Raw genomic sequence first — 72,089 nt, forward strand, 5'->3', positions numbered from 1 at the left:
ACAACAAAGGGCGATCACCTGCGGATCGAGAAGGCCAGGTTCGGAAGCCGCTGCCTTTCAGGCACACTACAACGCAGAAAAAACGCAGCGACAATCTCAAACTAAACAAAATAATCCTATGTCGTATAAACCGAACGCCAAGGCCACAAGAATTGATAATGAGAAGAAAGAAAAGTGCAGTTTTTGCCACAGGGAAGGACATGCAAAGGAGGGATGTTTTAAACTGAACGGTTATCGTGAATGGTGGCTTGGAACGAAGAACAAAGAAAAACCAAAGGTTGCGTGTGTGGAGATTGCTGCCAGTCCTGTTCCCGGTCTGACGGGTGAGCAGTATCATATGTTCGTTACCCACTTCAAGGACAACGGAAGTGTGACAGAGAGCGGATCACAACCAAGGGCAAATATGGCAGGTAAGGTTAATGATTCTGATAGTTGGGTGGTCGATTCGGGAGCCACCGAACACATAACCTATAAAAGAGACTTTCTTAGAAACGAGACCCACAACCTAAAGGGTACACATATTGTCGTTCCCATTGTAGAAAAGGTGCCCGTTTTGGGTGAAGGAGACCATGTTCTTGCTGTAGGAATTAGAATCCGAGGAGTTCTACGCATACCAGATTTTAACTATAATCTTCTTTCGGTTGGCAAATTGGCCGATGAGCTTAACTGTACTGTCACTTTCTTTCCTGATTTCTTTGTTATGCAGGAATTGGGGACGAAGCGCTTGATTGGAGCGGGTAATCGCATTGAAGGATTGTATCACATGGGGGCAATGAAGACAAATAAAGCTCTCCTGACAACCTTCGAGACTTGGCACAAGAGACTTGGACATCCTTCACCCAAGAAAGTTTCTCGTTTAAATTTTATTCCTTCCTATAAGAACAATTTAAATTGTGATGCTTGTTTGAGAGCCAAACACACTAGACTACCCTTTCCTACTAGTGAAATAAAAACAAAATTTTGTTTTGACATGATACACTGCGATATATGGGGGAGGTATAGGACTCCCTCAACAAACAAGGCTTTTTATTTCTTGACCATTGTGGACGACCACAGTAGGGCAGTTTGGACTTTTTTACTAAGACATAAAAATGAGGCAAGCACATGCCTCATGCATTTCTGTAAAATGGTCAAAACACAATTTGAAAAGCAAATTAAACATAATAGATGCGATAATGGTGGTGAGTTTGTTTCTAATACCATGCATGACTTTTATGCCAAAGAGGGAATCGTGTTAGAAACCTCTTGCCCTTACACCCCACAACAAAATGGGGTGGTGGAGCGCAAGCATCGCCATCTTCTTGAGACCACGAGGGCCTTAAGATTCCAAGCTAATTTGCTTAAGAGTTTTTGGGGTGAGTGCATCTTGACCGCCACGTATGTGATAAACTGAATGCCTTCAAAATTCTTGCATGGATCCACACCTTATGAACTCTTATTCAAAGAAAAGCCTTCCTATGAACACATGAGGGTTTTAGCTGTTTAACTTATCATCATAGTGTGGAAACGGGTGGTGATAAATTTGAACCACGTGGAAGACTCGGGGTATTTGTTGGATATCCACAAGGTACCAAGGGTTATAAAATCTTTGATCTAGAAAGCAAGAGAATCATTGTTTCCAGAGATGTCTGATTCATTGAGGATAAATTCCCTATGCAGACCATCAAACGAGGCACTGACTCGCAATCTGATGACTTATTCCAGCTTGAAAAGGATTTCGATTTGGTGCAACCCATTCTTCATGCTGATGAACCCATAAATGGCAACAATGGGGCCCAAGAATTGTCACCAGATTCACCTGGTCAAATCCGATCAGATCAAATTTCGAGCCCATGTTCCACTGAACATCAGGACCACATTCCAAGCCCTCACTTCGGCCGACATTCCGAGCCCAGACAACTCTCATGATCGTACGAAGCCTCTAGATAAAGTTCGGCCCACTCGTATGCGAGTCCAGCCCATCCGCTATCAAGATTACGTGATTGATTTGCCCTCATCGATCAACCACACGCAACCTGCTGTCAGTCACGCTGCTTCTATGGTACATCCCCTTTTCGATTTCATCTCATATAAAATTTTTCTCAAACCCACAAGGCTCTTCTAGCCGCTATTGCTACTCATCATGTGCCCAGAAGTTTCAAACATCCAGCACAAAAATCCAGAATGGCGTTGTGCAATGAAAAGGGAGGTTTAGGCCTTGGAAGAAAATGACACTTGGGAGCTCGTGACCTAACCGGAAGGAAAGCGTGCCATCGACTCCAAGTGGATTTATAAAATAAAATTCAAACCCGACGGATCTGTAGAAAGATTCAAAGCCTGTCTCGTGGCAAAAGGCTACACTCAAATGGAGAGCATCGACTTCCATGACACCTTCGCTCCCGTGGCTAAATTGGTCACTATTCGGATTCTATTGACATTAGCCATCAAAAACAACTGGATCATTCACCAGTTGGATGTGAATAACGCGTTCCTGCATGGTGATCTCAAGGAAGATGTTTATATGAAACTACCTCAAGGCTTTAGTAAAGAAGGTGATAATCGGGTGTGTAAACTCAAGAAATCCTTATATGGCTTGAAACAGGCTAGTCGAAACTGGTATCACAAATTCACAGCCGCTTTATGTGACATGGGCTTCAAACCATCACATGCAGATCACTCCTTGTTTGTTTACAAAACCGAAACCAGTTTTGTTGCGACTCTCATATACGTTGACGATGTGATCATTGGAGGTAATGACGCCACAAAGATTGAAAGCACCAAATCAGATCTTGATACAAGGTTCAGCATCAAAGACCTTGGTAACCTCACATACTTCTTGGGCATCGAGGTGTCACGTACCAAAGAAGGTTTAGTTTTGAGCCAACGTAAGTACACCCTGGATATTTTAGAAGATGCAGGCATGCTTGGCTGCAAACCATGCAAGTTCCCTATGGAACAAAACATCAAACTTGATAAAGGAGACAAAGAAGAACGTGTTGACCCTAACATGTATCGTCGGCTTGTAGGTCGTTTACTATATCTTCAAGCTACACGACCGGACATCACTTACTCAGTGAATATTGTGAGTCAATTTGTCTCGGACCCCATAACTAACCATTGGCATGCAGCTATGCGAGTATTGCGGTACCTCAAAACAACCTTGGGTCAAGGTATTCTTCTACCCCGAGAAGGATCACTGGATTTGGTAGCTTATAGCGACTCTGACTGGCTTGGTTGACCCTACTCTCGATGTTCTAGAACGGGTTATTTATTACTTTTAGGTGGCGCCCCTGTTTCATGGAAGTCAAAGAAGCAGTCAATTGTGTCTCGGTCCTCGGCTGAGGCAGAATATCAGGCAATGGCCACCACAGTAAGAGAAACTTTATGGGTTCGCTAGTTGTTGTCAAAACTTGGAGTGAACTTCAAGAAGCCACTCTTTTGTGACAATAAATCAGCCAAACACATTGCTCACAATCCCATCTTTCACGAAAGAACTAAACACGTGGAGATGGATTGTTTTTTGTTCGCGAAAGGGTGGAGTCCAATGAGATAGCTCCGTCTTGGATTCACACTAACCATAAGCTCGCAGATCTTCTTACTAAGCCTCTTGGTTCAAATAGGCTAAACTCTCTTCTTGTCAAGATGAACATTCGAAATCTCCATGCTCATCTTGAGGGGGAGTAAAGGCTATATTTTTGTCATATATATGATCTTTATTCGTTTGTTATAGTTTCCTAGTTTAGTCCTCTTTTCTAGCTAGGTTTACTATTTATTGATCAGCTGTATCGTTTTTCTAAATCAATGAAACATAACCAAGTTTAGCATACAGTTTTTTTATGGATGTCAAAGCAACGCAAGAAGGTTTCGATCACCCTAGGACCATACTCTTTTGTCACCATTGCTTTCATATATGAATTGGGGCTCCGTAGTTATGATACTAGGGATAGCCTGGCTAGTCACTCCGGGTGATGTGTTATGTAGCTGTCCTGCCGAAGAAACTAGGTAATTTGGTGAAACTACAAGGTGTATGATACGAGCCCAACCGAAACAGCCCCAACTCCACCTGAAGATCCCAACACAAAGCCCAAATGAAATACCACACATCCCTTTCGTGAATAATGTAGATAGTAACCGTATTTTTCATTATTTCTTGTTTGCATCACGTTAGGAGACCACGTCCTTCAAAGAACTGGTCATAGTTCACGTTTCTTATTGTTATCATTTTTCCTATTTTCTAGCTAGTAGTTCTATTTATACATTGCACTATACTTTCTTTTGGCGAAATGATTAAGAAAATTGTTTCAAGCTTCTGTGTTCTTCTTTTGATTTTTAGAAGATTAGCCAACTCAAAAAGGGCCTTTATCAATTTGGTGCTTTCTTTATCGTCTCCATGCCTCCCAAAGTCGAGTCAGGTTCCACCTCTGACAACACCAAGGCCGCCTTCGATCACCCCACTGCCGCCCTCAACGATCGATTATACAGGTTCTCATCCACCTCTCTACCGCTTCCAACCATCGCCTAGACACAATCACCACTCATCTCGCTACTCAAGCCGCTAACATCGTTAAAGAAACTGACGCCATTGTCCAACTCCTCCCAGCCAACAACATCAACGGGCCACCACCATAGTCACTACCGCCACCGCACACCAACCTCCGCCCCCTAAAAATACACCACCCAACATTCGACGGATCCAATCCTCTTGATTTGCTTTTTCAATAAGAAAACTACTTCACCTATTACTCCATTCCACCACCACAACGCCTCTCTTTGGCCCAATTTTATTTTACCGGAGACGCCTTGAGTTGGTATACATACCTCGCTAATAACCAACTTCTAGGTATATGACCAGAATTTTCTCGGGCTCTCGTACACCGGTTCAACGCATCTGATTATAAAAACCACCAAGCCTCCCTCTTCAAACTCAAACAACTCACCACTATCACCGCCTATCAAGCTGCGTTTGAGAAATTATGTAACCGGGTCATCGGAATCTCTAATTAGGCTCTCCTTAATTGTTATATCTCGGGCCTTACATAGGAAATCCAAACTAAATTAGTAGTGTTACACCCCATTACCCTAGGGTTTCCTTCCCCTTGCTTTATATAACCATGTCATCCACATAGACCTCCACATTGCGTCCTATTTGTTCTGTGAAAACTTTATCCACCATGCATTGGTAAGTAGCTCATGCATTCTTTAGACCGAATGACATTTTAGTGTAACAAAAGGTGCCTCGATTTGTATAGAAAGATGTTTTATCTTCATCGTATTTTTTCCATTTGAATTTGATGATATCCCTTGTACGCATCTAGGAAACTCTTTCATTGGAAGCCTTCTAGAGATTCAACTTTTTCGTCGATTTCGGGGATGGGGTAGCAATCCTTAGGACAAGACTTATTGAGACTTGTATATTCCACACACATACACAATGATCTGTCTCCTTTCTTAACTAAGACCAGTTAAGATATCCATACAAGGAATATGGATTCTCTTAAAATCTTTGCCTTGACCAGTTTATCGACCTCATCATTCACTGACTTGCTCGTTTCACCTGCCAACGTGCGTTTCTTTTGCCTGATGGGACGAGCCTTTAGGATAAGGCTAATCTTGTGTTCAACCAAGTTTCAGGATACTCCTTTCATAGCAGAAGGTGTCCAAGAAAAAATATCCATGTTGTCTTGAAGAAGTTTTCATATTTCCTTTTTAAGTGACGGGGGAAGTGAAACTCATATCTTTATCAGTTGATTCAGGTACTTCTTATATATGAATTTTTCGTCCTCATGATCTTGTTGTCGTTTATGTCTGAGGTCAAACTGTTCAGAGACTATTATTTGGTTGTAGTGTGGTGTGATCATTGGGACGCATACCATGATCCTAACCCGTTAAGGATGGATAATTTAACTAACCCATGCAACATAGAAGGAACAACTTTGAGTTTCCTTAAACCTTCTCGACCGAGGATGATGTTGTGTGGGGAAGGTGCCCAAACCCCAACAAATTCAATGTTAATTGTTTTCTTTACGCTTCCCTTATAGTCCTCCGCTGTGAGGGGGAGAGTAATGGTGTCAAGTGGCCAAAGTTAGTGTCTATTGAAGCCAATAATAGGGGATAAAGGATCTTTAAGTTTTGCTTTTGTATTTGCTGGGAAATATTGGAAACAATGTTTGAATATCACCTCCGACAAGTTGCCTCCATTGACATATATCTTGTGGACCCGAACTCTATCTACTACTCCTTAGATAAAGAGGGGCCTGTCTCCCCTATGGTCTTTAGGGATAGGATCATTTTGGTTAAATTTAATGTTTCCCCCGCTGGGACGACTAGGGTCATCTCTTTCTTTAATATATCTTGACTTGATAATTAAAATCTTGTTCTCATTATGCTCACTGGTTTCTTCTTTGTCTCTTGGTCATTTATCTTTATAACTTTTCTTTTTCATATCCATGGTGTAACTATTCAATTTCCTAGACTTCAGGCGACCTTCAATTTCTTTCTTCAAGACGTCGCACTCCGTTGTATCATGGCCACAAATCGAGTGATGCTCACAATATTTATTATTGTCTTTGGAGGATATTTCTCTGGTACCTTCTCTTATTTTCTATTTGTTTACTAGTAAGTTCGATTCTTCTTGCAATGCTAACCTTTATTTTTTCTAGTTTCTTCAAAATGACATCGGTATCCCATTTTCTTGCATCTTAAAAAAATCAATATAATTATCCATCCCTATTCTTCTACATGAAATGTAGCCACCAAAATCCAAAAAAAAACCTACAATATTCTCTATGTGTGCTTTTTTATGTTCAAATCTCTACAGGACAACATGATTGTCTTACACATTTTCTTGTCAAGAATAAAAACAACAATCGAAAAAATTACCTTGAGTCTTAAACCGAAAATCTCATTATAAAGCCTACTCATAAGAATATATAATACTATAAAGTGTGATAATTAGGAATAAAGAACATGACTTTCCTTCAATAATATATTCCTAGACTCCTAGTTTAATTGAATATGAAAATGATATATATTACTTTATTAAATAAACTAGAGAAATATATTTTTCCTCATCAAACACGCCACTAGCTTTCACACCAAAATGGTACCTCAGTGGTTCACCACCAAGGTGACAACCCAACAAATGTTTTGATCTCATCATCCCTTCAATTTACACCACTAAACCATTTATCTTTATTCAACTGCTACAGATGTTCACATCATACACTTAAAATAATAATCAATTCACATCATACAGTTAAAACAATAATCAATTTAACAAAAAATCCTAAAGAATGATATATATATATATATATATATATATATATATGTGTGTGTGTGTGTGTGTGCGTGTGTGTGTGATGACGTGCCGTATTTGCACGAACGAAGATTCACGCCAGAGAATTCCCCAAGGCAAGTTGCGTCTGGCGGAATAAGCTCGACGGAACCTCGCACTCGTGGACGCCCCTAAGAACAGGGCGCCCGTGGAATAGTCCCGGCCCCACCAAGGGCACCTTGTACTCTGCGACAAAGTAAACCGACGCTAAGCAACAAGGAAGATGCTCAGAGCATTATCACCCGAACCAATAGTTGGCCCTGACAGATCAAGGAGAACAATTACCCAATCAGCGCCCCCGATCATGTCGGGTGTGATGCCTTTGTCCTGTGTGGACTAGCAGAAGACCTTAGTATAAAAGGCCTCCTCTCGTACCTTGGAAAGTAAGTTGCTCTCTCCCAATTCACTCTAGAATACACCCAAGTCTATCCACTAACTTTACCATCAGAGCGTTTTCTCGGGAACCTCCTCCCAGAGAACAGCTGACGACTCCTTCCTATTGTGACTTTTCAGGCTCATCGGAGCAATTAGAAGTACAATGTGTAATTGTCCGATGACTAAATCTCATCATTTTGCATCATCCGCAGTATAACAAACAACAAACCAAAAGCACACTCCTCAACACTTGAATATGGCATCCGACGACACCGGCAGGACTGGTGGGACCCCGACAAGCCCCATCAGGCGTTGGAACCAATTATCGCCCCAATTCTCACACCAGTTACCGGTGAAACATCACAACAAGGCAGCTCAATGACGGCTACTGCTCCAACAAATGCATTATGGAGGCCGACCGACGAAGGACAAACATCCTCTGCCGTTGCAATGGCACAAAAGTGCCTGTACACAAACACCATAGCAAAAGGTGATCTCAAGTAACATAACACCACTAATAACGGACAACGTCAGCGGCGTGCTAGTTATCTCACAAATACCGCCGCTAAGCCAAATGGTGAGAGAACAAACAATGGCTTTCCAGACACCTTCGTTTGTTACAAACACGCCTTTTATTAACATAATCCCACAACATCAGCCATTCATGTCAAACAGCTCGCTAGCACAAAACCCACCCCTACTATCAATCCAAACACCAATCTTCCCGTTTCAGCAACAAACCTTTTACGTCCCAAACCCTGGGCACCTCTCAGCATACAATGGCATGATAATGCAACCATAGCTCACCGCCCAACAATATAACTCACAAGGTGTTTTCTCCATCCCAAACCAATATTGTTTATCGCGAAGTGTAACATCTTCGTTTGCCAAAGAACTCCTAGACTACACGATCCCAAATACAGTGAAGTTACTACACCTCAAGACCTACAATGGAACCACAAATCCAGATAATCACATCGATACTTACGAGTGGACAATGATCTCGTTAAAACTAGATGAGCTATTCTGGTTTATGTATTTCCCAACAACCTTAGATGACAACGCAAGAACGTGGTTCAAGATGTTAAATCCAAGGAGCATTTACAATTTTACCCAACGAAAGTACCTTTTCTTGACAAATTTCATGCAATTGCATAAATACAAAGGATATTCACACTCAATCATCGGTTGTAAATAGAAGGAAGGAGAGACAGTGTGAGAATACTTCACCAGGTTCACTAATGCCACATTAGACGTCCTAGGTCATAACGAAGGATTAATAGCAGGCGCCTTCACGTGGGGCCTCCTCCCAGGACCGCGGTCCTAGAAGCTCATGGGGAAGAAACCCCAGACACAAGATGAGATAAAAGAGAAGGTAGAACGCTATCTGAGACAAGATGAAGCGGATGCAACGAAGCAAGCATACTTAAACGCCATGACCACCTCAGCCACAATATGTCACAGCTCACTATCGCACTACATGGAAACCCTGGGTGGTGGAAGACACTCAGGTGAGGGAAGTGCCCATAAGGAAGTTTTAGGCCATTCTAAAGAGATGAAAGAAGAGGAAGGCGACCAGTCATCTATGTAGTCTTTGATAAACAACAAGTGGAGGGAGGAAATGGACGGTACTATGAATACCACAAGACCAAGATACACGACATCATCAACTATTCAGTATTAAAAATGGAAATGGAGGAGAAACAACTAAAAGTGAACCCCATAGAGGTAGCGTGGAGTCTCTGTGCTAAGTTCAATACCGATAATGCCAAGGATACAGCAATGGAGTGTGACCAACCTCACGAAATCCTGATAATTAGGTGAAAGCGGGAAAGGCAAGAAGAATACGATGAGGCTAACAGCCTTACTAAATCTATGTAAGGCTTGACATTCTCAGCAAAACATCCTTGATCAGTAGGCTGGCGAGGAGACGACCCGCTCATAATTCAAGAGCCCATTAGAGACATTACTATCCACCGGGTATACATCGATACCATCAGTTCAACAGATATTATCTATGAGCATTGTTTCTGTCTCCTCCTGGATAGGTGGAAGGAGAGCCTCAAACCTACAACTAGGCGGCCGACAGGATTCACAGGGCACGACCTGTGGCCCCTAAGCACAATCCACATGTGGTTGACATTGACCATCTATGACAAGGCAAAGAACAAAAGAAACCTCATAGATTTTGTTGTAATCCGGCAACCAACATAACACAACATCATCCTTGGACAGACAACCCTACTCAAATTCAGAGCAATCCTATCGACAATGCATGGAATAGTCAAATTTAGTACAACAGAAGGTCGGGGACGATATTGGAAACACCACCAAGAGAATTACAGTGTTATTAGATCATGTAGCTTAAAAAGATCATGCAGGAAAGAAAAAGATCATGGGCGGAGCCAACAAGTGATAGTGAAATCAACAATATGGAATACTCAGACCAACCAGTCAACATAGGATGCAACCTTCCCCCGACGATGCCCTGTTCTGAATCGTTTCCTATGTGGGGGTGGTAACCCGAAGACCGAGTATCATCAAGCTTAGGGCCTTTAAGGAAAAGAGATTTAGACACATTTGGTTGTGGGTAATGTAATTTGGATGATCTGGGAGCTTGGTATGGGTTTTGGCGTCAAGGGGTATTTCCATAAAGTGTCACTTCGGGCTTTTATGAATTTTGGATTTTTGTTCGGAATGTTTTAAGAAAGTATGAGTTGATATAAGTGTAGAGCTTCTCGTTAACTTTCAGCAGATATAAATAATGTCAAAATCGGAGTTACAACGAAGAAGTTATGCTCATTTGTAGTTTGGTCGGTTTTGGGTTGTGCTGAGTACGTTGGGTGTATAAAAGGGAGTATATTGGGCGTACCGAGGCACCGTGAGTACGCTGGACGTATGCAATCAGTGCCCAAACCTATTTTCTTGGTTTGAGCCCTAATTAATCTTCGTAACTCCCCCAAACCCACTCCATTCTCAGCCTCCACCCCCTCCAACACCCCTTCCATGAAACCCTAACCCTAGTTGAGCATTGTCTGCTAAAAGAAGGTGTTTTTGAGTACTTTGGAGTATGCATGGTGCACCTTGGAGGAGAATGAACTTCTTGGAGACGTGTTGGTTGCTTTGGAGCTTGTAGATCTGGACTTTGTTCACCTTGATCTATCTTCTAGAGGTATAAATTTTGAGTCTTGATGATGCATTTGTTAGATCCAACTAGGTTTGGATGTTATGAGTTTTGGTCATTTTAGTGCATAAAGTTTAGATCTTGAAATTTTTTGTGACCTTGTGATAAAGTTGGAAACTTTATCCATATAAACATCATTTTGATTCAGATTTGAAAGTTGGAGACTTGTACATAATGGATTAAGTTGAAAAAAATGAACTTTTAGGTCCCTTTTAGACTTAAAGACTAGATCTTGTTTTTTGGGACCATTTTAATGGATAAATGTGGATATTTTATCCATTATAAAGCTATTATGGACTATACAAATGTGATCTTGGCCCTTCTATCCCTTCCATGCAAGAGTTATGATGTATTATTAGGTGAAGAACTTAGAATTTTGGACATTAAGAACTTTATAGCCATGCAAAGTCATAAAGTTCGAAACTTTATGATTTAGGACATCATTTTGGGCTTGGATCTGAGTTTTGGATGTAACAACTTAATAGAATAAGCTCTTAATGGAGTTTTGGTACTGGGATAAGTACGTTGGGGGTACCTGGTGGTATGTTGTGCATATGCGGTCAAAGCCCCGTTATTGGTCAACATCAGAGTACGATGGGCGTACTCTCTTGGTATGTAGGGCGTATTCCACTAGGAAGAAATATTGGCTTTTGGACCTTGACCGTTGACTTTGAATTTGGCAAAGGTTGACCAAGTTTGACCTAAGGGTATTTTGGGTTATTGGGTTAATTATTGCTTAAGATTGTATTTATTGTTAGCTGGTGCGAGGTTATCCGGTTCGGCGGTCCGAGTAATTATTTGATTATTAGCAGATCGAGGTGAGTTTTCCTCACTGTACTTGCGGGTCGAGGCACCAAGGTTGACCCTTTGGATTTGATATCATGATATGTATGCTATTGTGTTGTAGTGATCTATTAGATCAGTATCCTGGTATATAGGATGATGCTATGCTTAGTGATCTGTAAATCTATCTGACTGGTTATAGAGTGTTATATAATTATCTGCTATATGTGCACATATTTGATTGGTGGATGCGACTTTACTGCTTTGTGAGTAAGCCAATAGGTCGAGGGGCATACCAACCCAATAGTTAAATGGGACCAATGGTATTCCATCCTGAGGATGACAGCACCCGTTGTACATTGGCATTCCAACTCGATGGTTGAGGGGTTAGGGTATTCCAACCTGATGGTTGATTGGACCTATAGTGTATGAGCATTCCAACCTCGATAGGTTGTGGGTCGGGGTAATCCAACCTCGACAGGTTGTGGACCCAATATGTATGGGTATTCCAACCTCGATAGGTTGTGGGTCGGGGGTAATCCAACCTCAATAGGTTGTGGACCCATTGTATATTGGCATTTTGTTTGGGGTATTCCATCCCGAGGATGATCGCACTCGACATGTTGTTTGTTTGTTATTATGTGTATGTGGTAATATTTTGGGGGAACTAAGCTTCATGCTTATAGTTTTGGTTTTTGGTTTTAGGTACTTCAGTGGATCGTGGCAAGGCGAAGGCATGACCGTACACATCCTTGGTTTTCAACTGATTTGATCTTAGGAGATTATGATTTTAAATAATGTTTTGAAAACAATGGTTTTGTAACACTTATATTAGAAAAGGGTTGTTTTGAAAGTTTTAAATTTATTGAATTTTTCGGATGTTACGCTTTTAAATAAATACAAGCATGTCTTTGCTTGGACTACTACAAACAAGGTAGGAGTAGACAGGGAGGTCATAGAGCACAAGCTCATGATAAAACTGGGCGCCAAGGAAACCAAACAAAAAAAACGAGTTCAAGGGGGGAGACAGGAACATGCCAATCAACACCGAGGTCGTCAACCTAACTGAAGAAGGAATTCTCTGGGAGGCAAACTTGCCGACCTAGATCGCAAACCCTATCATGGTTAAAAAGCACGATTGCACGTGCCGCATGTGCATCGATTACTTTGATCTAAATCAGGCCTTCCCTAAAGACTGCTACCCCCTACCAGAAATCGATTAAAAAGTGAATCCATGTAGGGTTTCAGACTAAAATGCTTTCTAGATGCGTATAAGGGGTACCACCGAATCTTGATGCATAAAGAAGAAGAAGATAAGACAACCTTTTACATGGACCATGGGGTTTTCTGCTACACCAAAATTCCATTCGGCCTAAAGAACGCAGGTGCGACCTACTAGCGCCTCGTCGACTCCATCTTTGCCAATGAAATTAAAAGGAACATTGAAGTATACATCGAAGAAATGGTCATAAAAAGCCCAGATGACAGGAGATTACTTAATTACGTGGAAGAAACATTCAAGATGAAGTTGAACCTGGGGAGGTGTACCTTCCATGTCGAGGAAGGCCAATAGCTGGGATACTATGTCACCACTAAAGGAATACAACCCAGATCAACCAAGGTGGACGAGCTGATGGAAGTACCATCCCCACACACTTTAAGGGACACTGAAGGGTTGAATTGTAAACTGACCGCTCTAAGCCGTTTCATTTCCAAGTTGGCAGAGAAAGCCATGCCACTTGTCCATACTCTATAGGGATGCATCGAAAAGAACAACTTCCAATAGACGCCAACAACATAAAAAACACTCCAAAAAATTAAGGAATCCCTACACAAATTACCCACACTGGTCAGCCCTGTTCCAGGTGAAACGTAATAGGTATACCTCTCAGCATCAAACGAGGCCATCTCATCGGTATTGGTAGTAGAAAGGGAAGGAAGGTAAGCATCGATCTAATTTTTCAGTCGAGCGTTACAGGTCCCAGAGACCAACTACCCTATCTTTGAAAAACTGGCGATCTCACTCATCTATGCAGCACGACACTTGCGACGCTACTTCCAAGCACATCAGATAGAGGTATAAAAAAATTGGCCGCTCAAACCATAAACGTCCGGAAGCCTGGCAGAATGGAAAATCTAGTTGGGGGAACATGACATTAGGTACCGCCCACGTACCATCATCAAAGGGAAAGCATTGGCATATTTTCTCCTCAACATCCCAGGAGAAGTGAATGTAGGCACTCAAAAGAAAGAGTTATCAGGCCCAAGCCGGCCAAAGGACGGCTAGGGATGGACCCTGTGTACCAGTGGGGAATCTAGCAAAGTAGAATCGGAAGCAAGCCTGATTCTAATAAGCCTAGAAAGGGAAGATATCACCTACGCTCTCTGCTTCGACTTCCATACCTCTAACAACGAGGCCGAGTACGAAGCCTTGCTTGTCGGCTGATATGTGCATATTTAGTCATATATTTTGTATAAAATATTAATATTTTTTTGACTATTTTATTGCAAATATGGAACAAAAGGTGCTTAATTACGTTTAAATTGTATTTTCAGCCTAGAAGAAGTGCTCGGAAGCAAAAGGAAGCGGAAATAACAATCGGGAGCTTAGGAAGTAAATAAAGAGGAAAAAGTCAAAAATCTTGAAGCACTCGGGGAGTCAATACCCCGAATCGATGAGTCGGATCGAACATTCACGAAGCAATAGAAGTCCTTTCCGTACACGGATATTTAATAAAGGACTCGGCGAGTCGATCCCTGGACTCCACGAGTCAACCCTGTTTCCAGAAGTCTATAAATATGATATTCCTACCCGAAACCAAAGACTTCTCTGGACCGCTTGGAGGCCAAGCTACGATTAAGAACACGGTGGAAGCTCTGGAAAGTGAAGAATTGACCCTACATTCGATTTTGAAGAGGATTAAGGCAAATTCTAGTTACTCTTATTTAAACTTTTGATTGAACCATGTTTAAACCAATGGATTTCGTTTTTGAGTTTGTTTTTGCTGTAATTATGAACTAAAACCCTTGTCTTCTGTTTAGGGTAGATGATTTTGTGAATATGGATTGATTTTATGGTTAGGATTAATTTAATTTTGTGATATTATTATGTTAAGCTTGTGAAAGAACCGTATGAGTTAATTACAACTATTTTTAGTTAATTAACCAACATATTAAGTTGCATGAACATCTCTTAATTGCTAATTTCATATGATTTATGTGAGAACATTGTTATATGCCTAGGAATAATGAATGTGAAACTAGGGTTAACTAGAAAATAGATAAATTCATGTGTGAGCTTGTCTGACAAACCATCAACAAGAGGTTAATTGAACGACTAATTTAATTAACCACTACAAGTCTTACTTAACCCGAATTAATAAACTAGGAAATTCATTAATTTAGACAACTAGCTACTGCTTGAATTAATCTGTTTTCTAAGGACTAGTAATAGTAAATGTGAACCTAATCACCTTAATCGGTAGCTAAAGAAAAATCAATCCATTGCATTACCATAAAATCAACCATAGGATCAAATGATTCGAACCTAAACATAAGCCTCTTTTACTATTGAATTTGGTTAATTTTTGCTTGCTTACCTGTTAGTTGCTTAGTTTAAGTGTTAGTTAAGTTTCTAGTCTTGTAAAACTAGAGAAAATCCTTCTATTTTAGTGAACATGAAGATGCATGAATTTGAATACCTAATAATTCAGTGAACACTAGTTTATTAGAGCTAAGATCAAACCAATCTTAGATAAGTAATTGAACTATTGAATTAGGTTGTGCTAGAGAACTCATATTATGACCATAAGTGTGTTTTTCAAATCAATCTTTCATGGCTCCAATTCCATTCAATAATTGATTTTGTGTTAACTATTGTATGACCATACATAGATTATATGAATTAATTAATATTAGTAAATTTAGAACTCAATTTCTAAAATAATTGACATAACTAATTTATAAACCATTGATGGAAAGTGGATTTGAACTAACATAAGCGTTTGTTAATTGACTGAATTTTGTGCTAAGAGTTAAGTCCATCTAAACTTGCAAAATTAGATAAAACCCCCACTTTGATAGAAAATTAGGTTAATTTAGTAGTAATAGATTAATTAGTTAAAACTGTTCCCTATGATCGACACCCAACTTACCCAAACTATTCTATAATCCGACCAAGTACACTGCTTAGGTTCATTTTAGTTAGTTAAGTAGTTAGGTTATAAATTTAGAATTAGGTGTAGCTATTTGCACGTATCAAGTTTTTGGCGTCGTTGCCGAGGAACGACTTATTTAATTGTTGATTTATTTGCTTTAGATTAATCGATCCTTTTTGTGGGGTAAAACCTGCAAAAAGTTTCATTTTAGTTTAGTTTTTTTTTCAGTACTGAATTCACGACGTGAGTTTTATTGGCTCACAAAGTGAATACAGTAATTTCTAGTTTTCTTTGTTTTTTTTGTTTTAGTTTAGATTTACGTTTTATTTTTTGTTTATTTTGCAGAAGTTCATGACCAGAGGCTCTAACATACCTTTGGTGCCACCATTTGAAGATCCAGAGTCAGCCCTTCACAAGAAGACATATAAGAATGCAGGAGTGAACGAAACACCAAAAAGATCATCTTTCAAGGACCTTAAATTAGTCTTTGGAAAGAAGTCGGGAAAGAAAGTGGGAGAGTCGAGTACATCATCAAAGGACAAAAGCAAGATAGAAAGCTTCGAGCAAGATCCAAACCCAAAGGATACCGAATACGACACCGAACCCGAATACGAGTTAGAAAAGAGTGAATCCGAGGACGATCCAGAAAACAAGATGGCCAACATTGAAGAAATGTCCATGGGAGCATACAAAAAGCAGATACGAGATGATGCTGGTCCCGGTTTAGTACAACCTGCAATTCCCTCCACTACAACATTCGAACTGAAAGGACACATCCTTACTACACTTAGGGATGTACCATTTTCTAGAAAGGATGATGAGGATGCTTACAAGCATTTCGATGAGGTCAATGAGATTGCAGACTACTTCAATGTCCCTAATGTCCCTAGAGATACAGTCTCACTAAGGGTGCTCCCAGTTACTTTTAAAGGAGTTGTAAAAGACTGGCTTAAAGCACTTCCACCTAGTTTAATCACTACTTCGGTACAAATGAAAGAGCAGTTTCTAGAACAATTCTGCCCACCATCCAAGATATCAAAACTCAAGAAGGCGATAGATAACTTTAAGCAAAACGGGGGTGAGTCACTTTATGAGGCATGGGTACGCTATAAAGGATTACTAAGAAATTTCCCTCAAAACGACCTCAACATTCAACAATAAGTATCCATATTTTATGATGGGGTGACTCCTTGATTCCCAAGGACCACTTACAAAGAAAAAATCCGAGTGAAGTAAAAGATTTAATTGAAGAATTTGCAAAGCATTCTCATGAGTACCACAATCCAAGAAATGATGGAGTTAAAGGAAGCGGGGGTGGAAATTCTGTTGACATGGCTGTTGTAATGGCCATGCTTGATACAATGGACATGAGAATGACAAAAATGGACCAAACAATACATGCTATAAGAGTTGGATGTGAAATGTGTAATGGTCCACACTTGACTAAGGATTGCAACTTAGATGAAAATGGCTATAAAAAGGCCCAAGTTTGCTATTCAAGTGGGGATAAATATGATGAAGATTAGAGAAAACCAAAGAAGGAGTGGTTTCCATATGACGAATACAAGAAGAAAAAAGAAGAAAAATATAAGCAGACAGGCCGAGGCTTCTACCAAAAAGAGCAACCACCAGCCGAGAAGCAAGTTGATTTCAAAAACATGCTGACCCGATTTATGGAAGCTTCCGAGAAAACGCATGATGATACTAATGCAGTGCTGAAGGAACACATGGAAATGATGAAAGAACAGCAGACAATGATGATTGACCAGCAAGCTTCATTAAGAAATCATCAAGCATTGATCCATAATCTTGAAGTCCAAATTGGTCAGCTAACTACTTTAGTGAGCAACAAATTATCCTCACAATTTCCCGAAAAGAATGCCCAATCCCATGTTATGATGATCGAGACTGAAGAAGAGGCCATCTCTGAGTTCTTAGAAGCATTAGAGGAGGAGCCAAGGCAGCCCAAACGAAAGTCAAAGAAGTTAAAAATCGAAAATCAAAATTCTGTTGAAACACAGAATTCACGACGTGAGCCCTCTATGCTCACGACGTGGGATCGGTCTGAACAGAGAACTTCAGAAAATGTTTCGGCTTATCGTTCGCCTTTACCATTTCCATTACGAGCTAATCTTAGTCCACTAGAAAGGGAGCATTTTGAGTTTATGAAGAACGTAAAGGGCATTCCTATAAATACTACTTTTGTTGATATGTTATCAAAAATTCCCGAGTACGCGAAGTTCCTACAAGATTTGATAGACACTCATCAACAATTGAAGAAATATTCCAAGGTTATTTTAAGTGAGCAAAGTTCAAAAGTAGTGCTGGGAGAGTTACCTAAGAAGATGGGAGATCCTGGATGCCTCACTCTTCCATGTAAGTTTGGGAATAATATGAAGATTTATGCTTTAGTCGATTCTGGGGATAGCATAAATTTGATGACGCATTCATTTTATCAGAAGTTGAACATTTAGAAGTTGAAGGCTACAAAAATGACAATTCACATGGCAAACCGTTCAGTGAGACAATCTCGGGGGATTGTGGAAGGTATTCTAGTAAAAATTGGGAAATTCGTTTTTCCAATAGGCTTTGTGGTTTTGGATATGAAAGAAGATCCCGATGTTCCGATTATTCTTGGTCGCCCATTACTTAATATTGCTGGAGCCTAGGGTGATATACACGAATCCAAGCTCACTTTAAGAGTTGGAGATGAGAAGGAAAATTTTGGAATAGAAGAAGATTTCAAGGGAAATGGTGTTCAAAATGAGGTTTGTAACATTGATGAAGATGGTGAACTTGGGGAATTAGAGAAGTTTATGGAAGAAGAGATGAAAACAATTCAACAAGTCAACAGAACAAAACCAAGAGCATCCGTCCCATTTTTAGTTGAAGTCATTGCCTATACAAATCCAACTTCTTGGGTAAGTAAGGAAAGCGAGGAATTATTGAGTGATGAGGATGAAGAAGAGGTTACATCTAAGGAGACGAGTCTGGTGGTGAAAGAAGAAAAGATTCCTTTGGATCTTAAGAAGAATGAAGAAAAATTGGAGTTTAAAGGGATCAAAAGAAAGCTTGAGGTAGACAAGGTGAAAGCTAAAAAGGAGAACTCAAAGAAGGCGTATATTAGACATGTCTAAGCTTACAAAAGGCGATGGAAGGAGCAGAAGGTTCAGTTGGTGGTGGACTCTTCAAACCATTCAACATAGGAGGCACGGATTCCGGATCACGAATCCATAAAAAAGAAGCGCTTCTTGGGAGGCAACACGAAGTCGGTTTGATTTTCTTTCTAGTTTTTTTTTTAAATTTTTTTAGGAAAATTAATCATTTCATCATCTAAGTAATATTGAATGGTAGGACATTAAGTGTGGGGTCCCTAAATTAATTGGTAATTAATCAATGTTTTAAGTAAACAAGAAAATAGACTTCATAGAAAATTATCTGATCAGATCAAACTCACGACGTGAGACATGGGGGTACGAATATTAGCCCAACATTTCCTCTTAGCCTATTTAGAAGCTCGTTTTTTTCCGTTAGCCCAATAGCTAAATAAGTGATGATTAATTGGATGGCCCAACTGCGTAAGCCCAAGACGAACTCACGACGTGAATTCATAGGGATTCATGACATGAATATAGAATTACACAGGACCACTGATTAAGGACAAAAACCATTTGACGTGACCCCATTTCTCCATCCCCACGAAATGGAGGTGTTTTGTGCTGGTCCCCCATTCTGATTTCGGCCATATTAACCTCGTTTATCCACTTGTGCTTACATAAACACCCATTTAAGGTAATCCAATCTTACTTTTAGGGTTTATGTTGACTTATTTGTTTGATTTAGGGGTTAGGTTTTGTAGTTTATTGGTGTGACCAAATTAGTGCCCGACATGTGTGAAATCTTTATTGCATGTGGATCGAATGAACTTAGAATTGTTCTAGGAGTAAACCCAACAAAGTATATGGCTCGATTATGTCTTCTGTAGTGGCCGTCTAAAAGAGACCGTCGGACTCACAACGTGAATTCCTAGGAATTCACGACGTAAGTTCTAGGCTTGATGGAACTTGGTGTTGTTTCAATTCTAATCTGCGGGATATTTTGGTTTTGTTTTGTTGTTTCTTGCAAAAAATGGCTCCTAGGTGCGAGATTCTAGCAGGGGTGGCCAACTAGCACCCATTTTATGTCTTCCCAACAACTGTGTCACAAGATATTCTTACGCGTTGGAATAACCGTTTGGGGTGGCAACACAACCGTGAGTTCACTGTTGCTCTGATTGTTAATTGGCAAAGGTTGAGGGAGCTTGGATTGGTTGATCGGTAAACCCACTTCTTACAAAGTTATTTTTGGGGAATGGCTACTCTTTTTTAATGCAAAGGGTGGAACAACTTGCTTGCTATTCAAGAACGGGTCTATAAGGAAATATGTGTTGAGTTTTTCTCAACTGTAACATTTCATGAGAATGTTCAAGACCCCAATTATCCGCATGCCTTGGTTTTTCGCTTACGAGGAGAATACCAATAGTGTAGCCTGGTTGAATTTTCATGGAGGATGGGATTGTATGCGACCCATGAGGCTATGTCCCTAGAGTTTTCTTTGTTCTAACGAGAGGCTGCCCGTGGATATGAGGGAGGAATTTCAGGGTCCGAGTTCTAGAGCAACATTGCATCGAGGGTGTTTAATTCCGGGGTGTCACCGGAAAGCAGTATCCAGTCGTCAATTCACCGGCTCATCACTTTTTTCATCCATCATAGGCGCCATGGAGACAAGGTTACAAATATTAATTTTTTCTTTTTGGGGTCTATTTTGCATCCGGGAATGTGTTGCAACATCCCGTACTTCTTGGCCCACTACTTGGTGGAATCTGCAGTGAGTTCCCGACCTGGGAGCCTGATATGTGGGGTACATTTTGTGACCCGTTTGTCCCGGTCCTATGGTGTAATAATTCTCGACATCACGAGGACCTTGAATTTCATGGATGGGAGTGATTTTTCCTTTGGGTATTTGGAGACAATGAAGGTGGTGACCAACTATGGGACACATTGGGGGATTGTGCATTCCGATGGTGAAGAGGATGATGACCAACCAACTAAGCAACATGACCAACCCGCTCCTCAAACAAGACCAAGAGGAGGAAGGAATGTTAGAGGAAGAGGCGATAGAGGATAACCGGTGCAACAAAATGCACCATCGAGAGGAGCCCATTTTGGAGGGAACATGTCGGGTTATTTTGATAAGTTGTCGTTGAGTATTAATTGGATTGGCGGAACAATGGAGAACATGGTGTGACATTTCAATATTGAGCAACCACCACACTTGGGTTACCATTACCCAATTTGCCCAAGGTGGAGTGAGTATCAGAATCACGGAGGCAATGGGGCTGGGACAAGTGGAGCACAAGATGATCAGGAGGATGAGTGATATTTAGTTTTTAGTTTATTTTTGGTTTAATTTCATTTGGTTTGGATTTGTTTTATTTTTGTTTTGAAGTTTGGTTTGTTTTATTTTTGTTTTGAAGTTTGGTTTGTTTTTGGATTGTAAAACTATCAAGGTTATTATGTTACTTTGTTTTCTTTGGTTGTTATTTCAGATTTGCTAGGAGTCACAGGAGAGAATCGTCGAGATGCCAAAGAGTTTATGTTTTGCCGAGAGTGCATTAGAATCGAGAGTTGAGACCCACGATTAGAAATAAGTGTGGGGTGATTCACGAGAGAGGATAAAGTTAGAGAAGAGTCATAAAACCATGCATTAGAAAGGTCTTAATCCATTAAAGGAAAAATTACTTTTGTTTAACCAGTACTCACATCGTGAATCCTTAATGTTCACGCCTTGAGTCAGATTCTTAATGGTTTCCAAATTTCATGTTTTAACAACTTCATGTCGTGGCTCTTAGGATTCACGTCGTGAATCTTGTTTTTCTACAAAAATGAAGACCATTGGTGCATTTTATCTCGTGGGTCACCATTCTTCTTCTTGGGGGTATTATGAAGACAATTATGGCTCAGTTTCTTAACCATCCAATGTGGCATTTGATTTCCCACATTGTTCTTTCCGCTTTGGAGATTTCCAACACATTTGTTCAAAATCCAAGTTTCTTATTCAAAGAAGAGGTCCATATTCAATATGCACACTTCATCCACATGATTAGAGTTCGATCTTGCCACTTCTATCCCAGGAGAGTCTGTTCCTTTTTCTCCCTTTTATTGGTTTTAATTGATGTCATGCATACAATGAGGGCATTGTATGTAATTAGTTTGGGGTAGGAGGGTCGAAAAAGTAAATTGCTAAGAAATTTCGTAAAATTTAAAAAATTAGAAATTAAATTTAATTGGTTTGAATTAATAATCTAATAATTTAATCTAGTGATGATAATTTGAACATAAATTGCTGCTATTATATAGGGTGATCCGATGATAGCTCAAATGTTTAGTTGAGCCAATATACGTTATAATGTATTTGTGGTCCCCTTTATTCTAGTGAAATCATGGGACAAAAACACAACCTCGCTTAGTTTGAGGATCGCAATATGTTTAGCATCGTGTACCAGAAATGTATCCAGGAAGACTAATACTTTAACCAATAAAGGTTAAAGTTGAGCGCCCCTACTTAAGCATGTAGGTATTGAGTGAAAAAAAGTGAGATACATGTAAAACAAAGAGAGAAAGAGAACTACAAGAAAAAGTTGAAGAATTTTGGAGCTATCAAAATCAAAAGATCAAAGTTCTGAAGAAATTCAAAAGTTGAAGATACCAAAAATCACACAAAAAGGTGATGAATTCAAAGAAAACAATGATCAAAGATCAAAGAAGTGAATAATTCCAATAGCTCCATTGTGCTATCAAAAATTGTAATTTCTAGATTATGTATGCTTGGGTAGCTTTACAAAAATACCTTGAGGTTATAAAGTTTTTTGAGGATGGATTCAGAGGGATGCATAAAATAAGCGCTGCTCAAAGGAGGTGGGCAAGTGTTTATGAGGATTGTGAATTAGGGGGGTCCTTAGGAAAATTTTAGACACAAATGCACGCGTTGCGGTCTTAGCATAATGGCTGAGTTTGAAATGGATTGTTCTATGTGATGATAGTGATGAGAGTTTGAGTTTATATAATTAGATTTGCTTGAGGGAAAGCAAAGAATAAGTGTGGGGTATTTTAATATTGTCATATTTATACATGTTTTTAGGCAATATTCACTTATATTTTTATTAATATTTTGGTTATTTACATTGAATAATGGTACTTATAAGGTTAAAATATATATTGCAACCAACTAGAAGCATTCTTAAAGAAAAAGGACTAAAAATGACAAAGCCTGGAACTTTGGAGGCTTGGAGTATGAAAGAAGAGGAAATCCCCATAATCTGCTAAGTTCATGTCGTGAATCATAACTATTGACGACGTGAATGGGCCTATTCCAAAAGATAAGCATCGCGGAGGAGGAATCCTTGTAGGACACGGATATCTACTGAATTCATGTCATGAGTCATACTCATTCACGATGTGAGAGAGAATTTTATGATAACTATATATTTTCTTGATCATTATGACTTGAGGGACTTTTTGCTGCCTGGAGAAGTTCCTGGAGACGAAATTCAGAGGGAGAAAGAAATATGGAATTTGTTTTCAACACCAAGGAAGAAGTACAAGTTCATTATTAGCTTAATAGTTTAGTACATTTAAATATGTTTTTGAATATGATTTGTTTATGTTTGTTTGCTAGTATGTCCAGCTAATCTAGCTGCTTCAGTTAGCTAGATGAAGCTGGAACTCATGGTGTTAATACTTTAGATTTGACTTTACTTGTTGGTTATGACTTGTGTTTGATTGATTGAACCTAACATGTTTGATTTAATATTTGATTGCTTTAAATTCTTTTTCTATGTGGTTAGTGAACATGAAGCTGCATGCATTTGAATACCAAATAATTCAGTGAACACTAGTTTATTAGAGCTAAGATCAAACCAATCTTAGATAAGTAATTGAACTATTGAATTAGGTTGTGCTAGAGAACTCATATTATGACCATACGTGTGTTTTTCAAATCAATCTTACATGGCTCCAATTCCATTTAATAATTGATTTTTTGTTAGCTATTGTATGACCATACATAGATTACATGAATTAATTAATCTTAGTAAACCTAGAACTGAATTTCTAATACTATCTTAATTGGTAACCAATAGTAATTGTCATAACTAATTTATAAACCATTGATGGAAAGTGGATTCAGACTAACAGAAATGTTTGCTAATTGATTGAATTTTGTGCTAAGAGTTAAGTTCATCTAAACTTGCAAAATTAGATAAAACCCCCACTTTGCTAGAAAATTAGGTTAATTTAGTAATAGATAGATTAATTAGTTAAAATCGTTCCCTATGATCGACACCCGACTTACCCAAACTATTCTATAATCCGACTAGGTACACTACCTAGGTGCATTTTAGTTAGTTAAGTAGTTAGGTTATATATTTAGAATTAGGTGTAGCTATTTGCACGCATCAAGTACCTACGACATGGCATCCTACCAGCTAGCCATGAAGAAGCTAGAAGAGTAAGAATTAAGGCACCATTGTATACAATCATAGAAGGATTACTATACCGAAAAAGGTTAATGACGTCGTGGCTAAAATGCATAGATGAAGTTAGGGGAAAAGAAACACTTCAAGAGGCTTATGCAGGCCCAAATGACGCATATGAAGGACCAAGGGTCCTCACATGGAATATACTTTGGATGGGCATCTACTAGCCAAACATACACCAAAACGCGACAAAAGCAATGAGAAGATGTATGGAATGCCAAACTTACTCTCCAGTTTAAGGGGTTCCCTAGGCACCCCTGATGAGCATTTCTAGTCCATGGCCTGTGGGGAATCGATATCGTCGGACCATTCCCTGATGCCTTCGGAAAAGTGAAATTCCTAGTAGTTGCGGTTGACTACATCACCAAGTGGATAGAGTCTGAGCCATTAGTGTGCATATCCAGAAGACAGATGATCAAATTCCTATGGAAGAGCATAATGACAAGGTTTGGAACACCTAGGGTACTCATCGGTGACAATGGGTTACAGTATGCTAAAAACCCATTTCAAAGTTGTATGCCGAGAAAGCGATTGAGCAACGGTGCACATCAGTAGCACATCCCTAGGCCAATGGCCAGATCGAAGTATCCATCAAAACATTGGTAAACGAAATCAAGAAACGCCTAAGGAGAGCTAAAGACAATCGGGTCAAAAAACAAACAGGAGTACTCTGGTCATATAGAACAACACCAAGAATGAGCATGAAGGAAACACCCTTTAGCCTAACTTACAACACATAAGCAATGTTGCCGGTAAAACAAACAGTTGGCTCGCCATGCATGACCTACTTTGAAGAAGAAGAAAATGATAAAGACCTGAGGGTAAACTTGGACCTCATTAAGTAGAGGCATGAGTGCTCAAACGTCTGCTAAGCAACCTACAAAGATGTCGTGGAAAGATACTACAACCAGAGAGTCAAAGAAAAAGCTTTCAAGATAGGGGATTATGTCCTAAGGCGAAACGAGGCAAGTTATGCCCACTCACAAGGAAAGCTAGGCCCTACATGGGAAGGACCATACAAGGTCATCAAGGCTCATCGCAACAGCACATACACACTCAAAGCAGTGGAGGGAAGGAAAATCGCAAGAACATGGAATGCCAGGAACCTAAGGAAGTTTCATTTCTAAAAGAAGAAATTCATCACCTAGACTGATCACCCGGGCTAACACTCAATATCTAAGGCTTAGCATACCTTTGCCTTTCGCTTTATTTTCTCTTTTGGAAAGAACAAAATACTTAGCGTATTTGTAAGGCTCAGGATAGCCACTCTATCTAAATACTTAATGTATTTCTAGGGTTCACAAAATCCATCTCTACTCGGTGTATTCGTAAGGCTAAGAACAACCATTTTATTAAAATACTTATTGTATTTGTAGAAATAGTCATTTTTAATATTCAGTGTATTTCGTAGGTTCAGAACAGCCGTTTCATTAAAATACTCACCATATGTCATGGGCACAAAACATCCATTTCATTAAAATACTCAATGTATTTCCCCAACACAGAATAGTCATTTCATTATAACACTTAACATATTTACAAGGCTCAGAATAGCCACCTTATCAAACATAAGACATATTCGTTGGGCAAAAAGACCGTGTTAACACTTAGTACGCTTGCTAGGTCTAACACAATAACGTCATAGCAAGCCACTTAATGTAGACAGTCATCACGAAAGCTTATCACATCTGCATAATCCAAAGAAACCGCCTAAGTCATATACAATCATCTTACACTCGAAGGGCGAAAAGCGACAAAAATAGAAGTTTAGAGCCAATCACACACACAATATGCAATGATTTGCACACAAAATAACAACAACAAGCATAGGTAAACATGCTTTACATTATCAAAAAGTCATGCAAAATTCATTACAAGCAATGCTAAAGGGCCACCGACATTTGATTGTACCAAAAACCATGCAATGTTGAAACAAGTAAATGGGAGAAAATAGAACACGCTTCACGTTCTTCTTCACACCCCGAAGGGCAGCAGACGGTACACAAGTACCTTAAGAACCAACTGCATCATGAACACCACTAGCTTCCATGCCACCACCATCACCGCCCCCTATCGCTGCATCGTCACCACCATGATCACCGCCACCGCTTCCGCCTGCTCCACCAATGAGGATGTCATCAGGAACCTCACCCACATCCTCCAAGGCACAAATTTGATGCATCCCCACCATATCCAAATGCCCAAGCCCAAGAGAGAAGTATGATCCATTATAGAAAAAGAAAGTAGTGCATCATTGTAGCTAGTAGTGTGGCTGGATCAGGAATCACTACATTAGGATCATAAGCCCCAGAGTCTATCTCTACCTTTAGTCCATCGGTGTCGGACTCTTCACCGGAAACAAATGTAGCATGATGGATCCGGATAACTGTAATGGTAAACTCCGAGTGTTCAATTAGTTTATCCATGATGCGCATAACCCCCACTTGTAAGAGCCAGTCCCGATCACGACGTATAACTCCTGCTTCAACCCTAGCTTCCTCAAAGAGTTTATCATGATCACTTACATCCTGCTTTAATCTCTCATTTTGAATCATTAACCTCTCATTAGCTTGGTTCAGGGAGTCCACCTTCATTTCCAATGAAAATCGAATCTCTTTAGTGTTAGTTTTCTCTGATGACAGCAAGACGTACCTCTGGTCGGAGCCTCGAACATCCTTCTTGATCTCAGAGACTTGCCGCTTAAGTTCAACCTCTTGGGTGCTCCAACCAGTATGGGTGATTTCCATCTTGTTCAACAACTGGATATAGTGGGAACCGACGACCAAATAAAACATCACCAGAGCAACAACATACGACATGTTGTGGGCCAATACGTGACTGCCTATAGTTTCATATTAGTAACAGTGGTAGGTGGAAATGCACGGCGGGCAAAATCTATGGCATTGGTACAAGAAGATAGGAAAGAATCATTTCGCAAGGTCTAGGTGGGAATGAAGATATCAGAACCAGGATTATTTCTATCTGGAGACCCCCTACTCGGCAGAACTTGGTGAGGCAAGGCCCCACCAGGGCCCCCAGGGGGAAAGATCAGAAGTGGACTGTCGAACAATTTGGATTGAAACAATGGGCAGCTTAGTCGCCCTCCAATCCCCCTCAGACTATTGAACGTCATCACCAGGGATCACAAAAATAGCCTCCGACGTGGAGGAGATTGAGTTCAACAAACAAGTAAAATTATGCCTCGATTGAACCCGCCTCCCGATATTAAAGACATCAGTGGAGGTCTCCCCCATGGCGAATACGGTCTTCCTCTTAGCTATGGTTCGTCGTATGTCATAGATAATTCCATCATTGTTATCCTCAACCATCTGTGCATGACAAGAATCGGCAACAAAAGGCGGGGAAACCGTCAGAAATAGGTTGCACAGTCAAAGGCCGTTCTCCGAAGGTTGCAAAAGAACCCTCCAAATCCAAGTTCATCGGAGGAGAAGTCGCGGCGACCTGATCAGCCCGACATGACGGAGGAATAGTTTCGATACGATCAGTCTCTCAATGATCCAGCTTCCCCTGATACCGCTTTCGCAGGACATCGTCCATAAAAAGAAGGGACTCAACACCTGCAAAAACTAAAAAAAGACAAAATTTCATAAGCATAATAATCATCATTCCAAAACGTAAATCCCTTTCAAAAAGGGTGGGGTAGGGTGGGGAGAGGAAGGAAGAATAATAGAAAGGAAACAAAGGCAGAAGCGCCTATCATCAATAACAGTGTAAAAGATAGGAGTCTTCCCCTGACGTCTCCAAGAGGGGCTCATCCCAAATCCGGCAAGCAGAACCTCTGAGTACTCCTCATGCACGATCTATATGGTCTTCAGAATATCAACAAGAGCCTTGTTATGAGGAAACACTTTGGGAGTAATGTTAGAGAAATTGTTTGCTCGGTAGGGCCCGCGACCGACTCGATCTTGGTTAACCCATAGCCATTTTTTCTTGCCAGTTCTTCGGAGTCTTGCCATCAGGAACCAAGACATGACCTCCACGTTGAGCATAGATCGTGTACTTTTCATCAGTTTTGCTGAACCGAAAGAAGAACTTGAAGATGAAGAAGTCACGAAGATCTCCATTCGCCTGACACATCATCTCCAATGCCACCACCTTGTTGACGCCCTTTGGAGTAAGCATCTAGATGATACAAGCATGCTTCTGAAGAAGACCTTCCTAGAAGTGAGTGAGAGGAAGGTGCAAACCAGCATCAAAGGTATTCAAATAAATAACTATCTTGCCGGAAGGATGAGAAAGGATCATCGAGTCGGCCGATGGAAATCCTACACCATCAACAAGAGAGAAGTTGTAAATTTTGACAAGAAGTTCGAAGTCAACCTCAGAAGGAACAATGCTAGATTGAGCATCCATTAAACCAAAGGGGGAAGTAAAGAAAACCTAGTCAAACAAGAAGGAGAAATAAGAGAAAGAGGTTGTTTTGATAGGAAAAGCCCTTAACCTTATAAAGAATTAGGAAAGCCGGGATATTCAAAATCCTTAACACAATGATGTAACTGATTGTTATAATGGGCAGTCACATCGCCAGAAAAACTGAAGCGATGATTAAATCATAACTCAATGCGTGTACGAAGCGGTTAAGTCTAGAACATCATAGCTAGTCTAGCAACGCTACGACTACTAGACTAGTGGACTTGATGACGTGACGTTGGCATGAATGAAAAGTCGCACTCAGACGCCCCAAAGAATTCCCCAAGGCGAGTCGCGCCTGGCGGAACAAGCCCAACGGAACCTCACGCTGGCGGATGCCCCTAAGAGCAGGTCGCCTGTAGAGAATGCCCGACCCCACTACGGGCGCCTTCTACTTCGTGACAAAGTATAACGACTCCAAGTACAAGGAAGATGCTCAGATCATCATCACCTGGACCAATATTTGGCCGTGGCAGATCAAGGAGTACGATTACCCAATCAGCGCCCCCGATCTTGTCGAATATGACGCCTTTCTCCTGTGTGGACTAGTAGAAGGCCTCAATATAAAAGGCCTCCTCCGGTACCTTGGAAAATAAGTCATTGTCTCCTAATTAACTCTAGAATACACCCAAGTCTATCCACTGACTTGACCGTTGGAGCGTTTTCCCGAGAGCCTCCTCCTAGAGAACGAATGACGATTCCTTTCTGTTGTGACTTTGCATGCTCATCAGAACAATCAGAAGTACAAGGTGTAATCATCTGGTGACAAATTCACATCATATATATATATATATATATATATATATATATATATATATATATATATATATATATATATATATATATATATAAGAGGCCAGCCCAAGGAAATCTAACCAAAAAGACAAATCCATAGGAGAATGATGAACCAATATATCAGGAAATTTTTTGAAGACATTAAAGGTATAACTCAAAGGATCCATTCAAAAAGAATTTGAAACTAATACCAAAACCCACAACCAATCAAAAGCCAAAATCCATCCACAATACACCTTACCGAATCAAATTGTATGTAGCTAGCCGATTTTGCAAGATTAATCGTTAAGCACCATATAAAGATGATGAATATGTGACAAAGATTAGGGATCAAACGAAACATATTGTATAAGGAGACCAAGAGACTAGACATATATGCAAAACATTAGAAATGAGCATTTAGAAGGGATTGTTCTTTTCAGTCATCCATCTATGATGGCAGTTATAAAGATTTTGATGGTGAAAAATTATTCTTGTAACCCAATCAAGAGAATGAGAGTACATAGCGAATCAAGGGAAACAATGGGTGTTACTGGCATAAATTCCAACCCAAATAACAAATGCAAAGCCTACCAATGGTGTGGATATGTGTTATACATACCTGCGATTTGGAGGAACAATGATGTCTTTTTTTTTGTTGATGGACAAATTAAAATAGACCGACTGATGGATAGAAGAAGATTATCACAAGAGAAAGTAAAAATAACGTACTAGGGCTTCAAATTATAGGATATTGTTTCCACATTTTGAGTGTTTCAATTTTGGAAGTTATTTAAGAGATTACATAATATATAGCTAATTGGATTATATGTTAACGTACTATTGAGCCCTTATCTAAAATGGTTGTCTCACATTTTGTTACACACACACACAAAATATATGTCTAATTACAAATGATCCTATCTTGAGGGGAATATACCACTAATGATTTTATTGAGTTACGTGCATTAGATCATACTATGCATCAATTATCATGCTTAGCAAAATGGTATTGTATAAAGAAAACACCATTCCCTTGTTGAAACTACATGGTCCTTGCTTCTATCTTCTTAGGTCCCTAGTATTGTGTGTGTGTGGGGGGGGGGGGGGGGTGGGGGAGTTGTTCTTACCGCTTCCCATGTTAATCAATTTCCACTACACATAATTCTGGGATGTTTCCTTTTGAAAAACTATACGGAAAACTTATTGATTATTCTTTATTATGAGCTTTTGGTGTACTGCTTTGTTTTACGACCTCACGCAGAGCGGAAAAAATTGTTTCCAAAATAAGCTCTATATGTTTTATTGGACTACGATATTGTGTGTACTGCTTTGTTACAACCCGACAAGTCAAAAATGGTATGTTTGTCGACATGTCACCTTTTTGGAGCACATCCCATTCTATAGTGTGCATGATCGTTCACACGTCATGACATAATCGAAACTCCAGACTATTGATCCATTTAGCATTAAAAATGATGATGTTTGTTCTAAAACTTTCAGATAGCCCTCGAATGCTTGATCTCACACTTGTTTTCGATTAGCACCACTCAACTGCTACTTAGGATCCCCCATCATTAAGGCCTACTCGTTATCGAAAGTCCACCAAGCTTCCAATATTTGTATATTTCACTTACTAACCACAATTTCTTCCTTTATTGTAAATATACATCGTCTCTCTAAACCATCATCCTACAACGAGGTCTTCATGATCCCCTTTAACAAAAAAATTATGATTGAAGAAGTTACAACTCTTTAGCACACCCACACATGGGATTTTCTTTTCAAGAATCAAAACGACAATCGAAAAATATACCTTGAGTCTTAAACCGAAAATCTCATCATAAAGCCTACGCATAAGAATATATAACACTATAAAGTGTAATAATTGGGAATAAAGAACATCAGTTTCCTTCAATCATATATTCCTAGACTCCAAGTTTAATCGAATATCAAAAGTGTTATATGTTACTTGATTATATAAACTACAGATATGTACATTTCTTCATCAAACATCCTACTAGCTTTCACAGCGAAATGATTGCGCAATGTTTTGCCACCAAGGTGACAACCCAATAAATTTTTTGATCTCCCCATCCGTTCAATTTACACCACTAATGTAGACCATCTAGCTTTATTCAACTGCTAAAGATATTCACATCATACACTTAAAACGATAATTAATTTCATAAAAAATGCTAAAGAATGATATATATATATATATATATATATATATATATATGTGTGTGTGTGTGTGTGTGTATCATACAAATTAAATCACACACCTATTTATCAAACAAAATCACCCATATTCTTACAAGAAACAACTTATAATATATGAGGCCAGCCGAAGGAAACCTAACCAAAAATACAAATCCATAGGAGAATGATGAACCGATCTATTAGGAAAGTTTTTGAAGACGTTGTTAAAGATATAACTCAAAAGATTCACTCAAAAGAATTTGACACTAAGACCAAAACCTACAACCAATCAAACCAAAAACCCATCCAAAATACACCTTAGCCAATAAAATTTTATGTAGCTAGCTGATTTTTGCAAGATTAATGACTGAGCACCATCTAAAGATGATGAATATGTGACTAAGATTAGGGACCAAACGAAACATACTGTAGAAGGTGACCAAGAGACTATACATATATGCAAAACATTAGAAATTAGCATTTAGAAGGGATTGTTCTTATTAGTTATCTATCTATGATGGCAGTTACAGTGATTTTGATGGTGGTAGAGTATTCTTGTAACCCAATCAAGAGAATGAAATTACATAGGAAATCAATGCAAAAGTAGGTGTTATTGACATAAATTCTAACCCAAACAATGAATACAAACACTACCAATGGTGTGTATATATGTTATACATACCTGTGATTTAGGGGAAGAATGATCTTTATTTTTGTTGATGGACAAATTAAAATAGACGGCCTAATGGATAGAAGAAGATAACGACGAGAGAAAGTGAAGAATATCATACTAGGGCTTCAAATTATATGAGATTTTTTTTCCACATTTTGAATGTTTAGATTTTGGAAGTTAATTATAATTAATAGATTAAATTAATATATAACTAACTAGATTATATGTTAACTTATTATTAAGCCCTTATATTGATTTTTAAAATGGTTGGCTCACATTGTGTTACACATACACACAATATCTATCTAATTACAAACGATCCTATCTTGACGGGAATAAACCACTAATGATTTTATTGAGTTACGTGCATCAGACTATCCATTAGCCATCATGCTCAGCAAAATGGTATTTTATAAAGAAAACACTATTCCCTTGTTGAAAGTACATGGTCCTAACTTCTGTCTCTTAGGTCCCTAGTATTTTATGGGGAGGGGGGGAGTTGTTCTTACCGCTTCCCATGTTAATCAATTTCCACTACACATAATTCTAATATGTTTCCTTTCTAAAAACTATACATAAAACTTCTTAATTATTCTTTATTATGAGATTTTGGTGTACTGCTTTGTTTTACGACTTCACGCAGAGCAGAATAAATTATCTCCAAAATAAGCTCAATGTGTATTATTGGACTACGATATTGTGTGTACTACTTTGTTACAACCCGACAAGTCAAAAGTGGTATGTTTCTCGACATGTCACCTTTTTGGAGCACATCCCATTCTATATCATGCATGATTGTTCACACGACGTGACATAATCGAAACTTCAAACTATTGATCCATTTAGCATTAACAATGATAATGTTTCTTCTAAAGCTTTCAAATAGCTCTCAAACGCCTGATCCCACACCCGTTTCCACTTAGGACCACTCAAGTACTACTATTTAGGATCCCCAGTCATTAAGGCCTACTTATAATCGGAAGTCCACCAAGCTTCCAAAATTTGCTTATTTCTCTTACTAACAACATTTCCCTCCTTTATTGTAAATGTACATCATCTCTCTAAACCATCGTCCTACAAGGAGGCCGTCATGATTCTTTTTATCAAAAAGCTATGATTGAAGAAGTTACAACTGTTTAGCACACTCACACATGGGATTTCGTTCCACACCCTCTTAGACAGAACACGATTGATTATATTTAGGTATACAAGCTCAAAACTAAGTTTGATGGGTTTGTTAAATGTTATAAATCCAAACTTGTTGCAAAAATATATTAGCAAAAGTATGGTATGGATTATGAGGATACTTTTGCTCTGGTTGCAAAAATGATGTATGTTGTTACACTGATTGTTGCTTCTTCTATTGAGCAATGGAAGATTCATCATATGGATGTCAATACTATTTCTTAAATAGCGATCTTCATGAGGTAGTATACGTGTCTCATCCCCGTGTATTTCTCACCAACTAGGTGAAGTTTGTTGGCTTCAGAAATCATTGTATGGTCTCAGGCCCTCGTTCTTTGTTTAAGAAAATTTCTATTGTAATTACTTCGCTTGGTTTTCATCCTAGTAATCATGAATCCACTTTATTTGTTAGATGTACGATTACATGTCAGATGTTTCTTTCTTTATGCGCTAATGGCATGATTATTAATGATGATGATCATGATGGTATAGAGCCTTTGAAGCGTGATTTGCCTTACCGATTTGCTATGAAAGACTTGGGATTACTGCGGTATTTCTTGGGGATTGAAGTTGTTAAACCTCCAAGTGTTCTGTAACTCACAACGTTCCTTTATCAAATACGAGCATTTATCGTACCATTATAGGAAGTTTGGTTTACCTTAATATCATTAGGTCAGATAATTGATCATGCAATTCATGTGGTTAACCAATTTGTCACTGATCCTTCTATTGTTCATCCTTCTATTGTTCACCGGGGAGTTGTTCTTTGTTTGAGATATCTTCGTGATATTAAGCTAACAAGTCTATTGGACCTTTTCGGTTTGGGCCCTATGTTTAGCCCTTTATTCACGTTTAACCTAATTAGTTTTCCTATTTATTTAGGCTTTCTATTTCTTTGTAATTGTGCTTTTCTTTCATAATAATAAAACCCTAGCCGGACTTTGTCTCCATTATTGAGTAGATTACATGTAACTCATTAAATATGAAACCAAAACCGATGAAATTAGAGCTTAAACTCTAGTACAAGCTCTAAACTACATCCTAAAAAAAAGATTTCATGTGAATCCAACTTTAAACAAACGATATATTCATCTTTTAGAAATTTCACATATTACATTGTATTGAGGCTTTTAAATTTTCCGTCAAAATTGGTCCAATACCCCGGAACTGAAAAGGTAAAAAAAACGGAACGAATTTACACTGTCAAAGGAACCGATAACAAACCGGTCCAGGTACGGCTCGCGGTCCGGTACCGTTCCACGTCGTCGTCATTGTCTTCACGGTGGCCACCCCACCCTTCCAAATAGTCTCCATCAGGTAAGTTCTCCGACCATCTCATGTACTCATCGCATCCGTTCTCTGTTCTCTATTATGTCAATCTTGATCTCTGTTTTTTTTCTTTGTTTGGTTTCGATTTTTGATGTTAAATAGTGGGTTTCGGTTTCTGTTCTGCTTAAAAATTCTAATTGACATCATAATATGTTTCTGTAACTATTCTAATAAATATCAAAACGGTCGGAGAATATGAAATGCCTAATTTGCTGTTAAATTGGGGTTAATTTAATGCTTGCAAATGTTGCAACTCATTAACATTCTGATTTTGTTATGTCGAGCCGAGTGAATTTATGGAAGATGACACAAATAAGCTAAAACACCTATAAGAAAGGTCTTATTCAAGTTGCATAATAGTGATTTGTAATTTCAGTTTATAACAGTTCTCAGATGGAGTCTGATTTTTATTCCGCATCACTTTTATATATAACGGTAAATAGTCATTACTCTCATTCATACTGTTTATTTTCAAAAGAAACATACTTTTTTCATTTACCACTTTTTGGATATTGGCATCACTTATCCATACAACAATTTTTTATTCAATACTTACTGAAAAAAAAAAGTATAGATCATAAACTAACAGAATTCCAGCCTTTCAAAAAACTATTATATATACGTTTGTAAGGTTGTTATCCTATTTGTAATATTTTAGACTCGTTACTAGTGTAGCACTGTAAATAAAAATATTTACTCTTAACAACAATGTAAATGACCATGGACTAAATTTTAATGTACCAACTTGGATTCTTCAAACAAGTCACAATATTCTAATTAATAGAAAAGTTCATTTTTTAGTCATCACAATCCTAGAACCAAATAATACCATATCCATTTTCATGGATGGTTGGTGTATTTGAGTCCAGTTTATTATTTGGAATTATATCACATAATTTTGAGGACAAATGAATATCAAAAGATATGTATGACAAATACAAATTCCTAAGACTTGCAAGCCTTTGAAGGTCTAATTTGGGGCATTCTATTTTGATCCATAATCTTTAATTTGTCTAAGTGTTTGGTTCAAATTTCATAGAAATTAAGTATTGTATTCCCCCAACAAATAGACCAAAATTTCAGGTAATTAGTTTGTTTTTTTAGGTGGTTCATATCACATGACTTGAGGACCAAATGATATCACAAGATAGGAAAAAATATATAATAAATACAAATAGCCAAGACTTGTAAGTGTTTGAATGTGTAATTTGTGGCAATTTATTCCAATTCTTCATCTTTGATTTGTCTTATACAAATTGTCAAGACATTTAAGTCTTTGAGGTCTAATTCTCAGAAATTTATTCCAATTTTTCAACTTTAATTTGTCATATACAAATTGTCAAGACTTGTAATAAGTCTTTGAACGTCTAATATGGGGTAGTTTATTCAAATTATTTATCTTTGATTTGTCTTATACAAATTGTCAAGACTTTTAAGTCTTTGTAATCTAACTTTTGGGAACTTTATTCTAATTTTTTATCTTTCATTTGTCTTGTACAAATTGTCAAGACTTGTAAGTCTTTGAATAGTGTAATTTGGGGCAATTTATTCCAATTCTTCAACTTTAATTTGTCTTATACAAATTGACAAATTGTCAAGACTTGTAAGTCTTTAACGTCTAATATGGGGTAATGTATTCTAATTCATCATCTTTAATTTGTCTTATAAAAATTGTCAACACTTGTAAGTCTTTGAACGTCTAATTTGGTTCAGGTTCACTGAAATGAAATATTGTATGCCCCACACAAATAGTATAACACCAATTTGACGCCATCCACTAGAATCCTTGATCTTCACAGTCAAGAGTAGAGACTATATAAGCCATCACAGGCGCAGTTCATATATGCATCAATACAAATAACAAAATTTCAGTATTTGCATCTACATCATGTATCCTTGTTATTTCTTGAGACAACTGCCAACCAGTTTGTAGCAGTGGGAGGAGTAGGAGATGATAATACAATGGTGTTGTGAACAAGTGTTTGGATCAGGAGAGACATGCTCTCCTTTATTTCAAATCTCTCCTTCAAGAACCTGATGGTCGTCTCATGACATGGACAGCTGAAGAAGAAGACTGTTGTAGATGGTTTGGAGTCACATGCAACAACCAAACAGGTCATGTTGCAGAGCTTTATATCAGCCACTGTAATCTTGGAGGTGAGATTAGTCATGCGTTGCTTAATTTAAGCAACTTGATTATTCTTGATCTTTCCTATAATTCTTTTCATGGAACTATTCCCACCTTTATTGGTTTAATGACTCGATTAAGGTACCTCACACTCCATTACAATAATCTTAATGGAATCATCCCCAGGTCCTTTGGTTCCTTGACCAATTTGATGTACCTTGATCTTTCCTATAACTCTCTTTATGGATTCATTCCTCCAGAGTTTGGAAATCTCACCTACCTGCAAGAGCTTGTTCTTGAATCTATTGGAAGATGTGAAGTTGAAAACCTAAATTGGTTGTCTCATCTTTCTCACTTGGAGGAGCTTAGAATGGATGGGATTTCCCTAGCCAAACAAAATCATTGGGTAGATGTAATGTTGAGTCTGCGAAAACTATCATATTTAAGTTTAGATGGATGTGAGCTGTCACAGGTAGTGTATCCATATTCTTCTTCATTTCTCAACTCTTCTTCTTCATCTATTCATACCCTTTCTCTTCCAAACAACAATCTCACCTCAACCATGTATAGTTGGTTGTTCCCACTAACCAGCAATAAGCTTCGTGTTCTTTATCTCTCTTATAACATGTTAGATGGGATACCCGAATACTTTTCTAACCTATGTAGTTTGGAATGGTTAGACTTTGTCAACAACTCTGTTGTTGTAAAATTTCCTGATTTTCTTAACAACTTGTCTGGATGCACATCCCTCACATTGCAATGGTTGGGTGCATCTTATAACCAGTTTACAGGGTCATTGGTCTGATGACATCGAAAAGTTTTCATCACTAAAATATTTGTGCATATCGAATAATCAACTAAATGGCACCATAAGTGAGAAATTGTGGGAACTACCTAGGATTAAAGTTATTGACGTTTCTTCAAATTTTCTTAGAGGTTCCATCTCTGAAAATATTGGAAAGTCAAAGGCTTTTACTATATTTCTTTCAGAAAACCCACTCCAAGGAGTTCCTTCCACAAATCACTTGTCAAACCTTTCTTATGTAGAGTTTATAGATATGAGCTCTTGCGATCTAGGGCCTCGTTTCCCCAAATGGATTCAAACACTGATAAATCTTACCTGCCTTCATATTTCCAATGCTAGCATTTCAGACACAATTCCTCTGGAGTTTTGGGATTCATGGCCTTCTAAATTAAGATATTTGAATCTCTCTTCCAACAACATCAAAGGGGAAGCAGCCGATTTATTATCAAATTTTGACAACAACTCAGTGATAGATTTGAGTTCCAACAGATTTTATGGTACGATACAGAATGTCTCCTCTGCTGTGGCATTGTTAAACCTTTCCAAAAACAAATTCAGTGGAGGAATATCTTTTTTATGCCAAATGGTTGATGGATTTTTAGAATTTCTTGACCTCTCCCACAACTTTCTAATTGGGCAACTTCCAGACTGTTTATGGCATTTCAAAAATCTAAAAGTTCTTAATTTAGGACACAACAATCTATCTGGAAGGCTTCCTTCCTCTATTGGATCTTTGATGGAACTTGAGGCGTTGTATTTGTACATGAACAACTTCTCTGGAGAGTTGCCTTTGTCCTTGAAGAATTGTACAAGTTTAAACTCATTGAATTTGGGGGCCAACAAGTTTTCTGGTAATGTGCCTGTTTGGATTGGGGAAAACTTATCAAGGTTGTATGTTCTTATCCTGAAATCAAACAACTTCTTTGGAACCATCCCTTTACAAGTATGTCAATTACCAAATCTTCAAATTTTAGACATTTCAAGAAACAATCTCCATGGAAGCATCCCCTCATGTTTAAATAATCTTACAAGCATGGTTCAACAAGGAATATTACCAACACAAAACATACATTCCATTTTAACTAACTGGTATCGTTTAGGTGTTATATATAAATTACTTGATGGTGAGTATGTTGACCATGCAATGATCGGGTGGCAAGGAGAGGAGCGTGAATTCACTCGTAATCTGGGATTGTTGAAGACCATTGACCTATCAAGCAACAATTTAACAGGTGAAATTCCATATGAGATTACCGGTCTTTATGAACTCATTACACTATACTTATCAAAGAATGGTCTACTTGGAGAGATTCCATTGAAAATTGGTCAGATGAAGAAGCTTTTAACTTTGGATTTATCTAAAAACAAATTATCAGGAGGGATACCTTCAAGCATGTCACAAATGACTTTATTGAATGACCTAGACGTGTCATATAATAGATTGTCAAGGAGAATCCCATCTAGCACTCAACTCGAGTACTTTGAACCTTCAAGATACGATGGAAACCTTGGATTATGTGGACGGTGGACCTCCCCTTTCCAGAAAATGTCCAGGAGATGAAAAATCACAAGTACCATTGGTGCTTGGTAAAAATGTCGGTGATGGGGAAGACATAGATGAACTTGATAGATGGTTTTATATTGGTGGGGCAACTGGTTTTGCTATTGGATTTTGGATAGCATGCGGCACTCTACTTTTCAACCGTCGTGCGAGACATGCATTTTTTCAGTTTTATGATAGCTTTAAAGATTGGGTTTATGTGAAAGTGATGGTGTTTGTTGTAAATTTGCCAGACGTAAAATGTAGGTAGTTTCTCATCTATTGTTTTTTTTTTTCAATTTCTTATACTCATGTATGTATGTTGTCTTGAATAGACTTATAGCTACTCTTATTTGGGGTTAGAGGTTTGGTGATGTAGTTTGTCAGGAGTTTTTAAGTCCCTAATAAATACAAATAGCTAAGACTTATAAATGTTTGAATATCTAATTTGGGGCAGTTTATTTCAATTCTTCATCTGTATGTCCTATACAAATTGTCAAGACTTGTAGTTTTTTTATGTCTAATTTGGGGCAATTTATGCTAATTCTTCATCTTTAATTGTCTTATACAAAGCGTCAAGACTTCTAAGTATTTGAACATTTAATTTCAGGCAATTTATTCCAATTCTTCATCATTAATTTGTCTTATACATATTTTCATGTCTTAAACGTCTAATTTTGTTCCAATTGCATGGAAATGAAGTATAGTATGCTCCAGAAATATACACCACCTTTTTGTTGCCATCCACTGGAATCCTTCATCTTCACAGTCAAGAGTCGAGACTATATAAGCCATCATGGGAGGCAGTTCATATATGCATATCAACACAAATAAAAAAATATAAATATTTACATCAACGTACATCATGCATCCTTGTGTTTTTACAATTTTGTTACTTATCAATTATCATGCTACCTCTTGAGACAACTTACCAGTTGGTAGCTGTACAAGTGGGAGGAGATGGTAATGGTGTTATGAACAAGTGTTTGGATATGGAGAGACATGCTCTCCTTCTTTTAAAACTCCCAAGATCCTGATGGCAGCTTCTCTACGACTTTGTTACTTGAAGAACATCTTCAGCAAGAATCTGCACCATAGTACCAAACCGAAAACACCGATTGATTATATAATTACTTAAAAACATCTTTTAAATGCACTTAGTATGCAATTCACTCTATAGTTGTATAATATACGTACCACACTGCCGAACAATCATATTCAACAACAAAATTTTGAATCAATAAGCACCAACAATGCAATAAGTAGAATTTAAACGATGGAAGCCTTTGAGGCTTTGAATGTCGATTTTGTTGATGACTTCTTGTGATTGAACGGAAATCGACACCCTAGACGTCGATAAAGATTGATTTAGGAAAAAAACATTCGATCGGTGAGATTTTTTTTTTCTGGCTCAAAATCAACAATAGAGGGCAAAATCGGAAGTTACGCACACGTTTTGAAAGAATGGGATTCCTCGGATGCGGCTTTCCTTTCCCGTTTCTATCATCTGATTCTATCATATGCATATAATCTTTGGCTAGGCTTATTAACAGAACTTATTAACTTATCAACGATTTCACACCTACAAGTTTAAAATTATTTTGATAAAAATAGTTTATTATGTTAGGAAACCTCTAATTAACCATTTTTCATAATTTTCCCCACATATATTTATTAGCTTATAAGCTAATAAACAATCAACTTTTTTTTGCCAAATACCCCTAAAGAGGGTGTAAGGGAGAGGCACTTGGTAGCCATCCCAAATCGACTTATTGAAGACAAAATGGAAGATGAAAGCAATATAAAGCGGAAAGAATATGAGTATTATTGTTGTCTTGGCGGCACCAAAAAAAGATATTTATTGGCTATGTGGTTGTGATGAAGTTGAATGATTGATGGGCTATGCTTGGTTGAACAGTTGCACATTACTTTTTACATGAGTAGCACCTTAATTAAAAAAAAAAAAAAAAAAAAAAAAAAAAAAAAAAAAAAAAGGAAACCAAGTAATGTAACCACTTTGTAATGGTCTTTAATGTAACACCTAGTTTTTTTGATGTTTTTTTATCGGGATGGTGGGTCGTGTATGGATCAAGTAAAGGTCTTGGACTTCAAGAAAATATATGTTTGGATAAGTGTTTAAAGCTCTCGATTGCCCTTCAAAGAAAAGGGTAATATGTGAAAGGTTATATATGGGGCTTCTTGTATGGATTATGGTTTTAGTTCGACGTGTGTTAAGCCAAAGGTAACTAGATAGGATTGTGAGGCGTGTCAATACATTTACATGCATATAAAGAACGCTGAAAACTGAGTTGAAACGAAGAAATCAATGTTGTTTGAAGTCTTATTGGAAATTGGGAATTTTGTCCTACACATGGCGTAGGTAAGCTATGCTTGGTGTAGCCTCGTTTTTGCCACATAGCCGCCTTGTGGTCTACGCAGAGTGTAGAGCTACATGTTATGTTTGGCGTAGGTGGTCTGGGGTTGACCCTTGACTTTTGACCCTTGACCATTGACTTACAACATGGGTTGACTTTTGGTCAAATTAATGGTTTTGGAGTGTAGATTGAGAGGTATTTTTTATTGTTTTTAGGTGCCATGTAGGATCAGTGTTTTATGGGTGAGAGTTGTGGTGTTTAGGTGCTACTTGTGAGGTGAGTCTTCTTACTATACTTGCATGTGTGGTAGTATATGCATGTCGATGTGATGGGTATTATTTGTTGATTTCTGTTATACGTGAAATAAGTTGCCGATAACTCCTAGACTGTTATAAGTCAATGGGACTGCTAATAGTACCTAGGATTGCTGTCAACCCATGTGGTGTACTGTTAATCCATAGGGCGTGTTGTTATCACATTGGGGCCACTGATTGTCTCCAAAGTTTACTGATAATCCTTAGCTGATTATTATCTTGTGATGTATTGGATTAGTGTCTAAGCCCGTAATTATATCTGGTATGTACTTGACCCAGTTGTGCATGGTCCTTCTGGGTTACCTTCACCAAAGCAACTTGACAGGATGATTTATGGAGAGATAGAGAGAGAGAGAGTGAGAGAGAGAGAAAGAGAAAGAGAGAGAGATAGAGAGAAAGAGGATATTATGGTTTATTAATATATTATATGAATAATATATTAAAAGAGAAATCATATAGTTTAATTAGTACTGGTCAAGAATTAATTAAGAATTAATTTTGTGGCTAAAAGAGATTAATTAAATAAGGGGGACTGAAATTGTCAATTATAAGATAATTAAATTTGGGCTGTGAATCTTATGGATTAAGGGAGTGGACGATTTCAAGGTGGAAGCCCACTTGGAAATCATCAAAGGGCCTTATTCTAGAAGGTTCTTGAAGCTGTTTAGGGCCTAAGTCATCCAATTAGGGTTTTGACTGAAACCCTAGCTGCTCGGCTATTTAAGGACCCCTAGAGCATCAGTTTTCGGCTTACACATGAAACCCTAGAGTTCCTATAGCCGAAATTGTGCCTCCATTTCTTCTCTTCTTGATCATTTTCTTGCCTTGGTGTTTGTAAGCCATTATAGGTATTACACTTGTGATACTAAGCTCTTGAAGTTTGAAGATTCTTGCTACTATCAATGGTAATCATCTAAACTTGCATTAGATCTAGATTTCGATTTTTATAGTATGCTAGATTAGGGTTTACAAGCTTTGGATAAACTTGCATGCATAATAATAGAGAAACCTAGATCCGAAGCTTGAGGGTTTTACATGTGCACATAGGCTTGTTCTTATGCTCAAAACCCATCAGTGGTATCAGAGCCTTGTTGATTTCTATTGTATTTGATGCATTGTATGTTTGTTCAAAGCTTAAAATCGATTTTCTTGCCATCTGCTTAAAAGACTCGTCGAGTCCCAAGCAGAATTCGACGAGTCAGATGAACCCAACGAGTTCTGCAAGGGACTCGGCGAGTCGGGCTGTCACACAGATGGATTTTCAGGATTTTTGCTTATTTTGACTTGGGATAATTATCAAAAATGTTTTTGAATAATAAAATCCGAATTTTATTGATTCTATGTGATTATCTTAGTCAAAATAAAAGATATTTATCATTTAGTTACATAATTATTGTCTTATTTGATAAACTCTAATTATTTGAATTATTTGATCATTATCTTGCATGAAATTGGATTAGGTCAAAATTAGATTATCACCAATTAATTGTTTAATTATATTATTTGAATTTTGATCTAGATAGTTTTGAAATATTTCAAAACTTGCCCTTAAGTTTTGGAATTAAAATTTTTTTGATTAAAAGTTTAATTTTGATATAATTAAATTCCAAACTCTAGAATGTTACAAGTTTAAAATTCACCCCTATACTATTATAATATTATAATAATAATTATTATATATGTATAAGATAAATGCTAGTCTTACGGTTAGTAGGCCTCACTCACGAAGCCGATCTATAAGAGGGGGGGGGGGGGGGGGGTTAAAAGGTTGTTGCCTATAAAATGGCAGTTTAGTAGGTATCCACTCTTACCCACCGCTTCCTTGATTGGTGGAGGGTCGAACGGGTAGGATAGGGAAACTAATTCATCATTAAAAGTATAATGATTAATGAAGTAACTAAATGTTTTATAAAATTCCCAATCTTAGTTACTTTAGGAAAAATGTGAATTTGATGCTATTCCATGAAATTACACTTTGTACGCTTGCCAAGACCTTAGTGGAGCGTGAGTGGTTAACCGGCACACTAATTTGGCTCTAGCAAAGGTGGCAAAGGGTGACTCGATTTTTGTCATAGATCAATGGAGCATGTGTGGCTAACCGACACATTGATTAGGTGACTGTAACATTGAGGGCACCAAGTATATTTGCATGGTTATTCACACCTTGTTTATGATACTCGGTATCCCAGTCACAAACTTGAAGGGCATATCGAGATTTAAACATGCCACTGAAAAGTTCAATGATTCTCAAAAGATCTAGGAGTTTCAATATATTTAAAACTTAATGGCTTTTGTTTTTCTTGGTGGAAATTAGTGAATCGTCATTCACTTACCTTCAAATTATTTGTTGTTTACATTACGACATCCCTCTTCTAAATTGTAAATAATGTTGATGGATCCTAGCCCTATTTTCTCATTTGGGTGTTTAATTGGGGATTTTTATCTAATCAAACTTTGTCTCTTTTCCTTTTCAGATGTCGAACTCAAACAACAACGCTTCAGGCTCAACCTCTTCAGGCTGATTCTCACTCAGGAATTTGTGCGGGAGGGTGATATTCGATGGGACCAATTTAATGATTGGATTCGGAACATCCGAATGGTTACCCACTACGAGAACAAGGAGTATGTCCTCGACAAGGAGCTTAAGGAGCTGAAAGTCAACACTGCTACTCCCGAGGAGATCGCTGCCTTCGAGGCCCATGAGTGAAATGCTACGAAAGTCCATTGCATCATGCTCACGACCATAACTGCCAAACTTCAAAAGTCCTACGAGGACTACTATCTGTATGAGATGCACCAGGATTTGTTGGACAGGTACCATCAAAGTACGAGGCAGGAGAGGTACAACATCATCACTTTGATGATGATGACCAAGAAGATGGACGTAGAGTCTGTCACTGCTCGTCTGCAGAAGATGCAGAGGTATGTCGACCGCCTACTGAAGTTAAATGTAAACTTCGATGAATAGCTGGCAATTGATATCATTCTTCATTCACCGCCACCCTGCTTCAACCAGTTTCGCATGAGCTACCACTTGAACAAGGAGGAGGTTAGCTTGAGCAAGCTTCAAGGCTTGTTGAGGACTGCTGAGAGCAACCTCAAGGATAAATCTGTTGCATCAACTACCCCTGTCTTGGCTATTGGGTAGGGGAAGGGTAAAAAGAGGAAGGCTCCTTCTAAGAGCCACCATAAGGGAAAGTCCCATGATGGCACCTCTTCTAGTGGAACCAAGGATGGTCCTGCTGCACCCACCTCCAACCCAAAGGACGCAGAGTGCTACTACTGCCATGAGATGGGACATTGGAAACGAATCTTCCCGAAATATCTGCAAGATATCAAGGATGGGAAGATCAAGCCGTCCTTCGCGGGTATTTATACTATTCAATCTAATAACTCGTCGCATGTTATTTCTTGGGTTCTTGATACAGGATGTGGTTTTCACATTTGTTCTTATTTGCAGGGTCTGAGAAGAAATAGGGATGTGGAGCATGGGAAGATAAACTTAATCATGGGGAACAGAAGATCGTCGCCTGTCACCAAGATTGGAGTTTACTCTTTAGTGCTTAGTAGTGTGTTAGGAATAGAGTTGAATAATTGTTGCTATTTGCCAAAAATGGCTAGAAACATCATTTCTTTTCATGGTTTGTATAAACAAGGATTTAGATTTTCGTTTGATAATGAAAAAGGTTCAATTAATCCTTAACCTAATGGTGTTTTCTATTTTGAAGCATTGCCTTGTAATGGAATATATGAAACTGTGATGGTTGTAGATAACTTAGGAAATGATGTGTTACATATTGACTCTACCAATAGTTTGGACAAAGCATGCTTGTGGCATTGTCATCTTGCACATGTCAACAAGAAACACATAGACCAACTCCAAAAGGATGGAGTGTTGGAGTCATTCGACCTTATGGATGATGATGTATGTGAGTCTTGTTTACTTGGAAAGATGACCAAGTCACCCTTACTGGTACTTGTGAAAGGGGTAAGGGTTTATTGGATCTCATACACACCGATGTGTGTGGGCCCTTTAGATCAACCACAAGGGATGCAAGTCGCTTTTAGGTGACTTTCATCTATGATTATAGTAGATATGGGTATATCTACTTAATCAAGCACAAGTCAGAAACCATTGAAAAGTTCAAAGAGTTTAAGCAGGAAGTGAAGAATCAGTTGGGAGGAAAATCAAGGTGCTTCGATCTAATCGAGGTGGAGAGTACCTAAGTCTTGAATTCCACAACTGTAACATTCAGATTCCCAGGTATATTCTTTTGCTTATTTATTTTTTTAGTTTATAGAGCGACTCGACGAGTTGGTGCTATAACTCACCAAGTAGAGTTGAGAGTGGACACGTGGGATTAATGATCTACTCGACGAGTCTGAGGGTCGACTCGCCGAGTAGGTGCTGTGAGAAAAAACCCTAAATCCCCAGGTTTGGGGCCTATATAAGTACACTTATAGCCTCATTTGCGGCTCCCCATCTGTTCCCCTTCACTGAGAGAAACCCTAACCCCCCCTTGAGCTTTTGGGAGCGTTTTGAGCCATTTTTTTAGATCTTTGGTGTATTTTGGTAGAGTAAAGGAGGATTCCAAGCAAGGATTGTGAAGAGGCTGCTAGATCTACCACTAAACATCAAGGAACTTCTTCTTAATGTATAAAGATCATATCTTTTCCATTGTATGAGTAGATCTAATGTTTTAAGAGTTAGGGCTTCATTTCCATGTTATTGTTGGGACTTTGAAGGCTTTGAGCATCCTTTTTGAGTGGGACATCAAATATGGACTTTGTGAGGCCCCTTGAGTCAAAAGTCCCCTGCTTTATTCAGCCATGTTGACTCCTTGAATGAGAAACTCCTTCTCAAGCATGTCCTTGGCATTTCTAGCCCTAAAGTGCCATGCATGAATGTAAAGCTCGTGGCTTTACATGATATTCAAGCCTTGAGAGATTAGATCTAGAGTGTGACGGAGTTTTCTGCCTTGAAATAGTATGAATAAAACTGAGTCTGAATGGACTCGCCGAGTTGATGAGCCTACTCGACGAGTCGATTAGGGTTTGTCCCGATGAGTTGGATCATGCGATAGATCAATGAGTTAGGGGATAACTCGACGAGCTGGACCTTCCTGAGATTACTGAGAAACGATGGGACTTGATGAGTCGCACGAGTGCACTCAGCAAGTATGGTTTATTTGAACTATTGACTAGATTGTGACTCATGTTGACTTTAAGGTTTGGTCAAAATGAGTAATGGAGGTCAGGGAGGGGTAAAATGGTCTTTTACCCATTTCTAGGTCTAAGAGTGTAAGAGAGACTAATGAATGATGTATTTGAGTGCGAGGAGAGTATTAATTAGAGATATTATCCTTGTGATATGTGGAGGCTAGATCGAGGATTCCGAGCACAAGATTTTACTAGCTAGCTTACGAGGTGACGCTTCTCACTGGTATTTATGTGTGACCGGAAGGTCTAATGTGCTTACTTGAGTTGTGCATTTGTCTGTGTGATATATGCTATGTTAAGTGTTACTAAGACAGGACTTGAGGGTCCAACAAGCCTTGGGACTGGAGGGTACCAACCAGACCGGACCGGAGGGTCCAATGAGCCGTGGGACTGGAAGTTCTCACTGAGACACATAAACCGGAGGGTCTTACCATGTTATAGCCTCGAGTGGCTAATGTGATGTGTGTGGTATTTTTGGGAAATCACCAAGTTTGTCATAGAGCTTGCCGCCCATCTCCTTAACTTACTCCCTACAAAGAAGGTTGCCAAAACACCTCACGAGATGTGGACATGGAAATCTCCCTCGTTGGCACATATCTAGGTTTTCGGTTGCGATACTTTCGTAAGATGAGAGACTCACGAAAAGCTTGAACCTCGTAGTGAGCGGTGAATTTTCATCGGCTACCCACAGAAGTCCTTTGGATATCTCTTCTTTAGATCGAGTGACAATGTTATCTTCGTTGCGAGGAGAGGGGTTTTCCGTGAGTGAGAGCTCATAAGCCAAGGGGACAGTGGGAGGAAAATCGATCTTGAAGAGCTTCAAGAATCAAACAATGAAAGAACCTCTAACACTGGCGCTAAACTTGAGGAGGAAACTCCTATTGAGCCAATTGACGAGTCCCTACCTCTTAGGCGTTCCAGTAGAGTTAGCGTTCCACCCCTGTTTTATGGTTTCCATATTACTACTGAAAGGGGATACGTTTATTAGTGATAGTACACTAGTAAATTTGGACGAACCTAACAGCTACAAGGAAGCCATGGCAGGGCCGGAGTCTGCGAAATGGAAAGAGGCTATGGACAACGAGATTCAGTCCATGTATGACAACCAAGTTTGGAATTTGGTTGACAATGTGCCAGGTCATAAGACAGTCGGGTACAAGTGGATCTTCAAGAAGAAGAACGACATGGATGGGAAGGTACACTCTTATAAGGCGCGATTGGTTGCGAAGGGCTTTACGCAAACTGCCGGAGTTGACTATGTTGAGACCTTCTCACCAGTTGCGAAGATAAAATCTATTAGGGTGATGCTAGCCATTGCTGCATTTCATGACTATGAGATATGAAAAATGGATGTCAAAACCGCTTTCCTTAAGGGGAAGTTGGCTGAGGATGTTTACATGAGTCAGCCAGAGGGTTTTGACTATGTGCAGCATCCTGATAGAGTGTGTAAGCTTAAGAAGTCCATTTATGGATTGAAACAAGCATCTCATAGATGGAATCTTTGTTTCGATGAGAAAGTCAAAGATTTTGGTTTGCTGCGAAGCGAGGATGAGTCATGTGTATATGTCAAAGCTAGTGGGAGTACAGTTAGCTTCCTCGTATTGTATGTCAATGACATACTACTCATAGAAAACGACATCCCGACCCTGCAGGAAGTCAAGTCCTAGCTTGGGAAGTGTTTCGCTATGAAGGACCTTAGAGAGATTGTCTATATTTTGGGAATAAGGATAGTAAGAAACAGGAGTAAAAGACTAATAGGACTTAGTCAGAATACTTACTTGGAAAAGGTAATAAAACGTTTTAGTATGGAGAATTCCAAGAAAGGGGAATTACTAATCAAAAGCATTGCCAAGTTGAGTAAGACTCAAAGCCCGAGTATCGAAGTCGAGATAGCAGAGATGAGCCGAGTACCTTATGCTTCCGTAGTAGGCTCAATAATGTATGCTATGACTTGCACTTGCCCTGACGTGGCCATCACTTTGAGCATGGTCAACAAATATCAAAGGAACCCTGGCAGAGCACATTGGACCGCAGTCAAGAATATTCTGAAGTACCTTCGGAGGACCAAGGAATGGTTTCTAGTCATCGGTGGGAGTGATGACTTAAGGGTGTGAGGGTATAGTGATGCCAGTTTTCAGACCGATCGGGATAACTACTGTTCTCAGTCGGGATGGGTCTTTACCCTGAATGGAGGAGTGGTAACTTGGAAAAGTTCCAAGTAGGAGATTGTAGTTGATTCTACGTGCGAATCAGAGTACATAGAATCGAGCGAAGCGTCAAAGGAGGCAATATGGTTGAAGAACTTCATCGAAGACCTTGGAGTTATGCCAGCCATAAAGGATCCTATGTAGATATTTTGCGATAATGAAGGAGTGGTTGCCTTGACCAAGGAACCAAGGGATCATGGTAGATCCCGACATATCGATAGGAAATATCACTTTATTAGACATCGGGTGGAAGAGGGACTCCTCGTAGTGAAGGGAGTATCGTCAGAGGATAACCCTACAGATCCCCTAACGAACGGATTGAGTAGGGTTAAGCACTTGCAGCACGCTAGGAGCATTAGGCTGAAGGACGATATTAATTTAGATTAGATAGTTTCAAAACGTGTAATAGATAAATTGTAATTGACATTTGATGATTAAATGAAGGAGTATTATTTATGAGTAAAGTTATTTTCTTATGTTAATTATTTACCTATTGTTTCATTTTGCTTTTTTTTTACTTCTTGAATAATAAGATTATTCGAACAGTCCACAATCGCTTATACTTTGGAAGTAGGTATAAATGAAGACTATCATGAACTGGTTTGTAGACTATCTAAAGTGTATTAGACATAGCAAAAGTTTGCTGCAAAGTTCATGAGTGCTTGTGAATAAGATTTGAGCATTGGAATAAACCCACGCTTGCTGGTATCACTTCATGGAATTTATCATAAGTGATCACAAGACGATAATATCATATAGTCTTTAAACCTAGATATATGGTTTATTGTTTGCAATTTGGTTGTGCATTGATAATGTGTAAACGCATCAGTAACTTCATGTTATAAAACGCATTGTTGTGCATGATTTGATGAGTGAATGGTAAATGCATATAAGTCAAAGTTTATCTGTTCCTTTTATCCTAAGAGGGTAAAAGAGATATCTGGGCCCCTCGATGATTTGGTTTGACTTATGTGTCGGGCCGGTTAGGACTAGATTGATGTGTTCAATTAAGTTCTATGTCAGACAAAATCAGAGATCGAGAAACAAACTGCTGAACAATAAGTATGATTGTGTTCCCTGTAATTATCTCCATGATATCTAGAACGGAGGACTATACGATCCCTTATCTAAAGGACATGTTACTAATAAGATCAGAGTTCGACAGCGGCTTTGAGAGCTACGATTGCTAATCGGATTCTGAAGTTGTACTTGCATTTATAGTTACTAGACTTATCCAAGTGAGAGACTGTTTGATTAGTGTCTAAGCCCGTAACTATATTTGGTATGTACTTGACTCGATTGTGCATGGTCCTTTTGGGTTACCTTCACCAAAGCAACTTGGCAGGATGATTTATGGAAAGAGAGAGGATATTATGGTTTATTAATATATTATATTAATAATATATTAAAAGAGAAATCATATAGTTTAATTAATATTGGTCAAGAATTAATTAAGAATTAATTTTGTGGCTAAAAGAGATTAATTAAATAAAGGGGACTAGAATTGTCAATTATAAGATAATTGAATTTGGGCTGTGAATCTTATGGATTAAGGGAGTGGACGATTTCTAGGTGGAAGTCCACTTGGAAATCGTCTAAGGGCCTTATTCTAGAAGGTTCTTGAAGCTACTTAGGGCCTAAGTCATCGAATTAGGGTTTTGACTGAAACCCTAGTTGCTCGGCTATTTAAGGACCCCTAGAGCATCATTTTTTGGCCTACACCTGAAACCCTAGAGTTCCTATAGCCGAAATTGTTCCTTTATCTCTTCTCTTCTTAATCATCTTCTTGCCTTGGTGTTTGTAAGCCATTAGAGGTATTACACTTGTGATATGAAGCTCTTGAAGTTTGAATATTTTTGCTACTATCAAAGGTAATCATATAAAATTGTATTAGATCTACATTTCGATTTTTATAGTATGCTAGATTAGGTTTTACAAGCTTTGGATAAATTTTTATGTACAATAGAGAAACCCAGATCCAAAGCTTTAGGGTTTTTCATGTAACCATAGGATTGTTCTTATGCTCAAAACCCATCAGTATTTAGGGAACTCACTAAGATTTGTTCTATAGTTGTGGATTAAATATTTTTCAGGTACTTATCGGATTGCGAAGGCGGGAATGTACATACACACATCAACATATGATTTGAGATTCCATTGCTTTCTTATTAACTTTGATTTCGGAATAATTGTTTATGAACAAATGGTTCAAAATTTATTAAAAATGGAAGATATATTAATTTAAAATGAAAATTTTAGCCTGCCTTTTTGTGATGTTAGAAGTTGGTATCAGAGCCCTAGTTTGAGAGATTTTGATGAACACTCATGGGATTCCAAACTCAAACTATAGAACTGAGAGTTTTACTAAATTTTTTTTGGAAAAGAGTCATTTCAAGAAAAGAAACAGAGAAGATGCGATGTGTACAGTCAGTCGGAGCTCATAGAGTGATTTTGCAAAATACCCATACTTGCTTTATATGTTGTATTTGACTTGCTGCTATATGTTTTATAGTTTGATGTGCATGCTATAAGTTTGGCTAAAGATCTACCCATGGATTGCATGCTAGAGTGCATGCTTAGGAGAGATGCCTTTGTATGTGATATATGAGTTGTTATAGATGCAGGATAGTGTGTAGGCTAAGGATCCTCAGTAATTGCATGTTAGAATTTCCTGATCCTTATGATGCCTTGTTGCTTATTGATTTTTCTTCTTGAATGTTGCTTGCTTTGCGCTATGTGAAACTTATATTGATGTTAGTTAGCTATTAAGTGGATATGTTAAGTTACATGTTGCAAATGTTAAATAAATTTAGAATGATTGATTCAGCCTTATTACGCAGCTCTCATCTGAGTCTAACTGTTGTGGGGTTAGGTCATTTAGTCGAAATATTTTTTAAGTTTTGTTGCTTTTAATTGTATTCTTAAGACAGTTAGTTGACATTGGTAAAAGTTTATTTCATAACTGATTGTAGGGTGGGTGAGTATTCCTAGTGATATTGGAAGAGTGCTAGAGTGTTGCGGTGTGAGCACTTACGTGTGAGGAAGTCCAAGTTGGGAATCTAGGTAGTTTGTGGTGTCTTTTCTAAGCATATGGATGTGTTGATACACTCAGAAGTGGTGAGGCTCCTAAAAAACATTCTAGTTCATGCTCATACGTGAGAAGAATCCTATAGGGAGAGAGTCTAAGATGAGCAGTAGTGTGTGCCTATGGTGGCACATGTATTTGATATTGATAGTGGTTTGGTGTAGTGACTTAGGGACTTTGAGGCAATTCTTAGGACACATACGGGTAGGTGTGGAAGGTAGTATCGACTTATACTACTGAAAACACAGGATTCATATGCGGACCAGGAAGGGTCGAAAAGGTTTCTAAGGAGCTAGTGAAGGGTAGATTGTATGGTATAGCATTATCATTAATTGTAGTTATCCCTATTAATGTCGGCTTGTCGTCTATGTTTTCTCTAGATGAGACCAGTAATCGTTTGGGCCTTAGTGTCCGTGGAAGTTTAGGTCTGTTTGGTGCAAACCTGTAAGGGTTAGCTAATTTAGAGACCTCGTGGACCTTGTTGGAAGTAGTGCCAGTCTGAGTTGTAGGACTCAAGAAGGAAGTTGTTGTGATGATCAGCTCAAGGATTGCAGCCTGAGGCTGAGTGGTCAGCTGATGGTAATGGATGTTACTTTCTACATCGTGGTTGTGTTTTCTTGCCTCTTGTGCTTGAGGGAGGATAAATCGCTTGTGGGTAAGTCGATGGTTAAGATAGGACATGGTGATCTCCACATCAGTTCTGCTGAAGGAAGGTGAATTTTGATTCGCGGTAAATCATCATTGTGTTGCACTGAGGGGATATTTGAGACTAGATGGTTCTTGTGGTTCGATGGCCAAGGTGAAGGCCATATCGCACGTGGAATACGTATCGTAGATTCTAGAAGGTCAGGTCTATCCGAAGTGACATTGATTTGCTCCTATTGTAGGTAGGAGAGTTCTATAGGTATGTTGGGTTTGTCGGAGCTATGCTTTGAGCATTTGTAATGGATTCTTTTATTTCAAGAGGAGGATGAGGTTGTGGATCAACTCTCTAAGTGTAAGTTTTTCTATGCGTAAGTTCAGTTCGAAAGATGTTTAGTCACTCCAATGGTGTTCTGATTGACTTCACTAAGTTTAGTGGGCAATGGTGGGTGAAAGGTCTCTAAAGTCTCCATATAAGATTCAATGATTTTTTGTTATTTGTGGCACATGATATATGTGTGTCTCGTGTCGATGCTGTGTTAGGAGACATATTCAACACCTACTTTACACTCAACTGAGCTAGTTGAAGACTTGCAAATGTCGCTTGAAACCAGGGATTTTAACTTCCATCTCATGTTGTTACTTTTTCTAAGTCATGAAGTTAAACCGTAACTAAGCCCCTCACAACTTCGATGCATCATTCCCATATGAGTCATGATCTCAACTTAACCATGATGTTAGTCTCTCTTAATTCTCGATTGATCGAACCAAATTATCCGATCATCCTTCGGTTTGGAAATCAGTTGAAACTGAAAGTCGAGTTGATTAGAAAATACACATTTCTATTGTTACTAGAAGTTTAAAATACACATTTCTATTGTTACTAGAAGTTTGAACACTTGGTTTGAATTTTCATTAAACGTGTTTTTTTTTTCAAGTCTGCTTGAATTGGAAAATCGTAGCAGGTTAGGTTAGGTTGAGATTTTCAACATGTTTAATAGAATGGATTCAAATTGCCACAATGTCATCCATATGGAGAATGACTTCAATAGTTGAGTATTTGAACATGCATATTTTTTATAGTTATTTGTCTTATTTAATTTTCATAATGTTAACTGTGTTACAATTTAAGTAAGCTAACGAGTCCATGCCTAGGTGGATTAGTGGTCAATCCTCGGTTGATCAAAATGACTAACAATTTCTAAAACATTCCTTTTATTAATAATTATCACCATTTTGTATCATTTTAGACAAATTAATCCAACGTGTCTTCATAAAAGAACACTTTGACCAAATAAATTTAGAGTAAATTGCACGAATCTTACCTATGGTTTAGGATAATTTGCGCGTTTTATCTCTAACTTATTTTTTAACTCGGAAGGTCCATACTGTTTGTTTTTGTTACGCGTTTGGTCCCTATCTTACCTTAAAAAACTATTTTGCCCTTGATTTTTTAATTTATTTAAATAAACATACCCCCAACCCCACCCCCTTACCTTATATTACCTAGCCCACCATTTTTCTCTATTTAAATAATAGTTTTTTTAGGTAAGACATGGACCAAGCGCGTAACAAAAACAAACAGTATGGATCAAACGCATAACAAAAACAAACAGTAGAGACTTTCTAAGTTAAAAAAATAAGTTAAAGACCAAACACGCAAATTACCCCAAACCGACCATTCATGTAATTTACTCATAAATTTATGACAACTTTTTTTCTAAACAGAATTTATTGCAAAAACAAAGCTAGCAAAGTACAAACCAACATTACATTCAGACAACACCAATTTGTCCCATTCACAGAAAGGACCTTTTCTTTTGGGACTGTAACAAATGGAAGAAGACAAGTTGTACCTCATTCGCAAGAAGCCTATGGAAGTCGTGACAATATGAATAGTCTTGTAGCTATAATGCCAAAGCACTTGAATAAAAGAAAAAACTATAGCTTCGATGACTCCAGATATCTCCTTGGATAACCTCTTGAACCCGCCTAAGACAAAAGATGGCCCAACAAGGAAATGTAGAAGGTGGCGCACACCAAATCACTCTAGCAACATAACACTATGGATGGAGTTTTTAGACATAAATTTTGATCTCAAATAATCTCATTTTGTACAAAATGTAAATAAATCTAATCGTTTGTAAAAATCCTAAATGCATGCAATGCATAATCTAGACTAACAAGACTTACGAATTTAAGAATTTCGTCATTATGGTTTGTAGTTTTAGCAATTTAGTTAAATCATATGAGTGAAAAATAATACTTTGTTCATAGAATCAATATAAATTCAATATTTTCAGAACCTCATATATAAAGAGTCAAGTGTCAAGTAAAAATGTTGGAGCTCTAACTACACCTTGACAATCGTGACATCATGCCTTCCATCTAAACCATGAGGTTAAACCCTGTTGCACTTGACTCAACCTTTGAGGCAATATGCCTTCATTAGGTTTGCTAACTTTAGAATCCGATTCAGAATCATGACCACTGGAATCAGAGTCATCTTGTTTTGATTTGGGGTTCTTATCATCCTGCTTATGATCATAATCTGATTCAAAATCATGAGCACCAGAATCAACGGCTTCAGCAGTTGTTGCAGAGTTGATATTTAGTGAAGTCTCCTTCCCTTGATCTTGGATCTGCAAATCGCCCCATGTTACGGTTATTATTCTCTATATATAAGTCATTTCTGTAAGTTTAAGTCTCTTTAAAAGACATCAATAATATCAAAGTTTTTGACAGTTTAAAAGGCATATGAAGAACATAGAAATACACCAATACTTGACAAACCAATGAAATCTCAAGAATACTAGAACCGATTTCCAATGTTTAGCGTTTTGTGTCCCACCTTAATTTCTCCTTCATGTGAAGTAACTGGAACCCAACTCAAAGTGGTTGACTTAATAGGCAATGCGTAGGACTTGGATTATTGTAGGTTTTCCTTCAAATCCCGCATGTACTATCAGTCCTTAATACTTTCCTTGTTCCTAGATAACTCATAGTCTAATTAGGCACGTGGTTAAATTAAAATTTTAAAGTTCAACGTTTGACTAGGTACATAGTTGTATTAAAATGATCAATTAAAACCGTTGACAATTTTTAACAGAAGAGTGAAGACAAAACAAGTTTTATAAGAATGTTATCTCTTGTTAAATTTGTATTGTTTAGTCTATAGGTATTCTTATGAAACATTTTTAGCTTAAATACACAATAATCATCTCTTTATTATCTCTTTGAATACATAATAAAGTAATTAGTTATTATAGAAAATGTCATGTAATGTGTTTGATATTAAAAAGAAAGGATTCAGAAACAATGCTCTACTCTTTAGTTATACCTTTTCGTTTTCTGAATGTGATGTCAATGGCATGATTGTGGAGCGATACTCATCTTCGTCATCATCTACATGCCCAGTTATATCAGAAATTGGGGATGAACTCGATTCACTTCTACTTTTCCCTTGATAACCTGGATTCAAATGAATGTCGTTTGATATGAGCTCACAAGGTATTTTATAGAAAGAGAAGGCTGATTTAGTGACAAAGAAAATCATTATAATATCTACAAATCGGTTGATTTAGAGGTAGGCCCTTATCCAATTCCAACTTATTTGGGTATAAGATATTAAAGTTAGCCTATCTCTGTAAAGTTTTTTTTTTTTTTTTTCTGAAAAGAAAAAAGAAAATGAGATTACCAACTTCAGAAAAACCACAATTGTATTACCTGTCTCACTCCCACCATTTGTTTTAACCTCATCGGGTCTGCCATCGTGATGGAGCTTCACAGTGTCATCATCATCAGATGATCCACCTAATTGGCTGACATAATCACTTATCTCAGAAACACAATAACCCTCTTTCACCGAATTTGTATCATCTTCTGGAGAAGGGTCAACATCAGTATAAACTGAAGCAACTGATTCTGCATAATTACCATCCTTTATCGAAGTAGAATCATCTTCATAGCCATCTTTTACTGAAATCATATCAGCTTCTCGAGAAGGGTTATCTTCATAATGAGATGAAGCAGCTGATTGTGAATAAAAACCCTCTTTTACGGAAGTCGAATCAGCTTCTTGAGAAGGGTCTTCTTCATAGTGAGATGAGCCAACTGATTCTGGATAAGAACCCTTGTTTATGGAAGTTGAATCATCTTCATAATGACCTTCCTTTACTGGAATCAAATCAGATTCTTGAGAAGGGTGATCTTCATAATGAGATGAGTCAACTGATTCTGGATAAGAACCCTCTTTTACCGATGTCGAATCAGCTGCTTGAGAAGGGTTATCTTCATAATGAGATGAGCCAACTGATTCTGGATAAGAACTTTTTTTCATGGAAGCCGAATCCTCTTCATAATGACCCTCCTTTACTGGAATTAAATCAGATTCTTCAGAAGGGTGATCTTCATAATGAGATGAGTCAACTGATTTTGGATAAGAAACCTCTTTTACCGATGTCGAATCAGCTGCTTCAGAAGGGTGATCTTCATAATGAGATGAGTCAACTGATTCGGGATAAGAAACCTCTTTTATGGAAGTCGAATTATCTTCATAATGACCTTCCTTTACTGAAGACAAATCAGATTTTTGAGAAGGTTCATCTTCATAATGAGATGAGACAACTGATTCTGGATAAGAACCCTTTTTTATAGAAGCCGAATCATCTTCATGATAACCTTCCTTTACTGAAGTCAAATCAGATTCTCTAGAAGTTTCATCTTCATAATGAGATGAACCAACTGATTTTGAATAAAAACCCTTTTTTACCAAAGTTGAATCAGCTTCTTGAGAAGGGTCATCTTTATAATGAGACAAGCCAACTGATTCTGGATAAGAACCCTTTTTTATGGAAACCGAATCATTTTCATAATGACCTTTCTTTACTGAAGACAAATCAGATTCTTGAGAAGGTTCATCTTCATAATGAGATGAGCCAACTGATTCTTGATAAGAACCCTTTTTTATGGAATCCGAATCATCTTCATGATATCCTTCCTTTACGGAAGTTAAATCAGATTCTTGAGAAGTTTCATCTTCATAATGAGATGAACCAAATGATTGTGAATAAAAACCCTCTTTTACCAAAGTTGAATCAGCTTCTTGAGAAGTGTCATCTTTATAATGAGATGAACCAACTGATTCTGGAAAAGAACTCTCTTTTATGGAAGCCGAATCATCTTCATAATGACCTTCCTTTACTGAAATCAAATCAGACTCTCGAGGAGGGTCATCTTCATAATGATATGAACCAACTGATTCTGCATGAAAACCCTCTTTTATGGAATTCGAATCAGCTTCTCTAGAAGGAACATCTTCAGTAAGAGGGAAACCAACTGATTTTGTATCAGGTGTAGAGCTCACTTTCGAGTCACTATGTTCATCCATTTCTCTATGCATGGAAGAACAATTTTTGGCATCAGAAGTTTCTGGATCAGGTACAAATTGTGGTCCTAAATTATTCCCTTGTTTCCCTTGGTTGGAAGCCATTAAAGTAGAAGGAACCTTTTCAAATCTCTCATGTTGATGACTGAATTGATTGTTTGGTTTTAAGGGTGCAGAATCTACAGGATCAGATTCCTCTCTACTTGGATTGTACGGAAGATCAAAAGGATGCATGAGATTCTTTTGGTCTTCTTCTTTTTTCATTTGATCGTCTTTAACTTGTATATCACCTTGGTCATTCCCTTCAGAATTACTCGATTCAGCATCTGTGGTAATATTCGACATGTGAGCATGCTGTGAAACTTTTGGGTAAACATGAATCGGATGAAGCTCTTCAAGCATTGAAAAGTCAGCCATGGAAGAAGTTGGGGATGTACTTTCTATAAGCTCAGATCCTGTCTCCCATCCTCTATCATCCTCGTTTCTGTGTGCACTATCTTTTGCCTCTAATGGCTTCACCAAAACAATTTTCTCTTTTTGATTATAACCAACACCACTCTTTGCTTCTTGTATAAACTTCTTATCAATGGAACTTCCCATATGATGATTATCATTAATATTCACCCTATGAACAACACGAGTTCTCTTCCTAGACGCTTTTTCTCGCCTTCTAGGTCTTTGTCTTTCACCTCTCCAATCAATTTCAGTATCACCCATAACCCCAAACTTTAAATTATGGATCTTATGGTGATTTGGTTTTTCTTCTTTTTGAATTTCGGGTGCATTTGATTGACCAAAAAATAACAAAATTCCAAGAAGAACAGTAGTACATACAATAACAGGAGAAGCATCAACCAAAAGAGCAAATAATGTAGGGAATGATCGGTATATCCAAATCAAAACGAGAATCATAAAAGCCATCAATGGGTGCCTTGAAGCTGATCTATGGCAACCCGTCATTGCAATGCCAACATACTCTTTCATCAATTCAACCCCCATTATAACTACCTTTAATTAATTTCCTCCAAAATCCTCTTCGCTTTTTCTAAATTAACCCTATTTGAACTGTTTTAGGTATGTACATGTGTATCAAATGATTTAGAAAAGGAAAAGATAATACCTATTTGAACCGATCAAAGAATAAGGCAAAGTTCCAATAGTAAGTACCTAAGAATATGAACCTAGCGAATGTTGATGACAATGAGTGAATTGGACGAAATGTAAATTAATCACGAAATCTTTCAGGAATCAATGAAAAGGGAGAACTGAAAGTTGGCGAGATCAATCTTCTCAACGACCCAATATTCTTTGAATTAATTGATGCAGTTTCTTTTCCTTTTTTGTCAAAAAATACAGGTATGCGTATTACATTTGCGATGAGAAACTGGAAGGCCGTGAGGTGGTGTCGGTGTCGGTGGCGGTGGCCGGAATCATGAGGAAAATTCGGTGGTGTATTCCATCGATTACGCGCCAGTTTAACTGTTAAAGCTCCCGTTGTTATTTCCGTTATATTTTCTGTCCGCTGATTTAGTCATCTTTGCAAAAATCTAGGGGAGATTTGAACTGTTCGAACTGTTACAAAATAAAGAAATAGTGAACTTGCTCTTCAAATTCTATGTACACTTGTGATGACTCGTCATGATCACATAATTCGTCCCATCTTCTTTCATTGTTTTCATTAATTTACTTTCATCTTTAAACAACATCGCAAATATTCACTATAGATTGTTCATCCCACAAACCTCTAATTTCCTTCTCTTCATTTTTACATTTCATTTTAAAAGAACCTGCAATTTTTGTCCTTTTGTTTGTTAAAAAACTAGGGTTCAAGCATCTAAAATTTTGGTTGTGTATAGAAGGTAACTCTGTACATGTTTTGTGGTGGGTTTGAACTCTAATTTTAATCTTATCTAAAATGCATTATATTTTTATGAAATGATGATTTTACTCTCATATAGTGCTACTGTTTTCGTTCATGTCTTATTGCTACTATTTGCTTAGGCCATGGGTATGTTCACGGGTAAACATCACTCCACATCATCATCAATCTCTTTTCACAATACATTTAATATTGCTTGGAAATGGTGTTCACTAGTGAACAGCTAATAAGAATGCATTTAATTTGGAGCTGACCAATCAAAATTCTCGTAAGCATCCGTGAAACTAGTTACTCCACACCACAACTACATCCATTAAGGGTGGTGTTCACGCGTGAACATCCCCTCCACGTAGATGTTTACGCGCATAAACACCCCCCATACCTCATGGCCTTATATCATTGTGCTCACGGCCTTATATCATTGTGCTCACGTATATTCTTATAATCCATTTTGATGTTTACTTTATTGAATATGCCTATACCTATAGCTATTTCCCCTTTAATCATCAACCATTACTACCTATTTAATTTATCAGCAAGACAGGAGAATGATAAAATGTTGGTGGTGGGCTATCATTGATCAGTTTAATTTGTTTTTCATTTTTTCCAAAATAGTAGGGATGTGATTGGTTCTTAATCTAAAAGTTTTTTTTTTATTTTTATTCCAAAATCCAAGATGTATCACTACAAGAAAAAATGGAATTTGCGGCCGCCGCTAAAGACTAGCAAAGTCGGCAGTAAAGGTAATAACGGTGTCACGTCACCGGTAAAAAGTCGACGCTACTGCTCTGTCACTATTGTTCAAAATGTCACCGATAAAGATATTTGTCGCCAGTAATTCCTTTCGTCGTTGGTAATAGTATAGCCGGTAACAGCATTTTTCATTTTTTTATTGTTTCAAATAACGATTTTGGTACAAAAAAACCGATACATAACAAAATTAAATGCAGAAAAAAAAAATTACATAATATCATATTATGTACTAAATAGTGTAACGACATTATTTATAATTAATTTCATATCAAAATAAACAACCAAAGTTTTATAATTACAACAATCTAGTACCAAAGTGCCACGACAAGTCTAACATACAAAATACAAACTAATTATCCGACGAACAATCACCTCTGTTCCCATCGTTTCCTCCTTGATCTTTCTCCGATTGAAAAAACACATAATGTTCATCCCTACACGCCGAGTCGTTGAGCATTGCCCGAAAAAGAGTACATAGCTATTTTAAACTAGGGACAAAAAACCAAAGTACATTGCAACATGGATTTATTGACCATTATATAGATACATGAGACTTTGAAATTAAATAATCTACTCTTTTTGTGCTAAAGAACCTTAAATACAAGAAATACCAAAGTTCATTGCTATTCCTTTCACTTAAATACAAGAAATGCCAAAAGTACATTGTTATTTCTTGCACTTGGGACAAAAACACAATTACCAAAGCAACCTGAATTTATTGATGCCAAAGTACATTGCTATTTTTAAGCCAGTGACAAAAAACAAAGTACATTGCTATTTCTTGCACTTAAAACATAAATACAATTACCAAATCAACATGCATTTATTGATAATTATATAGATAAATGAGACTTTGAAATTAAATAATCTACTTTTTTGCTAAAAAAAAAACCTTGAATACAAGAAATACCAAAGTACATTGCTATTTCTTGCATTTAAAATACATTATTATGTATTGCACTTGGGACAAAAACCCAATTACCAAATCAAGATGCATTTATTGATGCCAAAGTACATTGTTATTTTTAAACTAAGACAAAAAAAACAAAAAAAAACAAAACAAAACAAAAGATAGGTACTCAGCTCCATCACCCCGATGTCCTCGACCCATAACAACAGTCGTAGTTTATAAAAACAATAGTCATATCGACACCATTTCCTGCAAAATTATAAGATATACGGATAGAATTTCAATAACAAATACACAACACATAGGAAAACACATTGGTTTTTATATTTGAGCAATGTACTTTTTTTAACATTTTTGTTATTTATAACATTTTTGTTATTTATAACATTTTATTTTTGTTTTTTCTTTCAATTATTGCATTGTATTTTAAACAATTATATTATGTTGTTTTCTATTATAGTGGTTTATTTTATGTTTTCATTGCTAATAATAGCATCCTACTTTCTTTATTTTTTTACAATCCACATTGTTTTTTTAAATAGCATTCTCAATAATAGCATCTTACTTTATATGTATTATATTGTTTTTTTTTCTATTTGAGCATTGAACTTTTTTACATTTTTGTTATTTATAACATTGTATTTTAAACAATTATATTATTTTGTTTTCTATTGTAGTGACTTATTTTATTTTTTCATTGCTAATAATAGCATCCTATTTTATTTGTTTTTTTACAATGCACATTGTGTTAAAAAGAATAGCATTCTCAATACTAGCATCTTACTTTATATGTTTATTTTCAATAATAGGATCCTACAATAATGGCATTCTCTGTACATATATCAAATACACAATAACATTCTACTTATACCAAAAACACATGCTTTCACAAACATACATATATAATAATATCAAAGATGCATACTTTCATATGCACATATCACATATCACATATACACAAAATACACATACATTCTCAATACATATATCAAATAAAAAATAGCATCCTACATGCCTAGTTATACCAAAAACATATATTTTCACATACATACATACTAACATATTACTTATACCAAATAAATAAATTTTCACACACATACACCAAATTCACATATACATATAACAAATACAGACATATAGCACATATAAACCAAATACATATATTTTTGCATTTAATCTCCAAAATCTGTAATTAAAACCTTTGGTGGCTAGAAAATAAATAGTTGGTGTAATGGTGGTGGTGGTTGTACAGCCATTGGTAGTGGCGGTGGCCTGAGAGGAAAAAGATTTTTGGAAAAAAATGCAATTGATCACAAATGCTTATGGAAATCAACTTAAAATAAAAAGAAAGGAAAAAGTGAAGAAGGTAACACGAACCTTGGAGGAGAAAATCGACAACAGCAACAGCACCTGTGGCGAGAGAGGGGAAGTTTCTAGTGGTTGCAGGTATGTCTTCTACTATGGTGAAAATTGGCGGGAGAATGTAGAAGCAAATGAGAAATGGAATAAAATGAGAGCAGAAGGCAGAATGAGGAATCGACAGACCATTAGCGGCGACGCCCAATAGCGGCGACAACTAAAGCAATACCGGCGACACGAACCAATAGTGGCCACATATGAAAAGGGAAAAGAAAGCGCATGTTTTTCAACCTTTAACTGCGACAATTGTAGGTCATTAGCGGCGACTTTGTGTCGTTAGTATTGGTTTTGTGTGTTCCACGACAACCTCAGCCATTGGATTAGAAACACGGTCGAACAATTGGCGTTTACGAGAAGGTGGAAACATGGATTTGGGTCACTAAGCAATACCGGTGACGCTAGTAGCTCCGACAACACCTTTAGGGGCGACAAATTGATAAGTTGCCGCTATTGGTGTCGTCGATGATGACTATATATCTTATAGTGTATATATTTTATGACACAAGCTTAGTGCCAGGTAAAAATGTAAAAATGTGATGCGGTAATGTGTTTAGCATGCTACCAATTCCTTTAGTCTTAATGTTATCGTTGTATTTAATACAAATGATATAATCAAGATCTTTTGTATGGTATTTTATTACAGGCACAAAGCCTTAGCCCCTAGCTAGTTTATATAAACGTTTATATTCTACAAATTACTCATCTATGATTTTTTTCAGGTTTATGAATGGATATCACATATTTATTTATTTCAAAGTCTAACATGGCAATTAAAGCAAAACTTATCAAATGTATCATATAGTAAAAAGAGAAACCTAAGAGTCTCATAATATATATTAGGTGTAACACTCATATATTACATGGGTTCATTTATATATATATATATATATATATATATATATATATATATATATATATATATATATATATATATAAAATTCTAAAACTTTGAAAAGTTTGAATTTATAAGGAATTAGAAAAATATTGAATTATTAAAATTAACGTGGTTTTTATCTTTTAAATTTAAACAAATAATTTAGCTAAATAAACAAAGTAAACTAATAGGGTTCTAATTTAAAATTTTTTAAATTAGAAAAAAGTCAATCAATGAAATGGATATACATTTGTTATTTCATTTATTGTAATTAATAAATTTAATTAATTATTATATGAAATTTAATAAAATTGAAAACAACCATAAAATATCATGTGGAAAAAATTTAATTGAAAATAACCACAAATTAAAATGTAAGTAAAAAGAAGCTACAAGTATAAACAATATAAACAAATATAAGTACGGCCAAGAACACTCCTTCGGTGATAATAGATAATACTAGGAACAATAATTAAGAAAAAAAAAGTCAACAATGTAAAGACTATAAACATTAACAACAAGCTCATGTATAATAAATACTAATAAAAGTAAAAATGAGATGGAGGAATATGTAATTAATTATCTTTGTATTAAGATTAACCATTTTTTGTAAGTAAATTTGAATATGGATTTTATTCATATTAATTACTTGATTTTGTTAATTTGTGATTTATATTGTGATCCAAAAACCATATACTAAATTACACAAGGAATAAAATAAAGGGAAAAGTCAAGTAAAAAAAACTATAATTTGGTCAAAATCCAATATAAACATTGTAGTTTGTTATGGAAATATCACATGTTTTTTTAAAACTAAAATAAACATTGTAGTTTTTTAAGAATATATATATATATATATATATATATATATATATATATATATATATATATATATACACACACACTAGATGTGTGCCCGCGTAAAATTACGGTGATAAATAGTTTTTTCGACGAATAACTTCTTACGGGAAAATAATTATTTGATTTTATTATTAGTTATTATGTATATACCTTATGTTTTTGTTTAGACCTTATGTTTATATTGTCTGTTTATATTATTGATTTAAATTAATTAATATTGGTATTTAGTTTAATAAATATAAATTAATTATGTACATGAGTTTAATATTGTAAAATTTTCATTTTGTTCCGAATTGAATTCCTTAACTACTTTCCTTAATAAATTCTTTAAATCTTTTGCAAGTATTAATGAATTATTTTATGCATAATTGATTTGTAAAAAAGAATTGTAATTTATACCTCTTAAAATTTAAGATATCATTAGATGCTTTATAATATATATATATATATATATATATATATATATATATATATATATATATATATATATATATATATATATATATATATAGGGTTAAGTTCAAATGAGAACACTATTTAATGTGAGAACGTGAGAACACTACTTTATGTTACTATTCTACTATGAATTTAATATGTATAGTATTGTATTAATTATAATATGAATATATTCAATTTTATATTGCTATTCTACTATAAAATCTATATATATATATATATATATATATATATATATATATATATATGTGTGTGTGTGTGTGTGTATAGTAATTTAGTAAATTCTATTATGAATGTTAAATATGTGATTGTTTATATATTCGGTGATGAATAATGTCATAAAGTTGTACATACATAATTTTAATGTGAATATTAATGTGTGATTGTTCGTATATTTGTTGATGAATAATGTCGTATCGTTGTATATACAAAATTCATAGTAGAATAGTAACATAAAGTAGTGTTCTCACGTTCTCACATTAAGTAGTGTTCTCATTTGAACTTAACCCCATATATATATATATATATATATATATATATATATATATATATATATATATATATATATATATATAAAATAAATTCAAATTTGACGGTCATACTTCTTATTGCCCGTTAACCAAGTTATCATAATGTAACATTTTCCACTAAAAATATTAAATTTTAACAGTTTTTTTTATTTGATGCCTATAACCAATGTTTTAAAAACCGGCCGGTTGAACCAGGAACCAGGGGAGGGAGCGATGGGAGGGAGCGGTTCAACTATAATCAGTTTTACGTCGATTTTTGAGCCGGATTGAACCGACCGGTTTTTAGAAAAATCTAGTTAAACTGGTCAAAATAAACCGGTTGAACCGGTTAAACCGAATAAAAACATCTGGAAAAAAATCATTTGCATAATAAACTTTGGTGATTTTTTTCAAATATATTTTGTTTTCTCTAAATAAAAATATGTGGTGTATGTTATATCATTTTTTGATGTGTTCTCTATTATCTAAAACTATACTTTGTTTCGGTATTATACTTTATTTTCTTTTTTACGTATATGGATTGATGTAAAACACTAAAATTTCTGGTTATGTATTATTTTAATATATTTGGATTGATTTACAACTTAGTTTTATGTATATTTTTAATGTTTGAACTTGTAAACGTCAAATCATAATCTATATATGTATATATGTGTAGGAAAATAGAAAAAAAAATGAAAATTATAAAAATCTGTTTACCCGACGGTCGAATTGATTAAACCGGTTGAACCGGGAACCAGTCACCGTAGTTCAACTAAACAACCGTTTTTTAAAACATTGTCTGTAACAACCTTTTTATACACCCTTTTTTTGTAAATGGTGGTAGTTTTTTTTTTTGTTACAAAAATTATTAAATGTGGTATTTTGTTTATTTTTTATAAGTTTTTCATTTTTTTAAAATTAAGAAAAGAAAGCACCACAATGTGAATATTTTTCTTCCAGTGATTAAAACTGTTAGTTGTGGTAAAAATCTCCCAACACAAAAGTTTTTCATATTTGACTACTTTTTAATAGCTTTTAGTTGTTGGCACAAAAAACCAAATGTCACATACCATTCATAATATCGCTTTATGAATTCTTTCAATGGTGTTTACCAGGGCCGGTCCATCGGTTTTTGATACCCGGGGCGAAAAAAAAAATTCATGCCCATATACATGTGTAGTTCAATAGACAAAACGTACACACAAAATGTAACAATCCAAAATTTCACGACAGATTTGAACTTTTAAAACATTTCAACCATTAAAATCATTACAACTTTGTTTTCAAAATGTATAATATCAGAGTTTTTCCAGAAACATAAACAAATCATGAGGAACTGTACAATCATGCATTCGCCTTGCCGCGATCCCCTGATGTACCTGAAACAATAAACTGAAACTGTAAGCCCGAAAGATTAACGAGTTCCCCCAAAATACCAATCTCATATAACCATAATCATATCACATCCACAAATACAAATCAATATGCATAATGAGCATTCAGCCTGACTGGACCGCCTCGTAGCGCCTACAGCCTATCTGGACTGCTCCCAAGCCTGCGGCATGACTGGACCGCCTCGTAGGGCCTACAGTCTGTCCGGACCGCTCACCGGGTATGTTGGCCTTCAGCATAAAGCAGGACCACCTCAACCCAACCCCCAATCAAACAAGCATGTGAACATAAATATCATACGTTAGCTCATATCATATAATAGTCAAACCAATGTAATAGATCACTAATCATAGCAACATCCCAATAACCGGGATACAGACCTAACCGTTCACTAACATAGCATTATCCTATAACCAGGACACTGACCTAACCAGATCACTACACATAAGCATATCACCATCCTAACTACCAGGATGTAATCAATAAACATATCATGCCATAAACTGAATACAATCCATAAAGGGCCGACCTTGGTGCCTTAGACCCTATTGATATAGTGAGGATAACTCACCTCGCAAGTAGTGCTGAAGTACTGCAAATCTCTGACTGTTATCTCCCCGGAATCCCACACTATCACACCATAAATAATAAGTTAACACCCATCATGACCTTCTTGACTAAATGTCCCCACCATGCTCATATTTTCCTAAAATACCCCAGAAGTCCAATAGTCAACCCTTGGTCAAAGACAAGGTCAACTATCAAGGTCAACAGTCCATGTTGACCTCAACTCGTCGAGTACCCTCAGCTACTCGCTGAGTTCCTCGCATAATTCGCCAACTCGCTGAGTCACTTGAGTGACTCGTCGCGTTACTAGTGTCAGTGGCTGTAACTCCTTGGCCAACTCGCCAAGTTTTCCCCTTACCGCTCGTCGCGTTCATATGCGTCCAAAGGTTGGGAAAACCCTAGTCGACTCGCCAAGTCACGCATCTGACTCGCCAAGCCCACAACAATCTTCATCGGACTCGCCGAGTCCCTTCAGTCCTTCATCCATACAGAGGCTTTTTAAGCCATGTTAAGGCTCCAAATTGTAGATCCAGCTTCCCAAGGCATGTTTATCACGTAAAGTTGCGAAGTTTACGTGCATGCAAATCTCTAAAGTCTTAAAATGACAACACCAAGCTTGTAAAGAAGTCTCACACTTGAGGGGAGGCTCATACTTGTCAAAGCTGATAACTTTATGGATCTAGAGCGCAAAGTGAGTCTTGATCTGAAGTTACAACTTCAGATCTTAGTTCAAACACAAGAAACATTTCCTAAAACCCACCCAAAAGAGATTAAAGATGAAATGAGCCAAGGAAACAACCTAATACCTTCAAGAGAGTGTCAACTAAAGTAGATCTTTGATTCCCACCGGTTCTTGCTTCAATTTAGTTGTTTTCCCCAAATGTTTCCTCACCAAGACCCCTCTTCCAAGCTTTAACACACCAAAGAAACACAGACACGTGATTTAGGGTTTTTGAGTGTCAAGGAGCTGTAAAGGGGAGGATTGGGGAGGCCAATGATCCTTTAAATAGGGTGCAATACCCCAGAATTTAGGGTTTCATCTGCCATCTCCTACTCGTCGAGTCCCCTCTTGGACTCGATGAGTAGGTCACTAAAATATGTGGACCAACCCGTTGCTACTCGACAAGTAGGCAACCAACTCGTTGAGTAGGCCTTGAAATCAAGAAAATTCTTATATAAAATCGATACCTAAGAATTGGGGCGTTACACAAAAAAATTATAAAAAAAAAAAAAATAAAGTAAACCTCATATTCAAACAATTAATACAAATAAAAACCTATAAAAAAAAACCTCCTAAAACAATGTCTTCTTTTATTTTTGAGTCAAAAACATCTCTTATTTTACAATAATCAATATTTTATAAAAAAAATCACTTTCGATACTTAAAATTGCTAATACATTCAATTTCTCTTGGATCATGGTACTTCGGAGATATGATTTCAAGAGCTTCAATTTTGAAAAACTTCTTTCCATGAAAGTAACCATAACAGTCATCATCAACAGAATCTTATATGCAACCAATAGATTTTCAAAAACTTTCAGCTTTGTATGATTCAACCAACAACATTTCAAGTACACCTAAAAATATTAATATCACTTGGTTTATGTTTATCAACATATTTATTATTTTCAAAATCATTAGGAATATTAACTAAATCATTGGAAGTACCACATAGATTATTAAAATTATTAACCAAATGATTAGAACTGTTTTCAATTACATTTGGACTTCCTACACACATATTTATTCAAAGAGCCTTGTAAACATGGTCACTTAGATTAACAGAGTTCAAACTCAACAAAATAGATAAACATATTTCGAACTCAAAAAAAAATCAAGCCTAAATAAAAAGCTTTTCAAATAAAATAGAAAAGAAATCGAGTTTGGTCATTCACTTGTAGTCATGTCGTGTAATTTAACAGCCAACTAAGAAACAATACAATTCATTGAAAATAAAAATGAACATAAATGAGAAATTAGAATGAGAAAAAGGAAATTAGAAGAAGACGAGGAGAAATCCAAAGTGTTATTTGTTTTTTTGAAGCAAAAATTTATGAAGTCTACTGACCACCTTTGCAACTATCTTCAGCAGAAAAGGTGGACCAATGGTTGCAAACTGTAATAAGAAGTTTGTTTGTTTTTTAATATCTGTATATTGCTACATATATTAAAAATTTAAAATAAATTGATTTTATGTAGTGAAAATATTAGTTTTTTAATACCGAAAATTTAATAATGTATGATGTTTCAGCAATATTTTATGATATTTCAGCAAAATAATAATAATAATAATATTTTCAGCAAAAATAATGATATTTTAGCAAAAAATTATCATTATTCAATATAAAAAAAATGAAAAAAAATAATTCAGCAAGAATAAACCAAAAAAACGAAGAAAAAAAGGTGAAACAAGAATTCGACAATACATTAAAAGATTCATCAAGATTTCAGCAAGAAAAAAGAAAATGAAAATGTTGGAAGAGGCAATACAAGTGTTTCCCCAAACAGAATATGCATAGAAGTTTTTTATTTCGAAGACTTCTAAAAAACAAATAACTGCGAGATAAAAAGTGATACATGTGTGTTGGGCCGTGCAACAATAAGAGGTTTGAAGAGGTAAAAAAAACAAAACAAAACAAAAACAAAAGAACAAACAAACAAACAAACAAAAAACAAAACAAAACAAAAATAAAAACAAACAAACAACACCGAACTCATTCACTCGCCATGCCACCCAAATCGGAAATCGAAAACCACGACACTCTTCATACTTTTGGTCTTTGTCGGTTACAAGGAAGTTTATTAGCTATCAAATTCTAACTTACCACAACAAACACTGAACGCAAATTGAATTAGAAGGAAGAAAACGTAATCAATCGATTAACATAGATAAAATGCAGTAGGTTCATGAGGGAATTAGAGAATATATATAATGAGAATGAAATAGAAATCAGATTAGAAGAAAGAAAACACAATCAATCAATTATGGCTAATCGATCTCAACAACTTACGTTATTCTAGATGTCGATACCATCTTGGTTAGGTTTGGCGATTGCGTTTCACAAGATGATACAATTATTTGGCGCTCACGCACGAGTTTTTAACCATAATAGAGTTATTGGAAAAAAATATTTACCATATTAGGGTTCTATCAAAAATATTTACCAAAATAGTATTTTTTTCATTTTTTTTTACTTTTCAGTTTTTTTATTTTAAAAGACCTTATTTTTCTTCTTTTCTCTTTTATTCCTTCTTTTTACTGTTTTTTATATATATTTTTAAATAACAACTTTTATTTTAGTTCTTTAATTACCTTTTTTACAATTTTTTTAAATAACAATTTTTTTAATCTTATTTTTTTCTGTATTTTTTAATATCCGTTTTTCTTATACCAATTTTGACCATCAAAAGTTAGCCATCATAAATTAAAAACACAATATATATTAAGGTACACAAACTTTAACATTCACATACAATGTTTTTAAGGTAAAAATAACTCAACATTGTATGTTGCAAAAAAAAACACCACAAAACAACTCCAACATTATTTATTAAAAAAAGAAAAACACCGCAATTAGCTTTAACTTGAACCGATAACAAATCCTTACCTGTAAAATAATAATAATAATAATAATAATAATAATAATAATAATAATAATAATAATAAATACCATAATTTTTTTAAAACTACATTGGCGTAGACGGACATCGTTTTCGATTATGCCCCGATTGCCTACAAATTCCACAAAGATTGGCATTTCTTTCTTCTTTAATATCTATACC

At 36.8% G+C, this 72,089-nt stretch overlaps 1 non-coding gene and 1 pseudogene across 1 annotated transcript; one reads left to right on the forward strand and one right to left on the reverse strand.

The window, feature by feature from the left end:
- Positions 1–16,849: 16,849 nt before the first annotated feature.
- Positions 16,850–16,956, reverse strand: LOC145003673 (small nucleolar RNA R71). The gene has a single exon (XR_013662120.1). It is a non-coding gene; the product is annotated as a small nucleolar RNA R71 (small nucleolar RNA).
- A 19,623-nt stretch (positions 16,957–36,579) lies between these two features.
- LOC144999914 (receptor-like protein EIX2) lies at positions 36,580–39,819 on the forward strand (annotated as a pseudogene).
- The last annotated feature ends 32,270 nt before the right edge of the window (positions 39,820–72,089 follow it).

The sequence above is a fragment of the Lactuca saligna genome, chromosome 6 (genome assembly GCF_052625555.1).
Source record: "Lactuca saligna cultivar CGN05327 chromosome 6, ASM5262555v1, whole genome shotgun sequence".
Lineage (NCBI taxonomy): Eukaryota > Viridiplantae > Streptophyta > Magnoliopsida > Asterales > Asteraceae > Lactuca > Lactuca saligna.